This window comes from Pocillopora verrucosa, chromosome 1 (assembly GCF_036669915.1).
Source record: "Pocillopora verrucosa isolate sample1 chromosome 1, ASM3666991v2, whole genome shotgun sequence".
Taxonomy (NCBI): domain Eukaryota; kingdom Metazoa; phylum Cnidaria; class Anthozoa; order Scleractinia; family Pocilloporidae; genus Pocillopora; species Pocillopora verrucosa.
The window spans coordinates 7,121,005-7,193,093 of record NC_089312.1 but is presented as its reverse complement, the minus strand read 5'-3'; the positions used below and the strand labels follow the sequence as shown (position 1 = coordinate 7,193,093).

The 72,089-nt window shown below is 37.5% G+C and overlaps 3 protein-coding genes and 1 pseudogene across 6 annotated transcripts in view; 2 read left to right on the top strand and 2 right to left on the bottom strand.

The window, feature by feature from the left end:
• The first annotated feature begins 29,214 nt into the window (after positions 1-29,214).
• On the top strand, positions 29,215-46,022 carry LOC136276780 (2,3-bisphosphoglycerate-independent phosphoglycerate mutase-like). 4 transcript variants are annotated; one of them, XM_066159887.1, is made up of 8 exons: positions 29,215-29,350; positions 30,470-30,642; positions 32,605-32,721; positions 34,302-34,434; positions 35,017-35,195; positions 35,347-35,440; positions 35,726-35,835; positions 45,942-46,022. In XM_066159887.1, exons 1-8 carry the CDS (start codon positions 29,281-29,283, stop codon positions 46,005-46,007), a joined length of 942 nt encoding a protein of 313 aa, XP_066015984.1. In that variant the 5' UTR covers positions 29,215-29,280; the 3' UTR covers positions 46,008-46,022. The 4 variants fall into 4 exon arrangements, with proteins under 4 accessions (XP_066015984.1, XP_066015986.1, XP_066015985.1 ...); XM_066159889.1 differs by lacking the exon at positions 45,942-46,022 and adding an exon at positions 45,899-45,917; XM_066159888.1 differs by lacking the exon at positions 45,942-46,022 and adding an exon at positions 44,619-44,651.
• Positions 46,023-54,209: 8,187 nt separating this feature from the next.
• Positions 54,210-59,290, bottom strand: LOC131798298 (ryncolin-2-like; annotated as a pseudogene).
• Positions 59,291-61,012: 1,722 nt separating this feature from the next.
• LOC136280448 (nephrocystin-3-like) lies at positions 61,013-62,304 on the top strand. Its single transcript, XM_066165636.1, has 3 exons — positions 61,013-61,169; positions 61,291-61,766; positions 61,870-62,304. The coding sequence occupies exons 1-3, from the start codon at positions 61,013-61,015 to the stop codon at positions 62,302-62,304; spliced, it is 1,068 nt and encodes a 355-aa protein (XP_066021733.1).
• Positions 62,305-66,995: 4,691 nt separating this feature from the next.
• LOC131791504 (G-protein coupled receptor GRL101-like) overlaps positions 66,996-72,089 on the bottom strand; it is a 9,849-nt gene continuing 4,755 nt past the window's right edge. The window contains exons 10-18 of the mRNA XM_066165592.1: positions 70,910-71,909; positions 70,553-70,637; positions 70,214-70,282; positions 70,005-70,073; positions 69,846-69,905; positions 69,357-69,416; positions 68,854-68,916; positions 67,652-67,712; positions 66,996-67,095 (exon numbers count right to left, since the gene is read on the bottom strand). Of these exons, the coding sequence (XP_066021689.1) occupies positions 66,996-67,095; positions 67,652-67,712; positions 68,854-68,916; positions 69,357-69,416; positions 69,846-69,905; positions 70,005-70,073; positions 70,214-70,282; positions 70,553-70,637; positions 70,910-71,909 (1,567 nt within the window). The remainder of the gene's footprint in view (positions 67,096-67,651; positions 67,713-68,853; positions 68,917-69,356; positions 69,417-69,845; positions 69,906-70,004; positions 70,074-70,213; positions 70,283-70,552; positions 70,638-70,909; positions 71,910-72,089) is intronic.

Here is a 72,089-nt window from a genome sequence, read left to right as displayed (position 1 = left end):
CATTAGAAGATGCTCTGGGTCAGACATAGAGCAGATACAACAGTATTTTTTTTTATAGGTGGATGATGATTACTAATGAGACTGTTCTCATTAACATAACTGTTTTTATTCTTGCATCTTGTTTGTGCTCAGTCAGTTGCTTGTTGAAAGTTTTGATACAGTCTTGCTAATAATGAAGTAAGATGATACCAAACGTGATTGTTACGAGTGTCAATGTAGAGCAGGGTTGTTCCTAGACAAAACTCAGGATCGTCGGTAACAGCAATAAACTGATTTATTTCCACGTAGTTGACTTCCTGACTTTACAGCACTAAGCTTCTTCACAATTCTCGTTTTTTTTAGACGAAACTATCGCTCTTATATACATAAAGTACAATGATCTAGAAACTTCTCTAAAGAACTAAATTCAGTGGATTAACACGGTTTCTAAACTTCAATAATTACGTAAGAAATAGAATGTTCCAGAATGTTCCCTTACAAGAAGGTCACATCTGGATGACTTCGGGTTCTAGACTGTTCTAGAGAATGTTCTAAGACTTTAGTCAGACAATTTATCGTAACATGACCCCCTCTTCGAGAAGAAAAGCATCAAAACGAAAAATCGTCTATGTAGACAAACAGCATACAATAGTCCATTTAATCTCCTCACCCCATCACACGACTTAGGTAATCAGCTTCTACAATGTCTGATCCCTTCATGGCGTCCACTTTCATGTTGTAACTCTGTAAGAACATAGCCCACCGCATCAGACGATTGTTGGTGAACTTTGCTCTGTTCATATACTTAAGAGGCTCGTGATCCGTCTGTAGTACAAAGCGCACACCATATAGATACACATGAAATCTCTTGATACCCCACACAACTGCTAAGCACTCTTTCTCTATTGTAGAATAATTACCCTCTGCGTCACTCAACTTTTTACTTGCATAACAGATGAGAAACAACTTGCCCTCATGCTCTTGTATCAAAACTGCACCAATCCCGTAGTCTAAAGCATCCGTCCTTAGAACAAAGGTCTTTTCAGGATCCGGTAGACATAAGATTGGATCAATGGTGAGAAGAATCTTAATAGTCTGATAGGCTTTCTCGTGGGTGTCACCCCACTCCACTTTACTTGGTTGAACCTTTCGCGTAAGGTCAGAAAGGATGGCTGCAATAGCTGCGAAGTTGGGGATGAAATCTCGGTAATATCCTGCCAATCCCATAAAGAATCGAACCTGCTTCTTGAGTCGTTGGTCTTGGGGCTGTTCTGATCTTAACGACATTATCCTCATGCACACCAATTAAGCCCGGCTGTAATTCGTGGCCAGCGAAATCGATGCTGGCGGCACCAAAGGTACACTTACTTGGTCTAATCGTCATGCCAGCCTGAGCTGGGCGTCTAAACAGCTCTCGGAGGGTCTTAAGGTGCTCCTCCCATGAACAGGTTTGGACAAGGAGATCACCCTAGTAGAGCTCAGCATTCTTCATACATTTGAGCAATTTCTTCATTCCTCGTTTCATGAATAAGGAACCCAACGAAGTGCGGTTACTGGCTGATGCTGGCCAAAAATCTTACGAATAATTTGGAATCTAATTGTCTCAGTAAACACATTTAATGAGTTGTAGTTGACTTAATCCGAGTAATTTACACGCATCTCACAGTCAGACTTGCAAGTGCGTGTAGGGCACGCAGTTTGCATAATGCACGCATGCAGTCTTTCATATGAATGCATTTTTAACTAACAATTTAGTTATGGAGTTAGTAGAGCACGCTAAACGTGTCAATTTTTGATCGCGTTTTTCTCGAATATGGAATTACCACAAAAGTAGAAACTAGATTTAGACGAGGTGACTAATAAATCTTTTTAAACCAAGCTGTTTTCTTTTTAAATAAAGAATTACTTCACACCGCAATTCAATGCTTTTTGTGATATAAGCTAAAACTCGGTCTCCGCGGAGAAAACGCACATCACATCACTAACGACTAAAACGAATGCATTAGTGTGTGAGGTAGCATAAAGTGCAAAGTTCTTACTCGAGATCGCAACCTCAATCGTCTTTTCATTATTAAAAGTTCTAGAGGATACATAATTCTTTGGCGTATTGATCGTTTTCAAAATCATCGGAATCTGAATTCTGATCTTTACCCTCGCAAATCATCAGGGCGTCTCTTACAACAAATTTTCTAATATTTTTATCAGTATTCTGAACACACCTAATTTCGAGTTGCTCATTTCACCAGCGGAAACGAGAAATATCTAACGAGGCAACAGGAAGCCCTGGCAGGAATGAAAAGTACCTGTAACTAAAAATTGCCGATCGTGTTCTTAAACATGGATGTGGAATAGCACAAGAGGAGGCCGAAAAAGATCATGATGAGAATCTTAACAATTTTCTGCTGCGAATGCAACAAGTGTTACTCAAGCTGAACCCAGCCAAGTAGAGGTTTAAAACCTCAATGTGATTTTTACGGGTCAGCCCAGTCCCAACCATGGTAGAAGTAATTCTAAGTATGCCGAATGCTGAATTCCCTTGCAAGGTTTTGTCTAAATTTGAGTGATGTGGTCAAGGCTTTAAGAGAATTAACCAACAAAGACGTCCCCTTCCAGTGGACTGACTCACATAACAAAGCTTTTTTTGAGTCTAAGGAGCTCATTGCTCAGGGCCCTATTATGTGGCATTTTAATCCTTAGTTGCCTATAACACTTCAAGGAGGGGGGTGAATGGGCCAACGGGTCAGTGGATTCTGAAAATTATTTTGCCCGGATTAAGGATTCAGAGCGAAATTTTAATTTGTTCGTGAGGAAGTTCAGATCGTGGATCTGAACGATCGTCGGAAATACGTTGTTTCTGGGTATGACTATATATTTTTTGTCACAGACGAGACTTTCTGCATGGCACGCATCAGTGAAATAGTTACGCACTGTGGCCAGCAAGAGGACAGAGGAAGAACATGTATCACTTGGACATGACAAACACCAAGTAAACTTCTTGGACAATGCTATCGAAGCGCACATTCAGGCGATCGCGTTAGTTACCGTGAGCTTGTAGTATGTATTATCTTGTTCCAAGAGAATACATGGTGCACAGCTCAAGTAAGACTGGTATGGGGTTATGTGCGATAAATGTCCAACGGGCTATGGGGACGATTGGAATTTATTTGTCAGCCTTTGTGTGAACAACAAGTTGTTTGTTTCACACAATCAAGTCATAACTCTATTATAAGTCGCTTCCTGTGAAAGCCAAGTCGTTTAAAAATCACAAAACGCTCGATGCACCGTTGCGCCAGTTCAGAGAGGAATCCTTTTGACAGATCAAGAAGAAGCAAGTCTCTTCAAAATTGACGAGGAGGGAAGAGTTCAGATATTTGCTGGAAACAAAGTTGAAGGAAATCAAGATTTTCCCGTCAAGGTGCGTTTTTCACCTCTCCACGTGACAAGTAGTAAACGGATTCGGATTTTAAAAAAAGAAAAAAAAGCGATAATCTCTCTCTTTTTTAAGAGTTGCAATGTTTGCCCCATGGCGATCCCAGAAATCTGTGCACAAACAAAAGGAATTTATTTCTGCCACTTATTCAATGTGGTCTGGCAAACTTAGGGTCTCTTCATATGAGCCCGGTTGATTTTCGATGTGTTCATATGAGAGGGTGACCTGGCTCGGTTACCGAGATCTCGGTTTTTCCAATCGGGATCTCGGTAAGCGGGCTAGAAATTTTTGCCATATGAATACTTCATCCCGGTTACCGGGATGAATTCTTTGCAATAGCGCATGCGTTAAATGGTCGATGACAAAGCAGCGCAGTTCCATCACACAACGAATAATTTCGTTTCCGCAACAAGGCAGCCCAATTGGCGTCGTTTGCTTTGCCTGCGGAATTTTCCACATCATTGGCAACCCTTTAAACTGCAGTGATACAGCTAAAAGGGTTACCAAAGCAATGATAGGCACGAAAGTAATAACTCGGTTGCGTTTCACCATCTTTGTTTTGTTTTTGCTAATTTCGCGCCAAAACTCGTCCCCAGGATCTTCGGCCTTTTCTCATCTCGGAAACCGGGCTGAATTTTCTCATATGAACCCAAGGCGAAACTCGTCCCGGTAAGCGGGCCAGCCCGGTCAACCGGGCTCATATGAAGAGGCCCTTAGTCTCGAGTACTGGACATTTAAAATGTGCCAATTAGCTGTAAGTGGTGCATACCGATGAAACGGGAAGCCCGGCGTCTCACAACATATGTTTTCTTTCTAATGATTTTATCGGGGGAGTACTCCACAATTTTGGTTTTTTTTTAATTGAAATATCTATTCCATAATCATTCGATTCAAAACTTCAAGTGAACTCGTGGCAATCGGAAGAAACCATTTGTAGCAAAGCGGACGCAGTGCAAGTAGATCTTCCAAGTCTTGGCTATCGCAGTTTTGATTAATAAGAAACCCAACAAAGTCCAGTAACTAGCTGATGCTCGTTAAATATTTACGAATAAATGTAAATCCAATAGTCTCAGTAAACATATTTAATGAGTTGTAGTTGACTGATTTCGTGTAATTTACACGTTTTTCACACTCGCACTTGCAGTTTGCGTGTTGCGCTGATGCAGCCTCGTAACTGCATGCCTTTTAACTTCATGCATTTTAAACTAATTATTTTGTCATGGAGCTCGTAAAGCACGCTAAACGTGTAAATTTGCGGTCGCGCCCTATTCGAATATGGAATAACCAGAAAAGTGTAGACAAGAGTTAGTTAATTTCAACAACTTTTGAAATCAAATCCTACTCAAGGTGCTGGCTTACATTCTTTGGTGTATCGATCGTTGCAATCTGAACTCTGATCTTTACTCTCGGAAATCATCAGGCTCTAGGTTCTGGATGCAATCCAAATCCCGATAACAAGAATAAGGCCATATTTAGGTGAACATTTAGCCTGCAGAACCGGCGGGATTTTGTGGGTTTTCAGGCGAACGGAAGCAAGCGCGAGTTGGGCGCGAAGTGCAAGTCATTCCTTTTGTCACCTGCGAGGAAAAATCTAAAGCAAAAGCTAACATCCTTTCAAGTTAAAGTAGATCTATACAAAATTTAGCTTCCTGACTTACAGAGACTGTAGCTTCACTAATGGAGTAAATAAATCACCACGCAACTTCTTAATCTTGTTGCTCCAAAGCACCCTGGAAAATAAGTTTTTTTGAGTAACTGGTCCATTATTGATTTAATAAATAATTACATCTTAAGCAAAAATACGGCTACCTTACCTTATTCCGGCAATTAATCAGCCTCAAGACTGACGACAACCGGTGTGAGTATAATTTCACTCACATTCGGTAATTGACAAAATTGTGTGCAAGTGGTGTTTGAACACAAATAGAGACGAATACATTCTTTAAGTATCAAACATAAACTTATGCTTTGATTTTTATATAAAACGGCCAATTCAGTATTGCTATAGTAGACTCCAGGTGGTGACTTTTCTGGTTGGTTGTCTCCCAAATTCCGTATAATAAAAATTTAGCAAATATCATCGAGGTTGAGCATGAAATAATTTTTATGGTGTATCCGACGGACAACTAAAACGCTTATTTGAGTGCGAGTTAGAAAAGATTATAAAAAGATAAGTGATTTTTTAAAATGCTCACCCTTTCGGTTACCTTAAATCAATTTTAAATTCATTTAATGATAATTCTAGCATCACACGTGTAAACTCTTGCTGCAGCAATGCGAATCCATTCCTTTGCTCGATACATCAGCTCTTCGATATTCAGATCGTTTGGTGTCGTGGTTGTGTGAAAATCTTTTCTTTCTTTTTCTTTTTTTTTTTTTTCTTTTTTTTATTTTAATTTTTTTTTTTGTTTATTTTTCTATGGTAAATAATTCTAGTCGAGGTTCTGAATTAAGTAGAGACTTTGTAGAATTTTAGGTATCATAAAATAATCCTTTTAGTGTACCCGACGGGTGACTACAACATTTATTTGACTACGAGTTAGAAATGGTAAACACCTAGGGGATTTTAAAATGCTCACCGTTTAGGCTACCATAAATCTTTTTTTTTTATGTTTTTCTTTTTCTTTTTAATTTATTTTTGCTCTTTGTTTATTTTTCTATAATAAATAATTGGTGTCGAGATTCTAAATTAAGTAGTGTGGGTGATGTTCACCATGATTGCTGTTTTCACTTCTGTTATGAAAGTTCAGATTTGTTGTTGCTTTTACCCCAGGAGAAGCGAGAGGAGTCTGTTTTCCTTCCTTATATGGCTAATCTCTTTCTGTGCTGAAATTGTCTGAGTGACTGTTTTTTCCAAACTTTGGGAGATATTTGGACGCTTGGTACATGTACATTTAGAGGATAATGGTGTGGCGCACTTAATCTCGAATACCTGACTTTAAAAAAAATGCTAAGTAACTGCTAGTGGTGTATACCAATGAAACAGGAAATCCGGAGACGCACAAAACTGTGCGATTTGTAGCTCTAATTAACTATTATGCAGTGAATTTTTGCTTAAAAACAGTTAAGTTAAAAGAGTCCTCAACACTGTCATTTTCAAATTATTCCTGACCTCTTTTTTTTCCGTTCTAAATAACAAGGTAACTTTCTAGCTTAAAGAAATTTGCAGATAAATTTTGTGAGAAGTGAGTTTTAACTCTTGTCATGTAGAAATAATTATATCTTCAGTTCCACGTAGGCCCATAGGTATTTTTTTATCATTGTTATTATTTTCTTTTTTTTACGTTAAAAAGAAGTTCAACTCAAAGTCTGACTCTTTGGTTGGGTAAATTAAACTGGGAATGAGTCTAAAAAATATTTATAAACTATTGTGAAGTCCCTTACTTAACAAAAATTTAGCAAATTAGTGACCTCAAACAGTTTATAGTACACTCAAAATGTCGATAAAATATCTTTCGACATAGGAAAAAAAAAACAAACAAACTTGTTTCCAGACTTCTCTACTCCTCCCATATTTTGAGCAAGGCAAATCCTAGAAGGTCAAATAACGAGGTTTTTTTTCCTATATTTTTTCCGGCCTATTCGGTAATTGCTAAAATTTCAGCTCACCTGCGTCTGACATGGCTCTATTTGAGTTATCTCACTGCAAAGAGCATGAGTTTCCTCCACGAAAAATGTAATCCTCGCAAATTTTCCTCACTCCCAACGTGTGGCTTTCTAGCTCAGTTAGTAGTAGCTCCCAGTGAGTATCTGAGAGGCATGGATTCGAATCCCATCCAAGGCTGAATCTTTTTCAGTCAACTTTTCTTCAATTGGTAAAATTGCAACTCACCCGCTAGGATCATTATTTGATTTTAATCCGCAAGTTAAAATAAACTTATTTCATTACAAATTCACATCGAAAAGTTTTTCAGATGAACCTTCGTTTTCGACAATAAAATGGTAGCAAATGTTTTGTCATACGCACTTAAAAAACATTTAAAGTACAACGAACAGAATATAACTGTTTGACTTAACAATATGCCTGGATACTTGTCCTTGAACATAGTGGACGAATAACGGAGAATTTTCATATTCTTATGAAAAATAACTGATAATCCCTGTGTTATGGGAGACTTCAGGTGATAGCTCTTCTACAGGTCGAATCGAGTCTACTGATCAAGGATATATCCTGGATTTGGTTAAAAATCTCACCTCTCGTGTATTTTTGTTGTGCATTTTCTATCTGGCCAGGGGAAATTTAAAAATTTGCAATAATTTTCCGTAAAATGTTTGGGACACCCGATCCATTTCGAGAGCCATTCTATGTTTAGCATAAATGTGATCCTTTACAGCACCATTACTACTTTGATTCTTGCCACTAGTTGTGTTCAGTCGTACCAGTCCCACTAGTTCCAACTTGTCCTCCCAGACGAAGACACTGGCCATATACCGGTATTTTATAACAGTTTTGTCTGCAGATAGGTTTGTAGTCACCTTAAAGGTTCAAGTCATAGGTCTGTGTGGCACGCTGATATTTAATAGTCCGTGGGGGTAGTGGTAGTTTATCTTTTTGTCTATGACCGTTAAATTAAAATTCCCTTTTGAATGGCTGAGGTTTGAACTCCTCATTAGTCGGTAAAATGCGTCTCTTTAACCAGTTGTATCAAGTATTCAAATATGATGGTATAAATGTGTTACTCACAATGCTGTTAACTCGGTGTTGTAAGTGAAGATTCCAGGTGGTAGCTCTTCTATTTGGTTGTTCTTCAAATCACTACAAAAAGGATATACACTGTATATAAGTTCTATTCTGCGCTAGTAAAAACCAGGTTCCTGATTCTATTCTGGGCTTTTAAAACTAAACATATTAAAAACTGCTAAGATTTAAGAGTCCCTAATATACTTTCGTTATCCAAGTTAAATAGTGCAAACTTATTGCTTATACATACACCTTTAGTTTTCTCATCAAAAAGTGTCTCTTTTTGATGAGAAAGCAAAAGATATATGCATTTGAAATTTGTTTATTTTTCTATACTAAAATTCAAATGTCTTTTCCATCTTTCGGTATGCAACTTCTATTAGAATTAGGAACTGGGAATTGGTAAATATACTAACTGGGATGTAGGAGTTGGATCCTACCATCATGAATTCTAAACTGGCCCTTCTGCTACGCATAAAATTTAAAATTTGAAACCAAGATTTAGTAAGTACGCGAGCTGAGATATTGGATTTGAATCCCAATATGTATTGATGTAGGTCATTAAGAGAGGTTGTCAGTAATTTTCAAGAATCCGGCGACAGAAGCAAAAATTCAACTTTTTTTTTATTTACTCCAAAAGACCCTTTTGGTGAACTGTTTTCAAAAATAATATTCAAAAGTTCCAGAGAGTTTTTTTTTTGACAAAAAATACGAACGTTCGAAATCGGCCAAAACGTACCTAATTTGCATAATTTCTATCGGGCTTTCAGTGCATTTTCACAACGCTCGTAGAAGACAACGGAAAATTATCTTGGATTCATTTTTTTCCTAAGTTGTTTTTCATCCCTTGGAATAGCTTTCCCACTATATTTCATCTCCGACTAAACTTTCTTTCGTTTGTAACCACCCGCGTAAAGTACAGTATGTTTTGTATTCCGTTTGCACGCTGAATTTTACCATATTTCAGACGACCATAACATCGGGGATATACGAATGTACATAAAGTAAAAGAGCTCTTTTAAACGAGAAATTCTTTGTGTTTATCATGTAAAAATATTATTTTTGGCCCGTAAAAAGCAAGCGCGCCAGACCAAAATATACAGCGTGCATTTTCACGGAGTTCGGTCATTTCCTCTGCTTTACTCCTATTGCAAATCACACGCTATTGGGACAAAACTCGACGTGTTTGGTCTCTACTTCTGTTTTGATTCATTTAAATATATCAGTTTAACTTAAAAATTACCCTACCTTTATTGTTAAGTGAACAAACCACCGTTCTAGATAAAGTTTTTGAGTTTATTTTTCTCGAGTGCTAAATAAACAAATCGCTGTTTACAAAGCTACCAGCTCTGTCGACGTGTTTTTAGCTGAAATTGGCCCGTTGCCTATATTTTTCTTTAAAATCTATAAATTTTGTTGTAAATACGTGAGTGTGAGCTAAATAAAATCCTCGCACACATAAAATATTTGAAATAGGTAGTTGTCGCAAGAAAATACTCGCTTGTGCATGAACCTCGTGTATACATTCGGTGTTTTGCTCTGTTGCTTTTATAGATTGCTACCAATGTCACCGTAATTAAAATAGCATGTCTATGTAGTCCAGCTGTTTAGATACATTTTCAAATCAACTCTAGGTTGGAATTCTGTTTGTAAAGATTCTCGAAGAAATCTGAGAAATAATGCAACATACACTCTGATTCATGGATTACCGTAGTAGACCACTTTCTAACCCTGCTGAGAAATAATTCTCATGCAACATATAGAGAAATGCACATACGTATATGTAATCCATGTTTTTGAAGTAGATTATATCTGCAGACCTCAGATTCCCCAGCTAAAAGTATCCTGAATCAGTTTCCACAACGCAAATACAGGTAGGGCCTGTTTACATGGAGGTGGGGGACCCCGGGTAGGTGTCCATATAATTTCTTATTTTATTTTTTCTCACGTTTACATGATAGGTGGGGTGACCCACCTAGGCGGGTTGCCCGGTCTGCCAGGTAGGGTAACCTTGTCAGCCGGGGTGACAATTTGTCATGTAAACGTGTCAAGGTGAGGTAACCCGCCTGGCCGGGGTCGCGTTCATGGCAAAAAGGTCAAAAGCGAAAAATGTATGTTTTAAAACTTTGCGCATTTCCTAGCCGTCTCGTGGCAGAAATCACTTGAAACTGCAATGAAAAAACAAGGAGTGTAAAATGTTCACATTTCGGAATATTTAGCACTGTAAACCGATCATATTTGCTTTCCCAAACTATTCCGTATAACGTATTAAGTCAACGGTTCCTCGCGAAACCAAACACCGCGTAACACAACGCGTAACGCTTTCATGAATAAATACATATGTGTCCGAGAATTAATCTTTTGTCTTTTCGAGATGTGAGCTTAGGACGCCTCTGCTCAAACTCCTTAGTTGCAAGCGCAACAACAACCTCAAGAAACCTCACCTCAGCACCCCGGGGTCGTGAGATTGCATGTAAATGCGTTTTCTTTTTCGACCACGGCTAGGCGGGTTACCTCACCTACCTGGGGTTCCCCACCTCCATGTAAACAGGCCCTTAGCATCCTATTGCGTGACAAATGAAATTTGATGCACCAGTCGAAAACAGGTGGACTACACAAACGTGCCATTTTAGGGCCTGTTTACATGAAATGAGGACCCCTGGAGGACCCCAGGTAGGTGAGGTAACCCGCCTAGCTGGGGTAACCCGCCTGTCCATATAATTTCTTACTTTATCTTGATCACGTTTACATGAAAAGTGGGGTGACCCGCCTCGGCATCAAATTGACGGACGCAAAAGCAATGAGAACGTTGACCCATGATAGCTCTCTTTATATCACTGGCTCAGACTCTTAAGTGTAACAGATTTTGACGATATACTTCTGTCATCAGTGCTGAAGTTAACACTTCATGAACCGAATTACAAGGAAAAGGAAGTTCACCGACTTATACGTTAGACAAATTCTGGGCTCGGAAGGGCATTTTTTGTACTGTCTTCCTTTGCCAGATTTGTACGGGTCTGCATAAAATATATTCATATGCGTTATTGACAAAGCGTGAGGTCAAAATGGCTGGATATCAGCCAAGTTCTTTTTTTTTTTTGCGTTTTTACGGACTGAGACGAAGTCTCGGTCCATAAAAAAGTAGAAAAAGAACGAGGCTAATCTCCAGTAATCTTGACCATACAAGCTTGGTCAAGAGAGTTTATATTCTCTTGGCTTAATCATTAAAGGATTTATTGTATAGCAAAAGATTTAGCTTTGATAAGAATCAAGAATGGCCTGTTTATTTCGAGAGCCGATAGTGAAAGCCAACTGTGTTTGCAGCACAATAAACCCAGGAGGGTCGTTTATTTTTTTTCCTACGTATATGCAATACAATACGGGGAATCCCGCGCGGGCGAGGGTGGGCCCATTATGCCCGCTCAGGTAGCCAATCAGAACACAGGATTCACTTCGTGCGCTGCTAGCTATATGATAAAGTGACTTACAGAGCAAGATATCTACTTACCAATCATATGTTATCCCATTTCACGATCACAGGTCTCGACATGTTGCCTTTTTCCACGCAGGAGTTAAATTGAACCATTCAACACATGATGGTCAGTTGACGGTCTAATGAACCATTCATTTTTTTCCTTTAGCCCCTTATGACGGGTTCATCAGTTCCCGAACCGAAATATTGGGAAAACATATATTTTAAAGCTGATCTCAAGTTTATATTTCATTTTTTGTCTTCATCTCTTCTCCCCGCCGTGAGGGGAGAAAATGAATAGATAAATAGATGAATGAAAAAAGAAAGCTCAACAGTTTCCACTTACAGTCATATTGTACATGAACTGATTACTGAGGTGGAGTAAAGTCATAGAAGGCTAGAAATGCAATATCCCAAGTTCAAAATTGAATAAATCAGGATAGGCATTCTTAAAAATGAACTCAAATGCTTCATTAAAATCAACTGACACTGAATAACATTGATGTGCAAAATTTCAGTAACGCTACTGATAATAATAATTTTCTTTTGGATTAACATGTGACACAGCGAAATGCTCTAAAATGGTGCATCACTACTAAAGACTTTAACACGAACGTTAACATCAATAATAGCATGCTGGTTCATCATCAATTGTAGTCAATTTCTTTTACAAAAAGTCTTAATGATTATGTACCAATCGATTCCATCCTATTGAGCTTCCAGCCAAGAACTAGCCCACTTTGGGCTGTAAATAATTTTTTTCAACTCGATCAATAAACCGCTTTATGGACCATATTTCGACTGCTGATATTTCTTATGTCTAACAAGTAAAAAGACGCTGATTGATATCAGCGCGGAGCACGTAATGTGACATGTATACTGGTCAGCGGTTTTTGGTGCAACTGCTGTCACTAACATCTCAATGTAGATGTCCGCCATAACAACAATGCACTGAAGGAGTTAAACGATTGTATTGGAGGCTTATTACATTTAGGACTAAATGTTATTACATTTAGGACTTTATTACATTTAGGACCAAATGTTATTACATTTAGGACTTTATTACATTTAGGACAGTTATTACATTTAGGACTTCAACAGGGTCCCCCACCTCCATGTAAACAGGCCCTCAATTACAATGACAGTGGTGGAAATCTATGAAAGCAACCGAGCAAAACACCGAATGTATACACGAGGTTCATGCACAAGCGAGTATTTTCTTGCGACAACTACCTATTTCGAATATTTTATGTGTGCGAGGATTTTATTTAGCTCACACTCACTTATTTACCACAACATTTATAGTTATATGTAATGTGCTCTAAATTTATGCCAGTGGGATAGATTATGAATTAAAGAACAATATAGGCGACTGGCCAATTTCAGCTAAAAACATGTCGACAGAGCTGGTAGCTTTGTAAACAGCGATTTGTTTATTTAGCACTCGAGAAAAATAAACTCAAAAACTTTACCTAAAACGGTGGTTTGTTCACTTAACAATAAAGGTAGGGTAATTTTTAAGTTAAACTGATATATTTAAATGAATCAAAACAGAAGTAGAGACCAAACACGTCGAGTTTTGTCCCAATAGCGTGTGACTTACAATAGGAGTACAGCAGAGAAAATGACCGAACTCCGTGAAAATGCACGCTGTATATTTTGGTCTGGCGCGCTCGCTTTTCACGCGCCAAAAATAATATTTTTACATGATAAACACAAAGAATTGCTCGTTTAAAAGAGCTCTAATATTTTATGTACATTCGTATACCCCCGGTGTTATGGTCGGCTGAAATATGGTAAAATTCAGCGTACAAACGGAATACAAAACATACTGTACTTTACGCGGGTGGTTACAAACGAAAGAAAGTTTAGTTGGAGATGAAATATAGTGGGAAAGCTATTCCAAGGGATGAAAAACAACTTATGAAAAAAATGAATCCAAGATAATTTTTCGTTGTCTTCTACGAGCGTTGTGAAAATGCACTGAAAGCCCGATAGAAATTATGCAAATTAGGTACGTTTTGGCCGATTTCGAACGTTCGTATTTTTTCCCAAAATAAAAACTCTCTGGAACTTTTGAATATTATTTTTGAAAACAGTTCACCAAAAGGGTCTTTTGGAGCAAATAAAAAAAAGATGAATTTTTGCTTCTATCGCCGGATTCGTGAAAATTACTGACAACCTCTCTTAAACTTGCGCAAAGAAGAGAACCTTAGTTTTGACAACATACTGTTTGTAAATGATTCAAATGTGATAAAAAAATATCCTTTTTTGACCTAACAACGTATTCTCAAAGTGGGAGGGGAGAGGTGGGAATGTTTATTTTGAGCATTCATTGTATGAAGAAAAGCCCGACCTCAAAAAATATGATCTTGTGTAAGGGGAAAAATCCATGAAAGGTGAATTTAAATGGAATTTTGAACGATTGAAATCGATTTCTGTTGAATTGCAAAACTTTCATTTAAAGATAAAGGTATACTTCTCTTTCTAAACATTACTTTTTGTAAAATATTTTGAGATTAATATTATCATCTTGGACTGGGAGATATGGTCGCGGTTAATTAATATCTGGGAGGCACGGGTTCGAATCCCGTCCGAGCCTTTATTGCAAGTGACCATACGTGCTCAAAATTAAACCAGTCCTTACATTTTTTTTTTGTTGGGAAAACTTTTTAACAGTTTCCATAATTTTCTTTCCTGTTCTTGAAAATTTTCAACTTCTCGCTGCAAGCTTTTTTTTATGGAGACCCCCAAAATTGCGTGATAACCATCCATAGCATATATACTGTTAGTAACAATATACTTTAAATTTAACCCTATAGCATCCATAATATAATCAGTCTTCTAGTTTTGTTGAAGAGACGTGCGGGAGAAAAAATGCGAGCTCCGCTTTTAGGCTTGCCTAAATCTATATATTATCTGGGAGGCACGGGTTCGAGTCCCGTCTGAGCCTTTATTTTTTTTAAAGCTTAGTGAAAGAGTTCTAACGGAGAGAATATGTCACAGCCTGGATCGGACCAAAACAAAAAAAGAAGTAGGAGTCTAGAGTACTGTAATAAATGTCAGGACCGGTTAATATCAGGGATCAACAATGAAGGACTGGTGTCAAAACTACAAAATATGGATCGCAGAGATAAAACAACGAAGGGCATGGTCTCATTTAAGACAATGCTACAGGTAGCTAAGACGGTTTGGCAATTGGAGAAGGTTAAGCAATTATTCAGCAAGCTTAAGTCCCCAAGAGCAAGTAAACTACACTAACACAACGACACCCCAAAGTCAGAGCAAAAATGAGGTCAAGATCAGTCTATCCGCCAGCGCAAGGCTGACACCTGTAAATATTGGGCAGGTCTGCACACCCTTGCCCTGTATGCCCAGCTTCACAGAGGTGATGCTCTAAGGAGCACTGTGCCAGAATCGTACACTTTTCTGGTGCATGTCAAATGAGAGTACCCTCTTTAGCCATACCCTCTAAGGCACCAAACTCTAAGGCACCAAAATCCAAGCACACCATCTTGATGCCAGTTCAGGGGAAGAGTATGAAAATTGATCTCTTTGCAGCTGATATCAAACCAGAAATAAATGCCCAAACTGTCTACAGCACTTTATAAAATCCACAAGGCGCGGCCCTCGGGCGTAAATTGTCCGGCCCCATGGCACTGGGTCATAAACAAATCAATCAAAGTTTGCAGTTACATACTGCCTCCACATGCAACGCACCACCGGATGAAATTGCTCAATCGTTGATCCCTTTAGGGCAGACGATCAAAAACTATCTCACCCACAGCAAAGCAACTTTATTCACCTAAACTCTTAGCTCAAACTTATGGGTAAAAGGCAAGCCACTTCACCTTTCAAGCTCAGACTGTGCAAAACTGGCACTGGTTAAGATCCCTGCAGATGAAGTCCATTGACGTGGAACATCATATGGTACACTCTCAAACTCCCATCCTGAAGCCTCAGAACAGCTGCCAACAGCCGAGATCTCGCACGCCCGAGACATCCCTTTGCCACCGGAACCGATACTTGCACCACACATGTTTGATTTTTTCGCATCCAAACATATCGTTTCCATCCCGCCCTGCTACGATCACGCTGGAGTGGGTTCTTAAGAGAGGATGTCAGCATCCATCAGACAAATTTGAAATATTGTGGCAAGTCGCCCCAAATTCGTTTTCACTATATATGCCCGTGCTCGTCAAAAATCTTACGAATAATTGTGAATCCAAAATAACCAAGCGATGTTGACGGGTAAACGAAAACTGACAACGCAGATCACAGATCCATAGGGTAATTTTATTAACATGGGCTTTTCTTTCCTTAGCGTTTTCACAATGTTCACGCAACGCTATGGTTCATTCAACAACTTTGAAATAAAATCTTACTCAAGGTGCTGGCTTGGCAAAACCGATCTGCACTGAAGTAAAAAGTCTGTTCAAAAAAATATACAGACGAAGGCAATCTCGATCGCGCTGGGCTTCTAGGCAGTATGAGACGATGCCTTTGAATGATATAGGGTAGTGATAAATTTGACGCGATCGTCAATTCGATAAACCGAAAAAAAGCACTGACTATATGGTTACTTGACTAAACCTCGGCTGCAAGACGGCTGAAGACACTTCACAAGCAAACTCTACTTCAACTCAACTCTGTTTCCAAACGCTTTTGCACTATGGTCTGAGGAAATAATTATAGAGGGGTTAATTTCATATCATGAAACATTCAGACGAAGAGGGTGCGATCGCGAGAGGTTAAAAAGACCAATACCCGCAATATGATTTTGACAAATTTACCCTCTTGAAACAGACTAGTAGTGTATGTAAAATGGACAAAATTCTGTGAAATTGGCCAAATGAACAAAAGGAACGTTTGTCAATTTTTTTTTTCTTTTTCTTTTTATTTATTTTTTTTTTTTCATGCAATGTCTTCCACCTAGCTGACTCGGAAGAGTAACTCGACGGCAACTTTTCAATTCTCGAACTACTCGGCATATCGATTGTCATAAAAATATAAGGAATGCAGGAAACTGCCGACATACTTTGAGAGAGTGATCTCTTGTGACTGGCATTGTGTTATTTCATATTTCTGTTTACCAACTTCGTTCACCTCAAAAAGGAAATAGTAAAACAGATTTTACTTCTATCGAATTCAGCATCTAACAACTTCGTTTCCTTGCCTGGCGAAAAAGGCATATTTCACGCATACTGCACATGCCAGTGCGAAACGCGGTTTCACTTAATGGGTCGAGGAATACCATTTGTTTCACGTGATCCGCCCTTGAAATGAGTCCTTTTGCTTCATGGCTTAACAAACGAGGCATATTTTTCGTAAGCGTCATCCAATGTTTCTGCGGTCGGTGAGCGCCGTTTTGTTTAAATGGTTGGAAGAACGCAATATAAATCAAGTCATCCGCGCTTGAAATTGGCTGTTTTGCTTCAGGGCTTTAAGAAAGAGGCATTTTTCCCGTAAACTGGACTTCATATTTCTGTGTAAAGCGTATTTTTGCTTTAAGGGTTGAAGAACGAGATTTGAAGTCATCCGTGCTTGAAGAACGAGGTATCTTTCAAGTCCTTCGCGTTTGTTATGGGCTGTTCCGCTCCATGGCTTTAAAAGCGATGCATATTTAGCCATATACCACGCTTGCTGCATTTGTCTACGTAAAGCGCCGTAAGTCGCTAAGTTAGTGGGAGTTAAAGCGAAAGCTCTCGAGACCTTAGAAACCGGTCATCATTTATCCTCTGGGTGGGCGGGGGGCAGGGGTCAGAGAATTTTGTTTGTGTCATTATAAAATTCAACTGATCCTCCATAAGGCTATGCAATATTATTCTGATCTCGCCTGAGCCAATTTTGTGGCAGTCAATTTTGGTAGTCCTCCTTTAAACCTAATGGATGATGACTAATCCCACCCGGCTCCTTTGTTCCTCGAAGCTCTCAGTTTCTCTCGAGCGTCGTGCTCTGTCTGTGGATAATTATTTGGGCATATTTCGGATACTGGTGTGCCGAAGTATGATTTGGTTGTTAACGAGAGGGTCATCTCTGTTTTTCTATTGAAGACTCCAGGTGGTGGCTGCTTCATCTGATTCTTTTCTAAGCTCCTGAGAAAAGGTTGTTACTTAACTCTCAGATGAAAAAAGGAAAATACTTAGCTGACGGCCGTTGAACTTGTTATCTGTGGCAAAGGTTGACTGGCTGAATTAGTTGTACATATATCTGAACGTGGTTTTCTTTTAATTGGCCTGTGTAACATAGGAATATTTAAGGGTTGTAACTTACAGTATTCGCAGCTTGACCAACTGAGAAAATGAGTCATCTCGTAACTTCCTGATCTTGTTCTTGCGTAGCCATCTAAAGGAGTTGAAACTTTGTTTAGCCACCACACAAGAGAGTATCACTGCTGTGTTGGTAAAGAGAGGAAAGAGGCGGGAGGGGTGGGCGACGCTATACAGCTAAAGCGAGAAAATCTGTGAGGAGGATCACCTTCCGTATTCTCCCTGCCTCATTTTATCACAATGGCCGAACAGGATATCTGGCGTATGTAAATAGGACGAATACAAAAACAAACAAACAAACAATCAAAACTGCATAGAGATAGCAAATGAAATTGTTGCATCTAGACCACCAACATCCTGTGATAGCCTTGTTTTGGTTACCTCCATCTATTCAACATTACCAATCAACAAACCAACCCCCCCTGTTTTACTGCCATGGCTCATAACTGACTACACCCACCAAGCGTCAGACATTAAGCAATACGTAACTCATTGCGCGTCATTATCAACATAAGCATATACATTGTCTACTCACAAGATGGCCAACTCGGTGTTGTTATCGAAGACTCCAGGTGGGAGCTCATCTATTTGGTTGTCATCCAAATCCCTGAATGGGGGATTAATATCCTTGAGTAAAGTCGACCGTTTCAAGTTTGTGTATTCCTTTCCCCTCGCCCCCCATCCTCCCCTCCCCCCCCACCACTTATCAGAAAAAAGAAGAACTGATACTTACAATTTCTCCGTAGAAAAGGGCAAGTGACGTGGAACAGACTGTAAACGTTTTCTTTTACATTCAACGCGGGTAACGGCGCGCATAATTCCAACTGCCGTGGTACACCGGCAGGGATCTGGACACCCTAGAAAGAAAGGAAAAAGATATGCTTTTATCATCGTATCGTTTGATGAAAGTTAGTGAATACCTGTTTGTCCTGTTTGTCTATTTTGTCGGAAATGCTGCAAGAGTGCATTTGAGTCCTCTGAAAAAGCCTCAAAGTTCCTCATGAACACTCAATACTAAAGCGGGTAAGTTCCAAGAGAATCTGTGGTGCTGCGTCTGTCGCTCTGACGAAGGGCTAAAGCTCGAAACGTTAGCTTTTAAACTCTTCACGGTGGCCACTTTACGACATCAACTCAGTTGATAATACTAGATTACCCTGTAACAGTCAATAACAATCCAGTCTTAGGCAAGAGAATTTTATGCTGGATCAACAAAACTATTGTGTCAGCCTTTTAGCTGCGAAGACAGGTTAAAAAGCGTTAGGATTTGTTAATTTACTACCAATGTATAGAAACTCTGCAATTTGCGATATATTTCCCTCCTAGCCTTATTAGGTTAAGAATCACATTTTTATAACTAAAACTCACTCTCGATGACAAGACGGATTCGTTTCTTGCCAGAAACTTCCTGCTTGTTCACCTCACAACTGTAATCATCATTGTTTTCTCCAGTGATGTTCAGCTTATACTGTACACTTGTACTGTTCTGTACCACAGTGCCGTTCTTTCTCCAAACAATGACTGGTGCCGGTGCTCCTTGTGCTGGACACCAAAGAGATGAGGAATGATTGAGAAGAACGAACTGAGTCTCGGCCACTTTATCAAGGTTGGGTTTGACTGGAAAAAAATAAAAAAATAATAATTCTTCGCAATTACAAAAGCAGTTGAGTACAAGAAGCACTAGCTATGGCCATTTTTCTTTCATCGGAAATGTAAAACTCCCAAATTGCACATTGTGTCTTTCAGTGGGTTAAAAAAATTCAGTCAGTAAATACTCGCCTGTTGCATTAGCTGTTTTGTTACTGTACGAACCGCTGAAACGGTAATTGGATGTATCTGATTTTCTCAACCACAAGCTCTGTCCACTGGATCGCACAACACCAGAAATGTTTCTCCCACAAAATACACCAAGAATACTGGAAGACTTGTTGTATCCATCGCGAACCTCAAGGTACATGTCATCAATGCATGGTGTTGGTTTTGAAGTCTTCAAGGTGAAACTCAGTTCCACATAATGTCCTTTTGGAGCTTGCAAGAGTTGAGTTGCGTGAAACGATGGGACAACTCCCTGAGGGCGTACTTCAACTATTAATGCAACTGCTTGTAAAATCAAAAGAAAATGGGAGTACACTTCACCAATTCAATTGAAACAGAGCATCTTGAGTGGAAGCTTGTTTTCAAAGACGTTTATGGAAACGCTAAACTTGAAATGACGTTTTTATTAAAAGCTATATACGTTAGACACCGCGGAGACTGGTTATATGAAAACTATATGGAAGAGACATCACATAGTGCTGAGCAAAAGGGGAACAACAGATGAAACTGTATCAACAGTATCACACATTCAAAAGGATAAAGGAAGCTTTCGACTTAACCCTAATATAGATCTCATTCGGCATGAAGTCTTTCTCAACTGAAACTCTTTCGACTGCTTAGCGTTCACCTCATTTCACTGGACGTGTGTGATTTAGACCGGTGAGAATTCAACAACAGAGAGCCTGCATTTTTTTAATTTCTCTCCGATTTTTGAGTGATGAAATACGCCTCCTTTACTTTTGGAATTGCCAATAGCTGATATGATTTGTAGTCTCTTTGACAGACGGCTCTGCTTAGGTCGATAACCAACCGCTCGTCGAGAAACGAGGCAAAGCTCCTCTCTCAAATAGACCGCTGACCATGTAAACATTGCCTCTCTTTGTTCTCCGCTTCTCAGAAGCCAGTGCATGCTCAAATAACAAATCAATATTTGCAAGTTTCGAAATTTCCAAATTTTCTGCGGTTGAAAAAGAATTTCAAATGGCTTTGATCAAGTTTACGGTCAACATTCCGAGATTATTACATCTTATAGCGATTTTGAAATTGGCCAAGGGTGAATAGTGTTCGTAACTTAGGCGGATTACTCGCCGATGCTTTGAAACCTAACATGATCTGTAGATATTCAGAGATATCTAGACAGCATTGACGTCATTAACTTCCTTGTTTTGAATTTTAAGCACTCAAATTAAATATGCCGATTTCAGCATCGTGCATCGCGCAACTAACGAAAACAAAAATTGGTAGGAAGAAGATATCGCAGGTCGATAAATAAACCACAATAAATTCTCATCGCTATTAAAAAATTTCTATCCCTTAAATTCATATTTCATCTTTCTTTTCGGTGTCCGGTTTGCTATCAAAATTTGTTGGCTGAAATTTTCCAATTAAGCGTCTTTTGGACAGGTTTTTGCCATAGGAAATGCAAATGACATAATTACGCGAGCATGCATTCGGTGCCGAACGACAAAAAGTGAAAAGATTCTGAACACCGTTGATGAGGTTGGTTTTTTCTCTTTGCTTTTTTTTTTAATATATATATATATTTAGAGATGATTGTGACGTAGTACATGGTATTTGAAAATTGAACGAAGAAAAGCAATAACGTATTTTGTTTTGTCGACCATATGCACTGGATAAATTACGTCACGAACATGGTCTGCAGCGCACGTAAACCTGCGATCAGACTCGAATGAGAGGCGAAAATCAACTTCGGCGCTGTGTTGTCTCATAATTTCTCAGGGAGCAGTAACTCTATTTTCGTAATGTCCCTTAGTGAGATTTCTCCACAACATGTCTCTCCCATGCGCGTGTCGCTTGCTTTCTCCCGAGTTGACCTTTTTCGGGCCAGAATATTTGAGGAAAACGTGAGGTATTCTTATAAGAACGCATACTTTAAGTCTAAACGTAGCAATTTCCAATCCTTTGAAATAGGTTTAAATAAAACATTTCAGTGGCTTTAATTGACACTCTATGAAATAAAGACAACAGTGCTTACAGAAAGCAATAATGAAACCCCAGAAAGTCCTTCTGGACACCATCTTCTTGTTTTCAGCAATTGGCTGAGGAGAAGTTTGAAGATTGAGTTGAGTTTAAATAATATAATCATATAAAGTAAAATGATCGGGAATGTATTTAATTTATCTGGTAAAATCCCCTTGTATGTTCTTGGAATCTCACTGGAACTTCTCTGAGCCACATACTTCACATTTGACAAATAAGAACAATTTGAATGATTATAATATTATGAAATTATCCTTATGCCAGAAAAGAAGGGTTGTAAATAAATTATTTTTAAGTTTACTTCTCCCCTACCTTTGCAATTACATTTTCCCCAATGACGTTATTCTTAAGGAGGTTTTTTTCTTCAGTTTTTCTTTCTTTTATTTCCGCTGCTGTGTATGAGCCAGAAAGAACGTGTCGCGGTAAACAGTTCACCGGATATAAAAACACGAAAATGTTGTTATTGTTATAATCGCAGCGGAGAATGTCTAAATAAATATTAACAAGTAGTATGGAAAATATCAGGAATCAATGGAAAAATTTCTATTTTTCCCTTTTTAAGGTTGCGCAGTATTTGATGTCAGACCTGAGTTACCAAGAATTTTTCATCGGCTCTTTAAGAAGACTTATGTAGTTATTCATAATTGCAATGTTTACATATTGAGGTTGCAAAATACAAGTTTTTTTTTTCATAAAGTCGAAAGATCCGCCCTTAACTGGGTTCTTTTGCTGTCAAATTTCACTGACGTCTGATCATATCTTTTCGTGTATCGACCTTTTAAGTATCAAAAAGAAGTAAATACCTGAAATATATTTCCGCTGCTCCCTCACTTCGATTCAGATCAAATGCCCTATAACAGCGATGAAGTCATATAAAGAAAGCCGGCTGCATACAGCTTTTTCAGATCATTATCTTGAAATGAAATTCTTATGAAAGAGTTTTCTATTAACCTAAGGTCGTTATGGACAACGTCCTCAAACATCCGTCCCATAACGTCTGCAATTATGCCTTCAGCCAGTTTTGCATTTCTATGAACATTTCAAGGCAAAAGGTCAACTCCGGGAGCGCACACAGAAAAGATACAAAAGCCAGTGCTTCAAAATAGTTAAAATACATCCGGCCCTCGGCGCAATAAATGCAAATGCTTCGGAACGCACTTTTCAGTATATTTCAATCTTGTGTTCCCTCTAAAACAACATATCTTCGCCTCTTGGAAGATTTATGGAAGGGCTGAACATCACAAAAGAGAAATATTATACAAAGATGCATGTTTTGTCATCACCGTCGGAAAGTTTACGATGGGGAAAAGTGATTGAATGTTTAATTTATTTCGCCTACCTAGACTAACAGATACATGGGAAGTGCTAGAATGAGAACAGACGCCGTTGAATTATCATACATGGGTCCTAAAACTATGATAAAACTGTCCGTAGACACGTCCAATCCAACGATTTGTCCAGATATCACAGCCCTCCTTAGTCGTGCTTAACTTCAAGAGACAACTCAGCTGCAAGAAATTGGCAACAAATCTAGCTGGATTAACATAATTCCATCAAATAAAGGCAAGAGTTTTATGGGAAAAGTATCACTGAATTTATATTAACCTATAAGGGAATTGATCGCTCCTATATAAGAAATTGAGTTTAATCAATTACTAGCACCTTTCCTTCCTATGATGTAACATCAAACAGTATGGCAGCCTCCATTTGTAAGGAGTTACAAAAGAAATTAATTGCAAGTTTATTTTATATATCAAGGTGAAGTTCTATGAAGCCAAAATATTTTCATCATAGTCAAAAGCCGGCGCAAATAGGATTCTCCTAAAAGTAAATAGTCAATCTTTTGATGCGATCGTTCTTTCAAAAATGTTTCTTAGCCTTTCTGTTTATGCCGCTAGTATTAGTGACCTTACCACACTTTGCAAAGTTGATCATGTTATTCTCTTTCTTCGATAATGTAATTCGCTCTTTAACCCTCTTATTTACAGTGGTATCAACAGGCAATTTCGAGCCGGCATTAAAAGATTTCTGTTGCGTAGAAACGAGAGCAAAGAAGAACTCCAAACAACGGCTGCCACCAGAACGTAAAAGAGACATGATAAGATGGCTTACGTATCTTAAGCATTTCGTAAAGATTTTATCAAATCGATATCAAGATTTTAATCAATACCAATCTTCGATCTGTTTTCGTCAGAATCCTACTCTGGCCATTTTGGAGATTGTTTCTTGGAAAGTGGGAGGTAGCTTCCTTACTTAGAAGCAATTTTCTTAGTCGAGAAAGAAATATATATTCCAAACAGCAATTTTGCGAGTGGCTCGACGTGTTTAACTGCACGAAAAAAGCAGACCTCAGGAAAAGCCGCGTAGAAATGTGCAGAGGTTTATCAGGCGCGTGCAGGAAAACTACTCTTCTCGTTGCCATTTTTCTTTAACTGTCTCGAAACATAGACGAGCCCTTGAGATCTTTTCCTGTTTTCTTCAATATTCACCAGTATATTTTTATGCTTTTCCCGTTGACGCGCAACTAGTGCTTAATTCTTTTAAAACAGAGATGTACCAGCTTCTTCTCTTGATTTACAAATATGCTCATATTGTTACGGATTGATGTTTTAATATGCTCTGAATCAAGGCTCGTATTTCAATGTAATCCTGGAGGATCTATCTAAAATAAAGAAATGTATTTACACATCCCTTATGAATCGTTGAGTATTAATTTCTCTGTTTAATGCAAATGTCTCTTTTTTTTTCTGTCAGTTACTATTGACAGTATCTGAATTCAAAATTTATTTTTTTCACCATTTTAGAGGCATATTTCGTGAAATTAAGCACAAAACAGTATCACTACGAAACTCTGTTTCATTTTGTTTTATTGTTTCAGTCAGTCTTCTAATAACAGTATATAAATGTTATTTTTTTACCATTCTAAAGGTATCATGCGTCGTGAAATTTCAAACGAACCGTGTCAATACGAAACTCTTTTTTTTTTTAATTTTTTGTTTCTGTCAGTTTTCTTATGACAGTATGCGAATGTAATATGCTTTTAAAAGGCATCATTTTACGTGAACTTTCAAACGAACCGTGTCACTAAGAAACTCATTTCTTTATTAATTTTTTTCTGTCAGTTTTCTGAAGACAGTATGTGAATGCAATATTTATGTTATCGCTGTTCCGAAGCAAAATATTTTTAAAAAATTCGATCCAAGCGCAAAGTGAAATTAGTAGAAAGTCTGATAGGTCACTGTTCCCTTTATCTGCAAACCAAATTTTTTTTTTATTGTAGCACGAGAAAGTTACCTAATAAGACAGACCTCCAAATGTTATTCGTTCATGTATACTTTTGAACCAAACCTGATTTCACTTTCTTTCTGGAAATGATTAATATCATTCCACATTCTAATTTCTTAAAAGACAAACCGAACTTTTAAGGTAATCTTAAATTATCATTTCAGATAATGAGAAAAACCACGGTAACACGCGTGATTCTATTCACAACAGAATAGTGAAAAGTATTTTTAAAAAATCAGAACGGTAAAAGTAATTAATTAATGAAAACATAAAAATTGAATAACTGAAATGCAGAAGAAAGATTTTGACAATTTATAGATGATCTTCCCATATGTAAATCATTGTGAGCCATTTATACAGGAACACAGACACGCAATGAAGGGGATTTGGAGCATTTGAAGAATAGTTGAGGAATAACAGATACCCAGACCATCCTCCATCCCTCCCCGCAATCTTTCTCAAAATAGCTTTTATTAAACATGAAGCTTGACTAAGTGTTTAATTTGAAATGTGTTCTTTTGTGATCCACCAAATTAAAGGAAAAAATTATATATATATATATATATATATATATATATACGTATATGTATATATATATATATATATATATATATATATATATAATGTTTCTGGCAGCTGTAATGGAATCACAACATGGTCAATATGCTGCAAAAACACTGCTGTCCTATGATTAGCAATAGAGCTTTATCATGTGGTGGCCATCGAGTCTTCAGGGTATGTGCAAGCAGAATTACATGTTGTGGTCATAAAAGAACATGTCCTTTTAATGATTTATATTACAGCGAGAAGCATTACTTAGGAAGCATTCTATAAAAAACTTAACACAGGCAGTAATTGCGAGCAGAATTAGTCAATAACTATGCAAGTTCAATACTTCTTCCTAGGTGGAAGAAATTTCGAAATTTCCCGCTTAAGTAACCTAATATTCTTAATGCAAACAACTGATAAAGAAATGCTTATCACATACTTGATGGGCTTACTCTCAGATACCAATGAGTCGCCTGCAGTATACTCGGCAAATCGTCGGTCACCCTCGTAATCTTCCATATCAGTGCGGAACAACATGTTGGCAGATGCAGTGAGACGGTGAAGGTAGTCATTCCCGAGCCAAACCTCGCCCTCCAGATTTCCGAAGCCTTTTTTTTATGATTCCCAGTCGACATAAAAGTCAACAGAGCCATCCATGCGCCTCTGAAAGGTGGTCCAGCCTCCGCCGTCAGTTGTAATGTCACACAGAACTTGAAATGGTTCTTCTTCATCAGGGTAAACCCAGTACACACCGTTGGTTTTGGAACCATTTTTATAATAGTCAAGACAGCTCTTAGGGCAGCCTACAATGGGAATCCATAAATATCAAATTGTCCACGGTACTCCAGTGGCTTTAAGATATCCATTAATTCGTAAAAACCTGCGTCCTATGCCTTATTTCTAAACTACTTAGTTGGGGGACTATGATTGAAGGAGAAAGCTAGCTGTAATAGAGTCTTCCAGATCTTTTATTTCCCATTTGAATTTTGTGACATTGGCATAAAATGTACTTCAGCTACACAAAAAGCTGCTGACTTTTTAAAGGGGATCTGAACCCACCTATGACACACTTGCAGAAATGAGTATCTGCCCTGTGGTCAGCTACACATATTTCATCGTCTTTGCAGGGATACTTATCCTCGCAGGTGCCCTTGTGATGAGAAAACAAAACATCCATTTTACAGTTTTTTTTCCCATATTTGATGATCCTTAATGTCCCCGATGGAAACTCTTTATTGTGATTAATCAGATAAGGTAAATAAAAAAATAACTCTTAAAGTTAGACATGACAATTTTCGAAAATTCAGTGAAGAGTCAGATATCAGCATTTTACGTAGACATCACTTCTGTTTAGATTTACTTTTTCGAAACGAAATCCTTTCCGTAGTTGAGACATTTTAAGCACACTTTTGGTGTTAATGCTAATTCACAGTTTAAGTCTTTTTCTCAGCGAGAGAATTTAAACAAGCAGTGTACGTTTTATCCTCCCTTGCTTAAGACCAGCGACGTTGAGAGCGTCAGCGCGAGCAAAATTGTCCATAAGAATGCTGAGATCACATCATTTTCCGGTTTTTCCTCAATCAGTATTTCCATATCCGCCATTAAATCCAAGAACAGCCTAGTCAAAACCAATTAACGAATTCTCTAACTTCTGCTTTATTTAAGAGAATGTTTTCAATTTAAGCAGAACCGAACGATAAATCACGGCATTTGGGTTCCATCAAATTCTCTTCGTCTCAGCCCTAGAAAACGAATCCTTATTTCAAAAGAAAGTTGTATTCTGCCCAAATGGAGTTTACGCTTCTTTTTTTCTTGGACTCGCCTCACGACCTTGCAATGTGATGATAACAACCGTGAGAGTGTTCTTATGGTAACCCTCAATGAGCGCAATCAAAATATCACCATAACATTTCGTCCTAATTCATTGTGTACGTAAATTAATCTAATCACCTCTTAGAGAATTCTTATAAATAAACCGTAGGCCTGGTGTTGTCATTAGAATTCCCACGCAATCGTAATTCGGACGAGTTAACAGTCTTGTGAGATTGTCCTAGGCTATGGACAAAACTACCCAAGAGTATCAGGGACGTCACAACCCTAACGTCGTTTAAAAGCAAGATACGCCAACTCAATATAGGTGAACTTTTAGATGATGGCTGCGCAGGCTGTAGCCTTTGTTCATTTTGACTTCTGTGTATTTTTACTATAAATCTCTTAATGAGTTAACTATAGATATTTTACCTACTACTGTATATAGTTTTTTTTTTTTTTTTTTTTTTTTTTAGTTTGTATATTCTCCCCTAATTGGTGTCCCCAAATTAGTAAGGGATTTGTTCCCTGGCTAGACGGTTTTTGACACTTTAATAAAGTTTCTATTCTATTCTATTCTATTCTAACTGGTCTCATGGCGACCTCAATAACACTGACTCAAATTATTACTATTGTTTTGTGGTACATACCTCATAGGAGAACAGCATATCACTTATTAGATAGTTAGCAGCGCCAGTGGGCATAATAAAGCGAATCCTGTGTTCTCATTGGGTACCCGAACGAGCCAGATGGCCCCATCTTGCCCGCTCGGGATTGCCCGCTTTGATTCCACGCAAGAAAAAATTTTATGTTTAGCGGACTTAAGTAGTTCGTAGTTTTTAGACAATGCCGCATTGGAGTGTAAAAAGCGGTAGAAGGAAGTCAAAACAGAGAAAGCATAAGCAATTCTCAGGAGTTTATTCGATGCTCTAATTACAGTTGGCTTTTTTCTTCGCTCTAATATTCTTGATTCGTGTTAAAGCGAAATATTTTCGCTACAAAGTAAAATCCTCTGTTGACCAAGCTTTTCCGGTCAAGATGGCTGGATAGTAGCCTCGTTCTTTTATTCGTAAACGCAAACCAAAAAATTTCGGCCAATATCTAGCCATCTTGACCTCACGCCTCGTCAAACACGTATTTTTTATTTCATGTATATTAACTCGTCTATGAGCACATTCTAACACTTAACTAATATTGTGTCCAGAAGTTACAACTGTCTACGTTGTCTATGGTAGATGCAGCTATCGACAGTGGTCGACACTGTCCACAGTGATGAGATACAGTTATCTGCATTATAGACAATGGACACAGAAGATACAGCCATCTTCGTTGTCCACTGCGAAGCCAGTCAATTGCTCTGTCTACAGTATATAGAACGATCCACAACATCTACTCTTTACGTTTAAATTTTCTAGGTAATTTCTTTGTTAAAAACATGTTCTGTTATTGTTTGCTTCAGATATAGCGAGCTAGTCAGCTGATTTCCACCTTTGGCCGAAATCACATGTGCTTCACATGATACTTTAAGCATCGAACACGTTCTGTTCGCTCTGAATCTCACATCATGTGCTAAGTTGTCAATTATCATGGTAAAAGCCACCTTTTTACCTGTTTACGGTCAAAATCGCACAATAATAATTGTCTTAAATGGTTTTTATTTCCTTTTCCGATTGGTGCAAGGCAGGGCTCATAGGGTAGGGGCACATTTAATCTATGATAACAAACCTGCCTGTGGTAAAGAGGTCACTTGTGTGGTAACAAAATGTGCAACAATATATAAAGAAATTGCATCTTGTATGTCAACGAGCATGCGATAATTGCTAGCGAATGAACCACTTTAACGGCCTCAAGAAGGGAAGGGTCTGAATCTCCCAGAACTCTGAGCGCGCGTGTTCTTTCCCACGATGCACCGTGAGCAGGTACCGGCCGGTGTCGGACTTCTGACCTGCTTAGGTAGTTGTAGGATTCTCTCGCAGAGGAACTTTAATTCATTATGGTTCAAGTTCAAAAGAATGTCTGCTTGATTGTTATCGACGGCTGGGGCATCTCTGAAAACAAAGAAGGTACCAGCTGTTTTCATGTCGGCAAAACATATCTTTTTGTAGACTTCATTTCAGCAATTTGTAGTGCGATCGATTGATAAATTCTGTATGTACTGTACATGTTTGGAACATATGTCTTCACTTTCATTGATCCGGCGATGTTGATACTGAGAAATGTTTATTTAAGAAATATGTTGCTTTTGTTCATGAACATAAACATGGTCTTGAAAAATTTATGTAATTTTTTAGTGTGCGAAATTGACAGAATTGTCACGTCACGCTCTGACTCTCATTAATCTATTTTTATGTCAATATTTGAATATCGCCATGTTTCTGATTTTTACATAACTTGCTAATGTTTAATGTGTGTAGTAAAACGTTTACAGACAATCAAATTCCCATAGATTGCGAATCGAAGCATTTTGTGCGCACAGTAGTTCTCCGAATCCAGACTCGTTGTTGCGTGACATCTCGAGTGTATTAGTAACGAATGTTTGGTAAGAATTCAGCGTTCAGTGTTTGAAAATGTCAAAATGTTTAGCAACATGAAAACTTTTGGCTTCCATTCTTAAACCTGAAGGGTTGAAGACTGGAGACCAAACGTGTAACATTTCTGAAATTGTGAACCAGAGAATGATTTTTACATAGATTTATAGATTTAAACTTGGTTTTGCCATGATTTTTACATTTTTTTAACCCTTTAACTCCCAAGATCTAAATGGTAATTCTCCTTTTAGTCTGTCATACAGTACTTGTGATGTTAGTTTGGAGAATTTGGGATTGGATCAACTTATAATCCCCTAATTGATGTTTTTCTTTATTCTCGTCACTTATTTGCTTGATATTGTATTTACATTGTAGGGAGAAATTCTGTTTTGGTCACTCATGGACATTAAAGGGTTAAAATTAATAATACTTGTTTGAAAATTTATACCCCAGTCATATCTAAGCCTTTGGGTGCTGTATCTTATCAATATCCTACACTCAAATTTGATGTTGTTTGTAGGTTCTATTTTTTCAGAGATAAATAACTGTACTCAATAAACAACCAAGTGGAAAAAGGAAATAAATCAGTGATGCTGAAACTTAAATAATGTCAGAGTGTGAAGCAATCTCATTCACTTACCTGCCTTCATACAGGAAATGCCATTGCTAATGCTACGGTACCAGTCATGGATGCATTTTGCACTGGACAAAACAATGCTTACACCACCCTAGATGCTTCTGGTTTGTCAGTTGGCTTACCTGCAGGACTTATGGGTAACAGTGAAGTAGGACATCTGAATATTGGAGCTGGAAGAGTTTTGTACCAGGTGTGAAATATAGGAAACTATGCCATCATATCCTGATTATTCGTATAATCAAAGCTATAATAAGATTCTCAAACATGATTGGTTATGACCAGTCAGATTTGAGTGCTAATTGGACAGCATATGCATCATGCTTGTAATTAGACAGTGCAAGTGTCATGGCTATCTAATTGGATCGTAGGCATCATGTGTGTGCACTGCTGTTATGATGCATTTTGTAGAATTAACTGTATCTTACAGAGTTACAATGAATGGCTAGTTTGGTTTTCAAATTTTGTCACAGTTTTGATGAATTGGCAATAGGACTTTGTGTTGCCCAATATTATCTGTAATTATACTCATAATGAACATGTTGGACTCCTGTTTGGTGGTCATCCCATTTTGTTAATCACTCAGATTACACACCAAATTGGATTCTACTGAGTCCCATTACCTTCAAAACACGACTTGAAGCACGTGGTTACCCAAAAAGCCTAATTGAAAAAACATTAACTGAGGTCTCGTTTGCCGCAAGGCAGTCGACACTTAAAAAACAAACCAAAAAAACTACAGGCAAAATATTGCCTTTTGTGACAGCATACCACCCAGGGGTTAAAAATTTAAAACAAATACTGATGCAAGAATGGAACCTCATCCAAAATCAGCCACTGCTGAAAACAATTTACAAAACGTCTCCGATTATATCATACAAAAGAGGTAAATCGCTAAAAGACATACTCATCAGAGCGAAGCTTAAATTAAAGGCTTTTGCGTCGCAAACGTAAAACCACACAGGGGAGTCTGTGTAGGCTTGTCTATGACCTTTTCAACCAGTGATTCTTTATAATCAGTAGCAGAGTTTAGGGAAGGAGGGGGAATGGGGTGAGAGATGATCCCTAAAAAAATAGACCCATGTTGCCATGTGTTTATTCAATGTTATAACACATTAGACTTACTATGGAAATTCTGATTGGTTGAGAGCATGCAGTCAATAGCATGTGTGGTTGATATCTGTAGCAGATATTGGGTTACCATGTCAAGTTCAAAGTTTGGCTAGTTTCCAAGCCCTTCATCCATGCACATGTAGTATTCTCAAAATGTTTTGAACTCAGAGAGAAGTGCCTGACTTCTGCAGATTGTTTAGCAAATTTACAATAGAAAAAAATATTTGATTCACCGAGTTTTTATCAAACTTCATGTCTGCGTTATCTGCCTCAGCCTTCTGCTTTGGTAGATAACTCATACCTTGGCATTGATACTTCATGATATTATGCACAACCTCTTCCAATAATTGTTTAATCAATTGCAGATGATGCCAAATAGGGTTACAACAAAAGAGGGGCACTTAAGGCACAGCTGAGTGTGTCACTGATGTTCTTATCACACTCTTGTATGTGTGATTAAAAAGGAGCATAAAGTTTTTAATGAAGGTGTCATCTATATGTCTGTCTTCCAGTGGATCAAAATTAGGAGCCAATCAAAATACAAAAATAACTCTGAGCTCATTATAATTATAATAATCAGGTATCAAAAGGCAACAATGATGGATGAAAGTTAAATATCTGATTCAGGTTATTCTCCTAGGCAATGACAAGACACTGTTTTAGGACCCTTAATTGTTAAAAAAACTGCCAAATGAATTTGATTCAGATTTATGAGCTGCAAAAAAATTGGATCATGAAATAACACTCAATCAAACTACCCACAGCTAGTTAAGGTTTTGAAGCACAGTGATTTGGATGGAGATTCAAAGTGTTCTGTAGACACATCCTTTAATAATCTGTCTAAAAACATCATTGTAGAAAGGAGATGGTCCTTGTTAATAAGTCCATGGAGATTGGGTATGTTTAAGCCAGTGACATAGTAAGGGTCCATATCAATCTGTACACTTATAAAATTTGTTTATTACATTAATTTGTAATTAAAATTATGGCTACTCTTAATCACTCGTGCCTTACATTATTACTTGTCCTTTTTTTCTGGTAGGATATTGTTAGAATTAACATGACCTCTGACAATAAGGAGTTTTCAACAAACAAAGTTTTTGCTGAAGCAGCAGAAAAAGCTAAGGCTTCTAATGGAAGGTTTCATTTATTGGGTTTGGTGAGTAACCATGTCTTAGTAAGATCATTTTCATATGTCTGAACTATATACTAATAATCAACAATTAACTCTTTAACTCCCAAGATTTTAATAGTAATTCTCCTTACTGTTTGCCATAATTTTTTGCTGCAATGTTAGTTTGGAGAATTTGATATTGGATCAACATATAATCCCCTAATTAATATTTTCCTTTACTCTCATAACTTTTCTGCTTGATATTGTTTCGATATTGTAAAGAGAAATTCTGTCTTGATCACTCATAGGAGTTAAAGGGTTAAGTTATTAATCAAGTGAAGTAATCTTGATCTTAAGATCTCACAGGACAAATATTTAACTCGACTAAAGAGGTCATTCATTTTTCAAGAGAGTGAGATAAGGAAAAGATGTGAGCCCTGCTAAAGGAAACAAAACCTGGGCCTTTGGATTTCGCCGTCAGATGCTCTACCAGTGCAAATTCATTGTTGAGTGGGAACATACATTCATGGGTAATTGTGAAGAAGAGCTCCCCAAAAAACCTGTCGGCCGACAGTTGACCAACAGTCTACCAACAGCTAACCAACAGGTTACCGACAGGTTAAGAAAAAAGAAAAATTGTGTAAAAAACGAACAGTTAACGTGACATAACAATCCGTAATGGTTCAGGTTCAGAGACGACAATGCCCTTTATACTGCTAAGATCAACCAAATTGAAAGTAGTCAATCATCAAACATCTGAACATCAATTACACTGTACACAGATTTTTGATTATTTGGACTCACTTCTCTGGTCCCATTTTTTATGAATTCAATATGAATTAATTAGTCAGATCTGAGATCCTTAACAACTTTTTACCATCAAACAAAGCAGTGTACTGAATCAGTGTTGATTCTACTCCATTAAATTAATACAACTTCAGTGAATGCTAAAATTAGCAATGTACATACACTGTTAGTAGCAGCTTGAAACAAACTGATTTAGGTCAGCATTTTAGGTTGTAAAATGTTGGTCGTCATAAATTAAAGGTTTTTTGTAGGTACTTTGGGAAATTTTTGTAGGATGCACAATGATGTGAAAATGTCCTTTAATTCTTGGATAATATTGATTAAATAATATTGGTTTTATTTTAGGCTCAGTAAGGAGGTATTGTGTTTATTATCCTTCTAATATTTTGCCATGCACATGAAAAATGTTTTCAAACAACTTACCGTAAGCAGGGGAAGTGTTCTTTGGAGTGTTCTCTGCAGGTACAAACTTTATGAAAAAAACAATATCTTCCTTCTTCTGCAACAACCACAAACACTCCCTTATCTAATTAAATAATTTGAAGGCTTACATTGTATCATGATGGATTCAAGGTTTGAACATTGGGGAATTTCATTTGGCTGATATTCTTGGATATCACCTAGTTTTAGCTGGGGGATATTCAGGCACGTGTTGCATTTAGACCAGTTGCATAATTGAGCAAAAAGATTTGATGGATCATAATTTCAATTATCCAGACTGTTCAGCCCAGTCTGCACAAACCCAGAAGATAGAGGTGGGACTGTACTTGCACACTTGATGTGAAAGTATACATTATGGACAATTTTTTTTTCTACAGGTCAGTGATGGTGGTGTCCACGCCCACATCAATCATTTAGAGTCAATGATTGATGCAGCTAAGGAGCTTGGTGTTCCCAAGTGTTATGTACAGTTTTTTGCTGATGGAAGAGACACATCTCCAACCAGTGGAGGTATAAAATATATTGAAGGAAGCTACTTCACCACCACACTATCCAATAGTAATTAATTGTAATAATAATGATAATAACTAGTGTCATAAATTAAGTGCCAATCAATTTGAGGCTTCAACATCCCCACCCCATCCCGCTCTCTCCTTTTCTGGGCAACCCATGGATGTTTTGACCATTATCTGTGCCTGGGGTGGGGAATTTGAACCTAAAGTGTCATGTCTTTTCAGAAGAATACAAGTGTATCTTTAAATATGGAGATGTTTAAAGGTAAAGAGTTCATTCAGGTCTGCAAGGTCTCGTTTTTGAAAGCCTGGTCAATGAGTAGAAAGTCAGAGTCACTGATTTTGCCTCTAAAATTAAAGAAGAAAACTGACCATTTAATCCAACACTTGGGTATGGGCATTCAAACACAATTTTGCTCCCAGCAGGGATAGGAATTAGAACAAACCAATCTTCAAATACTCAAATACTGGGTTGGGGGAGGAATGTTGAAGCTTTGAATTGACTATTAACAATTAGATCTCGGGAGTAAAACCCATCAATGAAAGAAGTAACAAAATCCCTGCTTTAACATTTTTTAAGTGACATATGTGGAACAAGTCTTGAAGAAGCTGAAGGACATCAATTATGGCTCACTAGCCACAGTTGTGGGCCGTTACTATGCAATGGACAGAGACAAGCGTTGGGAGAGAATCCAGATTGCTTATGAAGCTTTGGTGCAAGGAAAGGGTGAAGAAACTACCCCAGATAAAGTTATTGAGGTAAAGACAGACAGTTGACTGATTAGACTGTGCAAGGTGTATCTGACCGGCTCAAAGATCCTTCAATTAGGCATGCAATTCCTCCACCTGCTGTTTATAAATTGTCTCTGTTTATATTATGTTTGAGTTTGCTTTTTTTTTTTCATTTAAGGTTATCAAAGGTCGCTATGAAGCAGAAGGAGACAAGCGTGAAACAGATGAATTCCTGAAACCCATTATTGTGGACCCTGAAGGAAGAATAAGAGGTTTGTGTTGAGTGTTTAAAACTGATGAGAAAGCAACTGAGTATTAATAGACAGTACATATTTGATTTTTTTCACCATAAGATGCAAGAACACAGTTTGCTATAAATCACATGGTACAAACTTTTAATTAACAAATTGTATTTTTTTTATCTTCTAGTAAAAAGTATTGCTTTCCTCATTAAAGTATTACTGCAATATCTTTTACTAAAAAAGCTTAGTTACTTTTATCAGTTAAATGCTTATGATATCCATCATGAATTATTTTGGCTATTTATTTCTCTTCAGATGGAGATGTCCTTTGTTTTATTGACTTCCGTTCTGACAGGATGAGGCAAATCAATGAAGCTTTTGGAATAAAGCCACCTTTTGAAACAAATGTTATTCCATCTAATCTTGTAAGTATAATATCTTGTTATTTGAAGAAAGAGGAACGAAATAATATTTCAGTAAGTCAGGAGTTATGTAATGGTTAGATACTTAAAAAGGACAACTGTTATGGGACACTAGGATCCAAATTTGGACTCTAGCATGTCCAAAATCAGCCGACATTGTCCAAAATTGAAAGCATGTGTTAAAAATCAGACATGAAATGTGTCTAAAATCTGAAAATACATGTAGTTTCTAAGATTGGGCAGTAGTGTCTGAAATCCAACACTTGTGTCCAAAATTGGATCCTAGTGTTAAAAGTAAGACACATGCCCAAAATCAGGATGTAAGTATTCAAACTGGATGTTAGCTTGTAAAATTGGATGCTAGCATCTGAAATTGGGTACTGATGTTTTAAATTGGATACTAGTGTCTAATATTGGATCCCAGTATCCAATAACTATTTCATTCAGTTGTCACTTTTCAAGTATCTAAAACACCTCCCCATTTAAATGTGTACTTCACCATTTTAATGTGTACTTGAAATTTTAGGTATCTTAGTTCCTGAATGAACCAATCAGATCTCAAATACATTTTTAATTAGTTCTTTGGGATATAAGTTACTGTGTCCACCAATCAGATTTGGTTTGTAATGTGAAACTTACTCTTCAGCAACTTAGTTCCTCAACAAACCAATGACATGGAAGAATATAGGTCAGGTCATTTCTAAATTAAGGTTTGCCTGTTTTATTTCTGTCAACAACAAATAAAACAGACAACAATAGATGGGGCATTTCTGCTTTAAGAGCAGTAATGTTTCACCATAAATTGGATGCTATCTGTACTAAATTATTCTTCTTCGAGGTTGTAGCGCTAGACGCGTAGAAGCTTTTTGTAAAGTTTTGTCACTGTTGTAATTTTGCGGTTAAAAAAATCAGTTACATTCAGTGTATTTCACCTTAGAAATATATCGAATACTCTGTGGTTAACAAAGCAATGGAAACGCAACCGATTGCTTACAATTCCACAGAAATCGTTGACAGAAATCGTAGACAGAAATTGCCACCACGGTTTTGCCGCGCTCTTTATCAGCGCCCGAATACTAAGAAAGCTATCAAATGACCATTATCCTTTGTAAAGACTGTGAATTCATTTCCGGTGAACGTGCAAATAATCGTGTCCGCGTGATAAAAAATAAAAAAATATCGCAACCTTTTTATGCTCGTAAACGTTCTTAAAAGCAAGAAGATTTGACAAGCTTTCCTGTCAAGAATGTGATAATGACATTACAGTAATCGTGACACCGTAACACTTATTAGAAGGCAAGCAAGGACTTGACCTGTAGACGCACGAGAAACTTATCATCTTACTTTTCCGCCCTGTTTTGCTACAGGCAACGATTGCGTTACAATTTTGATTTTTGCACTGAATGTATGCTAAGTTGAAGCAAATCATGCTACTGAATTTAACCCAACTAATTACTACTGTATTTACGAGGAGAATTAATCAAATCTATTTAACAAATTCCACATACAAATGCTATCATAATAAAAATTATCTTATGTGTTATAACAATCCAATGAAAGTAACTTACCGGACTTGAACGTCTTTTAAATCGCGAAATTTGCCATTCTCCATTCAGTTTCCATGCTGAGAAATTCAACTTTTCCAAATTCTAAGAAGAAATTACATTGTTACGAATGTAGTTTTCGCTTCCATCTCGCATACGATGTCTCAACTCGGAATTCACTCATTTCGCGCCATAATGTAACTTTGGCGGGGAATAGACAAATAAATGCTGTTTGTCTCTGTGTTGTGTAAAAGTTCATTCCCAACAGATCAAGCCTTGTTTTGAAATACTTAGAACGCATTCAACGTTCAAGCAAGCGATCTAATGAAATTGATTTGACAGAAGAGAACATGGCTCGTTAGCCGACGCACTAGAGTACGATCTTGGAGGAGTTATCGATCCAACGCAATTTATTTCACGGGAATTCCTATTGTGACCACAGCTGTATTGTTTTCCTAAACCGCTAGCTGATTGGCCAAACCAGTAGCTAATTTCGTGGCTACGCGAGCCACAAACTACCACGAAGAATATTGATCAGCCAAACACCAAGAAGTTTATTTCAACATAGCATTACACGAGCCTAGTACAGCACCTTTTGTCATGCAACAGGATATCCGTAGTTAATCGAGCCCAATGTGCCTTCTTGAGTTTTTAATTTTAGATTAGTGCAAATGAAAGCGTATTCCTTTCTTGAGTAGTAAGCTTTTTAAAAACTTCTAGGAAAATGAGACCTATTAAATCGAGAACTCGTTGTAGTATAATTCAAGTTGTTGCTAATGTTTAGCTGGCAACTTTCTGTTGATTCGCATTTCGTTCATCCTTGAAAATGTCATCTACTTCTTAGCGCCTAAATAATACAACACTCAGTTGTCCTCTTTCGCAATGCTTTTCATACCTTTCGTGTCTGCATGTAGTCGCTGATACAATGCGTACTAGGCTCAGCGAAATGTCAACATTTTCAAGATATCTTAACAACCGTCTAAAGAATCCTTGTTACTGTTTATGTTATCAGTATGAAACTTTGCTTCCGAGTCGCTGATCGTCTTCGAACAGCTTGAAGCTTACAGCGTTTGAGTTGGTGACTCGTTATATTATAACTTATGTCACATTATACTCGATCGTCCTCTTTCGAATATGTGGTCGATAAAATAGGTTGCATTAAGTTGACTGAAAAGCCATCTTCTTCAACACGTCTGAACAAACTTCAAAGGACTCAGTTTAATTCTTTGTTTTATCAGTACAAGATGTTGCCTTTTGGGTTGATGACCGTCTTCAAACAGCTCGAAGCGTGCCGAGTTTGAGTTAGTTAAAAATTATACATCGATAATATCATATTGTTCTCAATTGCCCTCGAAGTTTACTCGGGCGGAGTTAGTGAAGCATGACCATGACAGTCATATAACAGTTAGTTGTCCACTTTCGCAACGCATCTTCTGTGGTCACGAAAAAAATCTGCTCAGCGAAATTTCAACATTTTCAAGATATCTTTACAACTGTCTAAAGAATCCTTTTTAATCTTCATTTTGATAGTGTGCCTCTTTGCTTCTGAGTAGAAGATTGCCTTCAAACAGCTCAAAGCTTACAGTGTTTGAGTTAGTGAATCATTACATCATTAGTAATGTCACATTACAATCCGATTGTCCTCTTTCGGGTCTGTGGTCAATAAAATGGTTTGCATTTAGCTGATCGAAATTATTCAGTCTATTTCTATATTTCACAAGTCGGCAATGTTGCCTCCAGGTTAATAATCGTCTTCAAACAGCTCGAAGCGTACAGGGTTTGAGTCAGATGATAATTATACATCGATAATGTCATGCTGTTCTCATTTGTCCTCTTTTTTGCAATGCTTTGCGAATCTGTGGTCGATACAACAATTTCCATTAAGGTTATCGAAACGCAACATACTTTAAGATCTCTTAACAAACGTCGAATGATTCAGTTTGATTCTTCATTTCAACAATGGGCAATGTTGCCTCTTATTGCCGATCCTCTCAAGGAGCTCGAAGCCGTTACATGGCTTGAGTTAATAAATCCCAACATCCTCGCTAATTTCATATTACACTCAGTTGTCCTCTTTCTCAACGCTTTACGAAGCTTTGTCGATTAAATAATTGGCATTTAGTTCATCAAAATATAACGCACGTCACAAACGTCTTAAGTATCATCTAACTCTTCCGTTGGTATACACTTTTCCAACTGAGTTACGGGTCGCTCTTTAGGAGTTCGAACCATCTTCCTTCATTTTACTGGATTTTTGTTGTCAGAAAGAGACTTTGGACCGAGCTTGCCTGCCCCATTTTTACGGTCCGAAGGGTTTTTGTCTAGTTTTGTGTTCATTTGTTTTTGTGTGTGTGTGTGGGGATGTGTTTGATTGTTTGCTTTTTTAAATAAAACGAGCAAGTTCTTTAAGAAACTGTGGTGCTGGGGTGGGGTAGGGGGGGTTTAATAAGAAAGTTTGATTTTATCAACTGAGTTGATAATGTAACTACTTGGTTACCGTTTCTAAGACTATTTTCTAAAGCTGACGTCTCGAGGTGAAGCCGTTCGTCAGTCTTCATGGTCGTCCAAGGATTTTTTTCCACCCCAGTTATATCAGCAAAAAAATCTTTTGACGGGGTATTTAAGCAAAATGGGTAAAAGTTTCCCATGCGAGCGAATCACCATTTCGCCAAAGTGTATCTTTAGTGTGAGGTACTTAACAAGGGTAATTTATTTTGCTGCCGTTCGTTTCGAATGCGTAAGCCGCACAACAAGGAGTCATTTTTGGAGATATGGAAATTTCCCCATACGGATGGGTTGTTTCTCTTTTAAGATGACGTCTTAAAGTTTGCGAAACAACTTTTTCTTTAGTTCGTTGCCGTTTTTGGCAAAAGACAGATACCAGTTGTTTGAGGGAGATTACGCCGTTCCTCATGATTTATGCGCACCTTTATGATCGACGACGTGTATTCTCATTATTTAAGTACTGAAGCCTCCCACTGACGCTTATGGTACAGGCTGTAAAGTCAGTTAATTCACTACCAGGTGATCATTCGAGTTTTTCGAAGGTGCGGAAGCCTATTTGAATATCCATTTAGTTGTACCGATTTGCCTTTCTGTAAGATCATGTCTAATTAAGAAATTTTACGTTCCATTTTTGGCATCTACGGGTACTGCAACACCATCTGAAAGTCTGCCACGCCATCAAGTCCCACAGTTCTGGCCTTTGGTAGATGTTGTCGGGGTGTAATGTACATTCGGCCCTAACATCTTCAATTGTAACTTCTGCAATAAGGGTCTAAAAGTGAAGAGTCCGTGAGGCCTACGCGATACATGATGGGTTAGGTTTAAAGTGATATGGTTAGGGTTAGGGTGATAAGCTTAGGGATAGGGTTAGGGTGATATGGTTAGGATTAGGATCATAATTCCATGATGTTTGCTTTTGTTGTTTTGTGAAATGTGTGCGATGTTGTAAGATCCACTTCTAGTTTCATAATTTTAGGATAGCAATTTTAACGAACCCAATCTATCGCGTAGGTGACTTATCTGATCCCCGTAGAAAACGGCGGCTCGGAATATAGAACGTAGGCCTACGGGCCTTTCGGCTGGCTGTGCCACCGGCCATGAAGGGAATCAAATACAGCTGATTCTTGTTCTTTGAAAGAAGTTAGTATCTTAATCATGTCGGGCCAAAGACAGTTTTGTCTATACCATGATGTCATACCCCAACTGATTAACATACTAATTTCTTTACTTTCTTTATCCACCCCTTGAGACTTGCTATATATTTGGCTCACTCTACAATGCGCTTTTTGCACAAGAAACTCGGTTTCTGTTACTTTTTATTCCCCACGTGAACAAGAATCAGCTGTATTTGATTCCCTTTGTGGCCAGCGGAGAGGCCAGCCGATAGGCCCGTAGGCCTACGTTCTACATTTCGAGCCGCCATTTCCTACGTAGAGCGGATAAGTCACCTACACGATAGGTTAGATTCGTTAAAGTTTCTATCTTAAAAAAAAAATGAAACTAGAAGTGAATCTTACAACATCGCACACATTTTACAAAAAAGCAAAAGCAAACATCGTGGTATCATGATCCTAATCCTAACCATATCACCCTAACCCTATCCCTAAGCTTATCACCCTAACCCTAACCCATCATGATATGGCGTAGGCCTCACGGACTCTTCACTTTTAGACCCTTATTGCAGAAGTTACAATTAAAGTACAACGAACAGAATGTAACTGTTTGACTTAACAATATGCCTGGATACTTGTCCTTGAACATAGTGGACGAATAACGGAGAATTTTCATATTCTTATGAAAAATAACTAATAATCCCTGTGTTTTGGGAGACTTCAGGTGATAGCTCTTCTACAGGTCGTATCGAGTTTACTGATCAAGGATATATCCTGGATTTGGTTAAAAATCTCACCTTAGTCGGTAAAATGCGTCTCTTTAACCAGTTAAACCGTCTCTTTATCAAGTATTCAAATATGATCGTATAAATGTGTTACTCACAATGCTGTTAACTCGGTGTTGTAAGTGAAGATTCCAGGTGGTAGCTCTTCTATTTGGTTGTACTTCAAATCACTACAAAAAGGATATACACTGCATATAAGTTCTATTCTGCGCTAGTAAAAACCAGGTTCCTGATTCTATTCTGGGCTTTTAAAACTAAGCATATTAAAAACTGCTGAGATTTAAGAGTCCATAATATACTTCCGTTATCCAAGTTAAATAGTGCAAGCTTATTGCTTATACATACACCTTTAGTTTTCTCATCGAAAAGTGTCTCTTTTTGATGAGAAAGCAAAAGATATATGCAGTTGAAATTTTTTTATTTTTCTATACTAAAATTCAAATGTCTTTTCCATCTTTCGGTATGCAACTTCTATTAGAATTAGGAACTGGAAATTGGTAAATATACTAGTTGGGATGTAGGAGTTGGATCCTACCATCGTGAATTCTAAACTGGCCCTTCTGCTACGCATAAAATTTAAAATTTGAAACCAAGATTTAGTAAGTACGCGAGCTGAGATATTGGATTTGAATCCCAATATGTATGATGTATGATGTAGGTCATTAAGAGAGGTTGTCAGAAATTTTCAAGAATCCGGCGACAGAAGCAAAAATTCATTTTTTTTTATTTGCTCCAAAAGACCCTTTTGGTGAACTGTTTTCAAAAATAATATTCAAAAGTTCCAGAGAGTTTTTATTTTGGCAAGAAATACGAACGTTCGAAATCGGCCAAAACATACCTATTTTGCATAATTTCTATCGGGCTTTCAGTGCATTTTCACAACGCTCGTACAAGACAACGAAAAATTATCTTGGGTTCATTTTTTTCATAAGTTGTTTTTCATCCCTTGGAATAGCTTTCCCACTATATTTCATCTCCAACTAAATTTTCTTTCGTTTGTAACCACCCGCGTAAAGAACAGTATGTTTTGTATTCCGTTTGTAGGCTGAATTTTACCATATTTCAGACGACCATAACATCGGGGGTATACAAATGTACATAAAATAAAAGAGCTCTTTTAAACGAGCAATTCTTTGTGTTTATCATGTAAAAATATTATTTTTGGCCCGTGAAAAGCGAGCGCGCCAGACCAAAATATACAGCGTGCATTTTCACTGAGTTCGGTCATTTTCTCTGCTGTACTCCTATTGCAAATCACACGCTATTGGGACAAAACTCGACGTGTTTGGTCTCTACTTCTGTTTTGATTCATTTAAATACATCAGTTTAACTTAAAAATTACCCTACCTTTATTGATAATTGAACAAACCACAGTTTTAGGTAAAGTTTTTGAGTTTATTTTTCTCGAGTGCTAAATAAACAAATCGCTGTTTACAAAGCTACCAGCTCTGTCGACGTGTTTTTAGCTGAAATTGGCCCGTAGTTTATATTGTTCTTTAATTTATAATCTATCCCACTGGCATAACTTTAGAGCAAATTACATGTAACTATAAATGTTGTTGTAAATACGTGAGTGTGAGCTAAATAAAATCCTCGCACATATTAAATATTCGAAATAGGTAGTTGTCGCAAGAAAATACTCGCTTGTGCATGAAACTCGTGTATACATGCGGTGTTTTGCTCGGTTTCTTTTATAGATTGCTACCAATGTTACCGTAATTAAAATAGCATGTTTGTGTAGTCCAGCTGTTTAGATACATTTTCAAATCAACTCTAGGTTGGAATTCTGTTTGTTGAGGTGAGGTGAGGTGAGGTAACCCGCCTGGCCGGGGTCGCGTTCATGGCAAAAATCTCAAAAGCGAAAAATGTATGATTTCGAACGTTCGTATTTTTTGCCAAAATAAAAACTCTCTGGAACTTTTGAATATTATTTTTGAAAACAGTTCACCAAAAGGGTCTTTTGGAGCTGAAGTTGAATTTTTGCTTTTGTCGCCGGATTCTTGAAAATTACTGACAACCTCTCTTAATTAGTCGCGTCGTCATTGGTTTCTGTGCCACGCAGATATCATTGAAAGGCTATGGAGTGTCCTAAGAGAGTAAATATGGATTGGGGCAAGGGGGCTGAGGTTTATTTATTTTGCACGGGTAAAGAGCGAATCCAGGAGCTAAGGAAAAGAGTTACCTCCTGATGCGGAAGGAGAGTAGTAAGCCTAAATATCATTTTAAAAAGTTTTTTGAAGTCCCTCCATGCAACTGAAGCTGCATGGAGCTGGAGTTTGGAGAACTATGATTCTTTTGAGAAGTCGTGAGAGATCATCCTTCCGAATGGCTGAGTTTCTCTATGCAAATAGTCTAATTTGATTATCTTTCATATTGCTTGCGTCAGGGAAAAACCCCATGAAAGGTGTTCCTCTGATTTGTTTTGAAACTTTAAGTGATAAGTTATGATCGAGATCGGATTTCTGGTAAAAAATGAACCCTGATTTGAAGATAAAGGTCAATTTTTCCTTCTGCAAAATTTTAAATGTATTGGCATTGGTTAAGAGAATGTAAAAAGTTTATCAGATTGTATTCTCTTGGATTGATATTATGACATTAGACCAGGTGATGGTTTGGGCTGAATACGTCAAATTAATATAACGTAAAATGCATCCCTCCAACCATGTTTTTGAAAGCAGTGGGATTGATAACAATAAGATGGGATTTTTATAAACAATTTCAAACCGGCATTTGGTAAATTAAATACTTAAGAAATGGACTGAATTCAGTAAGATCTTTCTTTCATTAGTAATCATGATTGCTTGAGCGAGTAAAAGCTAATCTATATTTTGTCATTATAGCTTTTTTTTCATATTTGAGAAGGCTGTGTACTAGCCGATATGATGGCCACTTTGCACTTACAGCCACCGCAGCTTGACTAACTGAGAAAATGAATCATTTCGCAACCTCTTGATCTTGTTGGAATGTAGCCATCTGGAAGAGTTGAAACTTTATTTAGCAATCACACAGGAGAGTATCACTGCTGTATTGGTAAAGAGAGTGAAGAGGCGGGAGGGGTGGGTGAAGCTATACAACTATAGCGAGAAAATTTGGAAGGAAGGTCACCTTTCGAATTCTCCCTGCCTCATTTTATCTCACCAAGCGTCAGACATTTAGCAATGCGTAAATAATTGCGCGTTAATATCAACGTAAGCATATATATTGTTTACTTACAAGACGGCCAACTCGGTTTTGTTTTCGAAGACTCCAGGTGGGAGCTCCTCTATCTGGTTGTCTTCCAAATCCCTGAATAGGGGATCAGTATCCTTGATTAAAGTCGAACGTTTCAAGCCTTTTCTTGTTTTTGTGTATTCCTCCCCCCCCCCCCCCTTCCCCCTTCCCCCAACCCACCCTTCCAAAAGAAGAGCTGATATGCTTACAATTTCTCTGTAGAACAGGGCAAGCGACGTGGAACAGACTGTAAATGTTTTCCTTTACATTCAATGCGGGTAACTGCGCGCATAATTCCATCTGCCGTGGTACACCGGCAGGGATCTGGACACCCTAGAAAAAGAAGAAATGCTGTTAATATCGTATCGTTGATGTAAGTTAGTGAATACCTGTAAGTCTCTTTTGTCGGAATTGCTGCAAGAGTGCATTTGAGTCCTCTGAAAAAGCTTCAAGGTGTCTCATGAACACTCAATACTAAAGGGGGTTAGTTTCTAAAGAAACTGTGGCGCTGTGTCTTTCGCTCTAACGAAGGGCTAACGCTCAAGACGTCAGCCTTTAAACTCTTTACGGTGGCCAGTTTACGTTATCAACTCAGTTAATAATACTGAATTGCCCTGTAACAGTCAATGACAATCCAGTGTAAGTAAAGGGAATTTAGTGCTGGATCAATAAAAGTATTTTGTCAGCCTCTTAGATGCGAAGCCAGGTTAAAAAGCGTCAGGATTTGTTAATTTTACCAGCAATGTATAGAAACTCTGCAATTTCCGATATATTTCCCTCTTAGTCTGATTGGGTTAAGAATCACATTTTTGTAACTAAAACTCACTCTCGATGACAAGATGGATTCGTTTCTTGTCAACACCATCCTGTGTGTTCACCTCACAGCTGTAATTGTCATTGTTTTCTCCAGTAATGTTCAGCTGATATAGTACACTTGTACTGTTCTGTACCAGAATGCCGTTCTTTCTCCAAACAATGACTGGTGCTGGTGCACCTTGTGCTGGACACCAAAGAGATGAGGAATGATTGAAAAGAACGAACTGAGTCTCGACCACTTTCTCAAGGTTGGGTTTGACTGGAAAAAAAAAAAAAAAAAAGAAGAATTCTTAGGAATTAGAGAGAGGAATGATTGAAAAGAACGAACTGAGTCTCGACCACTTTCTCAAGGTTGGGTTTGACTGGAAAAAAAAAAAAAAAAAAGAAGAATTCTTAGGAATTACAAAAGCAGTTGAATACAAGAAGCATTAGCTATGGCCATTTTCCTTTCATCAGAAGTGTAAAACTCTCAAAATACGCACTGTCTTTCAGTGGCTTATTAAAAATTCAGTTAGTCAATGCTTGCCTGTTGTATTAGCTGTTTTGTTACTGTATGAACCGCTGAAATTTTTATAGAGCCACCAGTGATTGAATTTATCTGATTTTCTCAACCACAAGTTCTGTCCACTGGATCGCACAGTACTAGAAATATTCCTCCCACAAAATACGCCAAGAAGATTGGAAGACTCGTTGTTTCCATCGCGAACCTCAAGGTACATGTCATCAATGCATGGTGTTGGATGTGAAATCTTCAAGGTGAAATTCAGTTCCACGTAATTTCCTTTTGGAGCTTGCAAGAGCTGAGTTGAGTGAAACGATGGGACAACTCGTTGAAGGCGTACTTCCACTATTAGTGCAACTGCTTGTAAAACCAAGAGAAAATGAGAGTACACTTCACCAAAGCTATTGAAACAGAGCATCTTGAATGGAAGTTGTTTTCAGAGACGTTTAAGGAAACGCTAAACTTGAAATAACGTTTTTATGAAAAGCTATATACGTTAGACAACGCGGAGACTGGTTATATGAAAACTATGTGGAATAGACATCACACTGGAAAGATATAACAATAGTACTGATGAGGAGCAAAAGAGGAACAATAGAGGAAACTGTATCATCAGTATCACACATTCCAAAGAATTAATGAAGCTTTAGACTTCACCCTTCCCGTGTATACACACATCTTGCTCTAATATAGACCTCATGTGGTCTATATTAGAATTCCAAATGGTTTTGTAGAAGTTTAAGGTCAATATTTCGAGATTATTACATCTTATAGCGATTGAAAAATTGGCCAAGAAAGGATAACGTTCGTAACTTAAGCGCATTACTCGCTGATGCTTTGAAACCTGACATGATCTGTAGATATTCAGAGATTTCTAGACGGCACAGACGTCATTAAATTCCTTGTTTTGTATAGGTAATCACATGATTTCGAGTGCAATTTGGAATAAATAAGCACGAGTAAATTTTATTATAGACTAACAAAATTGTACGAGCCCATAGGGCTTGTGCAATTTTGTGGTCTTTGAAAAAATTAACAACTGCTTGTTTATCCCAAATTGCACGAGAAAAATCATGTGATTACGTGTTAATAATATACATGGAAAAATACGCGATGGCTTATCATAATTAAGCATAAGCAAAGCGCGCGCATCAAGTGCAAAAATAATTTATTCCAACCGTGCGTTCGGTCAAAACAACCGCGTACGGTCAAAACAATAATATGCAATGATATCTGCACATTTATAAGGCGCAAAAAAGTTCAAAGTCCCGCTAAACAGTTCAAGGAATTATTCAGTCTTTGTCCGAATCAATTTCGATGAAATGGAATCGTCGTTTCCGAGGTTTAACCATGTTTGTTTTTAATTTTGGCGTTGGATCGCTCCAGCAAAGTGTTAAGCTGAGTCGGCTCGTAATTCTCGATTTCAGCATCATGCATCGCGCAATGATCGAAAAACGGAGTTGATAAAAAAAATATCGCATGTCGAATGAAATTAACCAGCGCACTATAAATTTACACCGTTATTAAGATATGTTTTTTCCGTTAGACATATAATTGATCTTTTCTTTCGGTTATCGGTTTGCTTTCAAAATTTGTCGGCTGAAATTTTCTAACCAAGCGCCGTTTGGACAGGTTTTTTCCATGAGAAATGCAAATGTCATAATTACGCAAGAGCGCATTCAGTGCTGAACAACGAAAAGTAAAAGATTCTGAGCACCGTGGATTTTCTGTTTTCTTTTCTATCTTTTTTTTTTTTTATATAATTGAAGAGACCATCGTTTTGTAGTACAATGAAGTTGGAAATTGAACGAAGAACAGCAATAACTTATTTTGTTTTGTCGACCATATGCCCTACATAAATTAAGTCACGAACATGGTTTGCATAATTACGCGAGAGCGCATTCAGTGCTGAACAACGAAAAGTAAAAGATTCTGAGCACCGTGGATTTTCTGTTTTCTTTTCTATCTTTTTTTTTTATATAATTGAAGAGACCATCGTTTTGTAGTACAATGAAGTTGGAAATTGAACGAAGAACAGCAATAACGTATTTTGTTTTGTCGACCATATGCCCTACATAAATTAAGTCACGAACATGGTTTGCAGCAAACGTAATCAATCGGACTCGAGAGAGAGGCGAAAATAAACTTCGGTGCCGTATTTTCTCACAATTTCCCAGGCAGCAGTAACTCTATTTTCGTACTTTCCTCTAGCAAAATTCCTCCACAGTGTGTCTCTCCCGTGCGCGTGTCACTTACTTTCTCCCGAGTTGATATTATTCGGGCGAGAATACTTGAGGAAAACATAAGGTACTCTCGTAAGAACCATACTTTCAGTCTTAAAGTAGTTATTTCCAATCTTTTGAAACAGGTTTAAATGAAATATTTAGTCGCTTAAAATGACACTTTAGGAAATAAAGAAAAAAGTGCTTACAGAAAGCAGTAATGAAACCCCAGAAAGTCCTTCTGGACACCATCGTCCTGTTTTCAGCTTATGGGCTGAGGGGAAGTTTGAAGATTGAGTTGAGTTTAAATAATATACTCAAATAAAGTAAAATGATCGAGAATGCATTTAATTTATCCGGGAAAATCCCCTTGTATGTTCTCGGAATCTCATCACATACCTCAGATTCCAAGGGTGTTCAGAAAACGACAAGATCCATTTATATCACAATTATCATGACAAATACTATCTTTTTAGAAACTGCTATGTTTGACTGACACTTTCACTGAAACGTCTCTGAGCTACATTCTACACATTTGACAATAAGAACAATTTGAATTATCACAATATCATGAAATTACCCTTATGCTAGAAAAGAAGGGTTGTAAATAAATTATTTATGTTTACTTCTCCCCTACTTTTGCAATCACATTTTCCTCAATGACGTAATTCTTAAGAAGGTTTTTTTCTTCAGTTTTTCTTTCTTTTATTTCCGCTTCTGAGTAGGAGCCAGAAACAACGTGTCGCTGTAAACAGTTCACCGGATATAAAAACATGAAAATGTTGTTATTGTTATAATCGCAGCGGAGAATGGCTAAATAGATATTAACAAGTAATATGGAAAATATCAGGAATCAGTGAAACAATTTCTATTCTTAATACCCTTTTTAAGGCTGCGCAGTATTTGATGGCAGACCTGAGTAATTATGGATTTTTCATCGGCTCTTGAAGAACGCTTATGTAATTATTCCAAAAATACCAGTTTCTTCCTTTAGAGACGAAAGATCTGCCCTTCACTGGGTTCTTTTTCTGTCAAATTTCACTGACGTCTAATCTTATCTTTTCTTGTATCGACCTTTTTAGTGACAAAAAGGAGTAAATACCTGAAATATATTTTCGCTGTTCCCTCACTTCGATTCAGATCGAATGCCTTAAAACAGCGACGAAGTCATATAAAGAAAGCCGGCTGCATACAGCTTTTTCAGATCATTATCTTAAAATGAAAATTCTTATGAAAGACTGAAAATATCAACGCCTGATTGGCTATTAGGAATAGCTATCTTTCAGATCATGTATTAAGAAAATATATATTAATCAAGTAAACGCTATGTTCCTTCATTTCTCGAGTTACGGAAAGAACTTGAATGCTTTATAAAAGCAATCGGGAACTTTTGCATAACTTTCTCAAATTACTTTCCTTTTTATTTTTGTTTTTTTTCACTGAAGTTCTAAGTGAAGTCACAAAACTTTACTGCTGTTCAAGTTGAACGTATTTTTTGCTTGCTAACTTTAGGTTTACTAACACAGAGCTGAGGAGATGATGATAATTTCTCATGTGATATTCTTAGGCATTTATTAGTTTTTCTGGATCTGTTTGACCGCTTAAGGGATATCATTTTCACTGGTTCTCTTTTATTCTACGTGAACAGTTTCATTTGTTTTTTTGCATGCTTGTTTTTATTGCTTTAGTTGATTTGAGACATCGCATGGATACACTTGCTTTATCTGCAAATATATCAGTGTACCAATCAAACACGGTTTTAAACAGCCAAGGTGTTAATGATCCCTCTCGTTATTTTTATTTTTATTCCAGTAGTGAGAGTAAAATCCTAATAAAAAAATCTCAGTTTTCAACTTCAGTTTGCCTGTATCGTACCATCACCCAGATGCGAATGTTTAAATAACAGTAACTCGCGACCCGTAACCCGTCGGAAGCGACATAGCTGTTTGAGCTGTTAGCACTATTCCACATTTTAAGCCGCTTGTCCGTGTCAAAATGGAATTCAGATATCCCTCCGTTTGAATCGAAGTGGAAATTTGATCATGTGACAAACCAGAAGGGGGATTCCTCTCCTAGCGATCTACCGCGTGTATTTGTAAAAACCTTGGATTGCATTACATCACATTATATTGTATGTTGTTCCCATCAAGAACTTGTCGAAGTCTGTTTTGTCCTTATTTGGAGCACCTGCCTTCCTGTTTTTATTAACCAGAATGGTATTGACGTCACTTAACCGGAACATAACTTCTTGCCAGTCCCCTATGTCAGGGTGAATGAGACTTGCTGCATCTGCGTCTGTTGTTTTTGCTGCTATTCCCGGAACGCTACTTTGACGAAGACACTTTCGTAGAAAATAGTGTCCAGCCTCCGCTATCAATCTGCATGTCGGGAAAAGCCTGAAAAGAGTAATCTGTTGAACCACTGTTTGGATCGATCCAGTAAAGTCAGCCACCACGTCTTTTACCTGAATGCATGAAGAGCGATGTAACCGCTTCCGCTAAAGCTAAATGTTATCATTTCCAAGAGGAGCCGCGAAATATTTTCTGGCTAGGTTGTCGCCTCCGTGACTAATTCTTTTTAGAGAGAAAATTATAGTTAACGTTTCAGTTCAGGATAAGACCCCGTGTGATCAAGATCGTTTTTGAATAAAAGACAAGTTAGACCCTAATCCTCGTTAAAGTAATCAAGACCCGCGAACGTTGTTGACCGCTTCCATATAACAACGCTCCAAGGAATAGGAAAAGGAATGAAGAAAGAAAAGATCCTTTATTGGTTTGGTGTTTATAGCATGCGCGTGTATTATCTCGGGAATCGAGATTCCAATTCTAGCTTGAAAAGAAACATTTACAAGCCACCTGATATTACATTAAAATTTGACCGAAATAAAATGATGTCGCTATGAAGGGAAAAGCTAGCGCTTCTATTTTTTCTTTTCAAGGTCACATTATCATCTTACGATTATTACAATTTTTTATCAAGTTATTTATTCGCTTTATCTCGAACTCAACTGATTTTAAAATATGGATACTGTGACTTCAGAAGCGACCAAACCAATCACCACTGACAGCCAAACTTTACCATTACACCATTCCAAGGCCTCTTGGGAAGCATTGTGAGCAGTGCCAGCGACATTCGTTGTACTTTTTCCAACGATTTTGTCTTTTTCGTCTTAAAAGAAAAAAAAATTGTGATGAAAACAGGTTCATAAAGTCGAATTTATGCAGACAACATTTGGTTTGGTGAAAATGTTGCTTGACTTTGACAATACCCTGAAATACTAATTCACTTAATTGAAATTATAGTGGAAAAATACAACCGCCATATATCTTAATTTCAAGTACATTATCTATGCTATCTTCAGGAACTTAAATTCTCATTCAAAACTATACATCGACTGATATACGGATAGGATAACGCCGGAATTTTTATATCAGGATATATGTCATAAATGGAGCATGGTTTATTTTCCTGATTACTAACTTTTCATTGCAAAAATGATGTCCTTAAAGTGGTTTTAAATTTTTTCTTTCTTGTGGCCCACCTGTTTTGAAGTTGTTATTGTTGTTGTTTATTAGCGCTCTTCCGGGCTTTTTTCCTTAAGGCAAACATCAGCAACTTTCTCTCCAGATTGTCGCAGAATCCTTAGATAGTTCTTTAGATTCTTATTAACTTTATCGACATAATTTATGTTAGGTAGAGTAAGGTTGATCTATCACAATTAGAAAACATTTTAAGAGATCCAGCTACAATTTTAGATAATAAGATTTAAACTTTGAGCCACAAGTAACTTTTGATGCACTAAGACAGATTTGGCTTACCATCATTCCTCTGTGTTATGTTAGCAAATCCAACAAATCGATCAGAGTCGCATAGCTTGCATTTGAATATCTCTTGGTAGCCATTAACGGTTCCAAAGTTGTAAGATTGACATCGCTCTCCATCCACACACTCAAACTGAAAGGAACTTTCCGGATCCACTTCTATTTTTTTTTTATCATTTTTCCCTTCAGTTTTTGCCCTGCTACCTTTTAAGTGAGGTTAACAGCTCCCAGGTCTGCTCCTGAAATACGGCCTATGCCGTACAAAAAAAAAAAAAAGAAATGTTATGCAAAGATGCATGTTTTTCTTGACCTTCAGAAAGTTTATAATGAGGAAAAGTGATTGAATGTTTAATTTTTTTTTTTTGCCAGACTAGACTAACAGGTACAAGGAAAGTACCAGAATGAAAACAGAGTACGCCGTTGAATTATCACGCGACCGTTCTTAAAACCATCAATCAGTATGTGTAAAGTCAGTATTGTCTGGATGTTTTCTTGACTTTCGATCAAACAATTATTATGGGCGAACAAACTGTTTCACCAGCCAATCAGTAAGATTTAGACGGAAAGCTACTAAACTTTTCTCAGAGGCAAGCAAACAGAACAGTTTGTGTCATAAAATTATGATGAAACTGTCCGTAGACACGTCCAATCCAATGATTTGTTCAGATATTACAGCCCTCCGCTAGTCGTGCTTAATGACAATGAACCTTAGAGCAGCAAAATGCTGGAACTTGCTCGGACAATGAATGAGACAAGACAACTGCCAGAAATTGGCTACCAAACAAGCTAGATAAATATAATTCTACGAAATAACAGCAAGGGTTTGATGGGAAAAGTATGAGTGAAATGTTATTAACCTAGAAGCTTTATTATAACTGTTACAAACTTATTAATCACATGGAAGATATATCCATCTCTTGATAGGTGAAGATTTTCACTAGATATGTCTGACATTTCTTTGTCATTTCGGACTAGAGTGATGCAAACGACTTGCTCTGCAACAACAGTAACTGCAGGGAATTGATCACTATTCCTACATAAGAAATCGAGGTAAATCAAGTACTAGCACCTTTCTTTATATAATATAATATCAAGCAGTATGGCAGCCTCCGTTTATAAGGAGTTACGATAGAAATTAATTGCAAGTTTAGTTTACATGTCAAGGTGAAGTTCTATGAGGCCAAAATATTTTGATTATAGTCAAAAGCCTGTGCAAAGAAGAGTCCCCTAAAAGTAAATAGGTAATCTTTTCGCGCGACTGTGCTTTCAAAAATGTTTCTTGGCCTTTCAGTTGATGCAGCTAGTATTTGTGACCTTACCAAACCATGCAAAGTTTATAAAAAAGTTTTGCAACAAAAGCTACATATCAGTTGGTTATGTTATTCACGAACCTTAAGATTAATCTTAGTTGATTAAAACATGAGGATTATTTATTTAATTTTTTTTCTATCGCAGTTGTGAAAGAATAATCTGTGCACTTTATTTAAAAAAATATTAATAATAATAATAATAAAGATAATAAAAAGATACGTTCACCTCAGAAGCAGATCCTGTTTAGGACCAAAGCTGTTTTAATAAATTCACTTTTAATTATGATTTCGTCATTAATATGAAGTCTTCGTTTTCTCATATTTTTTCTAATTTTCAGACCTTCTATTTATTTGCAATGGAACATCTTGATGTGCATTTTCATTATAATGAATTTTTTAGAATTATTATAATTATTATAATTGTTATAATTATTATGATTATTACAATTACTATAGTAATTCTTATCATCATTATCATTGTTGTTGTTATTACACTGTATTTTCATTATAGTCTGCTGAAGGCTTAAACACGCAGCTTCTAAGATACAAATCATGCTGGTCGAAGTTTGATCTCGATGTGCTTTAACGAATAATCTTGTCCCCGAAATGGTTCCCATTTAATTCCTTGTGCGTTACCTCCTCCTTGGTACAAACCATTTAGATTTGCGTTATGGCAATAGTTGTATCACCAGGCGCCTTTATAGTGAAAGGCACAATTATTACTGTTATCGACATCGTTGTCACTGTCCTTGGTTGTAAACTTCATATTTCTGATATGAAAAAAGAATTTTTTAAGAAACTAAGGAAGAGCTGAACAACAATGCTACTGATAACATTGTATGGTCAGCAATAAGGCTGCATTATCAGCAAAGTGTAGAAAAAGAATATTCCCCCATCAGGCAAGTGAAGGACAAATGGTAACGTTAGGAATCAACAAAATACATTTTATGGTTAATAATGTAGCGTAGAGGAATGTACTAGCACCAATTCAAAAGGAGCTATAATTGTCAGCAATATGTGTCAGATATAAGTTGGATCTTTTGATCAGCAATGTTGCCTGTAGCAGTACATTCTCAGAAAGAGATGTTTAACTTGAACAAGTGTAGAGATCTTCATCTTCAGTGGGTAATGAATACTTTTCTCGGTTCTTGCGCAGAGCTCTCAGGGTTAGCTTTATATTACTATTCACTAAGCATTATACGAAAAACCGAAATGCCTGAAACAAACCTGATAGGCCTACTGAGAGATAGTAATGCATCACCTGCGGTGCCTCGGTATGTATCGATCGTTACCCGGTAATCATTGCTTTCTTCGGCCACAAAGAAGGTCGTGTACTCGGCAAATCTTTGGTCGCCTTCGTAATCCTCCATATCAATTCGAAACACCATGTTGGCAGATGCAGTGAGACGGTGAAGGTAGTCATTCCCAAGCCAAAACTCTTTCCAGATTTCCAAAGCCTTTTTTGTAAGATTCCCAGTCGACATAAAAGTCTACAGAGCCATCCATGCGCATTTGAAAGGTGGTCCATCCTCCACCATTAGTTGTCATGTCACACAGTACTTGGAAGGGTTGTTCTTCATCAGGGTAAATCAAATACACTCCGTCGGAAGTGGAGCCATTTTGATAATGGTCAAGGCAGTTCCTAGGACAATCTTTAGAATAGAAACCCAAAGGTGTAATCCTTTGAGAGTATAAAGTTACCGACTTCTATAACCCACCTTTCCATTTTCTGCGCAATTAAATTAGCTACTTTATAGTTAGTCATGTGTTGTAAACTCACCGGACAGTTATCACACAATAACCCCCGTCTACGTCTGCATTTGTCCCCCAATTATTTCCATCGGAAAGAAACAAAGCCAGCGGAAAAAATTATGTCAAGAATTTCACTTTTTAATCTTTATCACTTTACATGGAAGAAAAAGAACTCGTTTTGTTGAGTCCAGTAATAGTGACACTAAAAAGCTGATCTGAAATTCTGTTCCAAAAGTACAAAAAGGCTTTTTGTATGAATCCCAGCTGACATAAAAGTCTACAGAGCCATCCTTGCGCCTTTGAAAGGTGGTGCATCCTCCAACATCAGTTTTCATGTCACACAGCACTTGAAATGGTTCTTCTTCATCAGGGTAAACCCAGTACTCACCGTCAGTTGAGGAATCATCTTGATAATAGTGTTTTTGGGGCAATCTATGAATTAAACATCTGAGGATATAACTCACTGAGAGTATCAACGTTATTGTCTGTAATGAAAATAAAAATTAATGGCGTCATAACCTTTAGGCCTGCACCCTCAAAAGTAGGAAAACATATAACGTTATATGACTCGCCTGACACCCCGTGCGCAATCACAAAGAAAGCTTCTAACTGTGGACTTGTACTCGGTGGAAATAAAGAAGTGAGAAAGTAAGACCCGTTTTTCGATGAATTCTGATTTTCTTGTTCTGACTCGAAAAAATAAAGTGAACAGTTTTTAAAGTAGGATCTTTCTTGTGGTTGTACCGCGTGTACTCGTCTTTCGGGTCCTATTTAAGCTGAAACAAAAATTTTCGAAAGTTTCGAGAAGTAGTGGTCATGTGTTAAAGGGCTTATTGAGTGACAGGGCCATACTGGAATATATTCGGCTCGTGGCGAAGACTCAGAGAGCTCGTGGCACTTAGTCGTTACATTATGACCCCGAGTTAAATATTTTCACTCTCCAGCCCTCCCACTCCATTAAACTCAATTCAACGCCTCATAGCTCTCTAATACTAACATCAACCAGTATTATAACCTGTATTCCTTTAAACAGTGCCCCATCTTCTTCGGTAAAATTAACTCGAAGGCGATTATACGATGAGCGAGGTATCATGAAATTAGCAATTAGAAACTTCTATGATACTATCGCTGAGGATATGGCTCCTTGACAATATCAAATTATCATTTGTAATAAAGTGGCCTCAAAGTTTCAAGCAATCCTTCAAAATATGAATATATTACCCAGATTGTATACCATTCCGACGACTTAAGTAACTCGCATATGCACACCATTCCTGTCCCATATTCGAAGTCAGATAACAATAAGCCGTTATTGGATTAGGTTAAGCACGGTATTATGAATTATCAATGCCGTGATCGAAGGCTGAGGCAGATAACGCAGACTCTAGGTTTGATAACTCATGATATCACGCAAAAAACGAATTAAATAATTGTTTTATTGCACACATTTTGTTCAATCTGTTAAAGAGGACACTAATCTCTAAGTCTGCAAAAGTTTGAGTATCGAGATACGAAGGACCACCGGGTCTCCAGTTACCTTCTATACACTTACAGAACTGAGTGTTTGATTTGTAGTCAACAAGACAACTTTCATTCTCTTTGCACGGATCATCCCCCATGCAGGGGCTCTAAAATTATGGAAAAAATAGAAATAAACGAATATCCTTTCGAAAGTGATTTGGTCTTAAATGCTTTAACTTCTAAAAAACTATTTACCAAATGAATATTTGAGCACCTGACAACTGGGTGAGAAGTGTACTCTCCGTGTAAGAAAAAAGGCTGCAATCTATTTTAAAATCAAATCTTGATTAATGAGCCCTATGATGGTTGACATTGAGTCAAATAAAACATGCATTTCTATAGGCTCCCCGCCCGAGAGTCCCATATCATTAAAATCGAGTTGTGTCATAACCTTTATTCCTTTATATAATGCTCCATCTTCTGTTGAAAAATTTACATGACCAGAAGATAGGTCAGAATCGCTTAGCTGGCATCTCTTTGTCTCCTTTTTTGCTATGGACTGGGAAGGAATTTGTAACAAACATCGGTTTTCAGAGATTTATTAAAACTGACAAGATATATTCAACTGACTGATTTCAGAAGCCACCACAAAGTCTCCCATTGAGTTTTTATCTTTATGGCCTATGCAAAACTAATTATAATACATGGTTGCTTGTACATATAGAATTTCTCTTCAGTGTGCGCGCTCATGTATTATTCTCTATATATTATATATTGAAACACTGGCTAGCGTTGAGGGCGCGCTCTGATTGGCTACTCAAATTCCGATTATCCTTTGCTAAACACTTTTGAAATCCTATTTTTGTGCTATATTATCTCTCTGTTTTAGTATATACTAATACTATTACATCTCGGTATTGGTGGTGAGCAGTGGATATTTACTTCGCCGTCGTGCACCTATGTAAATATCTCTCATTAGCCACCTATACTTCCGTGAATAGTTGTTAAGTAAATGATGAGGCTTTCCGTAAAATCGCCCTCTGTTCTGATCGGCTGCCGTGATTATTCCACAAGAAATTGAACTAGCATGATTGAAGTAGTTCGATAAGTAAAGTACTTTATTTAAAGACCTTGATAGAAGGGGTTTTTTGTAGGTTCACCGGGAAAAGACAAGAAAATTATACAATCGATGATAAAGAGGTATGAAATGAAAATAAACAAAGAGGAAATGAAATCGGCATTGCTTCTTTGCATGCAGGCCATACATTGTTTGTGCGAGAAGTTGTTTCACTTTTTCTTTCTTTTTTTTTTTTTTCATACAGTCTCCATTGTTTGAGAAGTTGTTTTCATTGCGATTTTTACCAATTTCCATCCTTAATAATTTCTTTTTGTATAGGAAACGATTTACGCTACTGATTAATTCAATAGGTGACGGCTTGACCAAACACCATGTGCCTCTTTTTACTGTTTTAGTGTCAGGACACTATGGCAACAGGAGGCACTTAAAAGAACTTATCAGTTGTCGCTCAGTTGAACTTAACACTAGTTAGATTATTTCGCGTGAAGGCGCACGCACCATGTCGGTTCATATTTTCAATCTGATAGTGGTAGCAATAGAAAGAACTGGATGTGTAGAAAAAAACAATGTCAAAGTTAGCCCGGTATTCCTAGTCAATGAAAGAAAAAACTAGGCCGCCCGACAACAACAAAATTACAGCTCTGCGTTAACCATGGATATGTATGAGCAGCACATATTTTTCCTGTCCAGAATAGTCATTAAAGCGTATATTTGAAACCGTTTTTGAAACTCTTGATGTTTTTTTAATTTTTGCCGTTTCTTTGTTTTTGCAAAATAATCTTATGTGAGGACGCAATCATTTTCAACCAGATTAGTTCTTTCTTTTATAAATAACACATTCATCTTAAAGTATTTGTTTTTGTTTTTGTTCTTTGCGAGTATGCTTATTTTCCACGGAATCCTCAATTTCGGTTTGAATAGTATTCGCCTCGAGGTTTTAATCTGAAACATATCTGATATGAGTTTTTAGGTATCATTTTAGCGTTAATAAACTTTTTCCTTACCGCTAAACTGTAGTGATGATAAGAGTTGTTCCAGTTAAGTTTGTTGGGATATCGAAATCTGTCCGCTTTCAGCAGCGCACAGGAGTGTCCCGTTAGATCCGCTTCAACTGCAAAGTTGACAGAGATGCAAAGTTCGTGTCGGATGCAGTGAAGGCCACAGGCCATTGAATCGTAGACTTTGTAAGATGCCAGTTGATCAATGTTTAGCATTCTATTCAAATGCTCGACAAAATAAACATTATTCTTTTCATCAGATCTGCGATATTGTTCACTAGTAGTAATAGTAAAAGTTGTTAGAATTTTGAAGAACTGGAGCAAAACAAGAAACTTTGACATTTTGGATTATTGCTCGACCCAAACCGGATAGAAATGATCAACGCCAAAACAAGGCCCCCTTTAAAACAGCAATATTTTAGTTTATTAACTGCTAATAACATGACAACTAAGAAAAAAAAAAGGTGATTGAATTGAATCAGTAGATACAAAATTAGCTATTTTATTGATGTCAGTAACTGATTGGTGCGCCCTCCCCTGCTAATGAACATTATTCGCTCATCAGCGGGTGAATAATGCGAAGAACACAATAAAAAATCATCAGAGAAACTTGCGTTTCGACTCGTTAATGAAGCTGTTCCGAAAAACAGGAGGAATGGCCAGAGTAAGTCTATAGGATTTTACGTAAAGGCGAGAAAGGCCATCAAATATAGTTGCACTCAAACTTAATACGTTAACGCTGTAATCTTCAATGCAGTATGATAAAAACGTTTTGAAGCCTAAATGTGCCATACGAAACAAATTTCCAGTAGACAAGTTGAACTGAAGGGCTGATAGATAACACGCCTGGAAAATACATGTTAGAATCTTTGCCAAAATCTAGTGGTCTGAAAAGCAGTTTCGAAACAAGTCCTAAATGAGTGTATAAGGGTTGCCTTACGAGAAAATTCTATATATGTCATGCCCTATCTTCTGTGCGTATACTGTTCGTTTTTTTATGAACCATAACACAGCGGCAAAATAAGTACGCAAGCTCCGTGCTACTGGTCGATAAATTGGAGTTATTGACCAAGCTTGTTCTGTTAAGATGGCTGGATACTAGCTGAGTTCTTAGTAACCGGAGACTAAAATCCAGCCATGTCTGTTTTCTATGCAAGAATAATCTCAAGTCAGCAAAATGGGTGTTATTCCCTTGCAAGATTACCGTAATGACCTTCTGATCCTAGGAAATATTGTGAATACGAAGCTGCTATGACCTACTTCGAAGTGGCCTTGAAAATTATACACTCAGGTGATGCAAACGACGCTCTCGGAAAAGCAAAACTCTATCTCCTTGTGGGAACCACGCACAGATGTAAGGGTAACTTCGAGCAAGCGAAGAACTATCATACGTATGCACTGGACATTCATCTGAAACAGCTTGGACCTGAGCATGTATATGTCGCAGCTTCTTACAATAACCTGGGTTCTGTATACAGTGACCTAGGTGATTTCCAGAAAGCAAAAGAAAACCATGCACGTGCACCAGACATTTACCTGAAACGGCTCGGACCTGAACATGTAGATGTGGCAGCCTCTTACAATAACCTGGGTATTGTATATAGTGATCTAGGTGATTTCCAGAAAGCAAAGGACAACCATACACGTGCACTGGACATTCGTCTTAAACAGCTTGGACATGAGCAAACTCATGTCGCAGTTTCTTAAAATAACCTGGGTACTTTATACAGTAATCTCCGTGATTTCCACCGAGCGAAGGACTACTATGTACGTGCACTGGAAATTCGTCTAAAAAAGCTCGGACCTGAGCATGTAGATGTCGCAGATTCTTACAATAACCTGGGTACTGTATACAGTCATCTAAGTAATTTCCAGCAAGCAAAGGACAACCATACACGTGCACTAGACATTTATCTGAAACAGCTCGGACCTGTGCATGTAGATGTCGCAGCCTCGTAGAATAACCTGGGTACTGTATATAGCGATCTAGGTGATTTCCAGAAAGCAAAGGGCTACCATGCACGTGCACTGGACATTCGTCTGAGACATATCGGACCCTGGCATATGGATGTCGCAACTTCTTACAATAACCTGGGTAATGTATACAGTGGTTTAGGTGATTTCCTCCAAGCAAAGGACTGCCTTGCACGTACACTAGACATTCGTCTGAAACAGCTCGGACCTAAGCATGTAGCTGTCGCAACTTCATACAATAATCTGGGTACTGTATACAGAAATCTAGGTGATTTCCAGCAATCAAAGGACTACTATGTACGTGGATTGCACATTAATCTGAAAGAGCTCAGACCTAAGCATGTAGATTTTGCAACTTCTTGCAAAAGCCTGGGTACTATACAGTGATCTAGGTGATTTCCAGCAAGCAAAGTACTACCTTGCGCGTGCACTGGACATTCGTCTGAAACAGCTCGGACCTGAGCATGTAGATGTGGCAGCCTCTTACAATGACCTGGGTACTGTATACAGTGATCTAGGTGATTTCCAGAGAGCAAAGGATAACCATGCACGTGCACTAGAAATTTATCCCAAACAGCTCGGACCTGAGCATGTAGATGTGACAGCCTCTTACAATAACCTGGGTACTGTATTCAGTGATCTTGGTGATTTTCAGAAAGCAAAGGATTACCACGCACGTGCACTGGACATTCGTGTGAAACTGCTCGGACCTAAGCATATAAATGTCGCAGCTTCTTACAATAACCTGGGTACTGTGTACCGAAATCTAAGTGATCTTCAGAAAGCAAAGTACAACCATGTACGTGCACTGGACATTCGTGTGAAACAGTTCGGACCTGAGCATGTAGGTGTGGCAGCTTCTTACAATAAACTGGGTACTGTGCACAGTGATCTAGGCTGTTTCCAGAAAGCAAAGGACAACTATGCACGTGCACCGTCTGAAACAGCTTGGATCCGAGCATGGAAATGTCGCATCTTCCTACAATAACCTGGGTACTGTGTACAGTGATCTAGCTGATTTCCAGCAAGCAAAGTACTACCATACACGTGCACTAGACATTCGTCTGAAACAGCTCGGACCTGAGCATGTAGATGTCGCAGATTCTTTCAATAACCTGGGTACTCTATACAGAAATGTAAGTGATTTCCAGCAAGCAATGGACTACCATGTACTTGCACTGGACATTTGCCTAAAACAGTTCGGACGTAATCATCTTAAAGTTGGAGAAACTTATGAAAATATTGGTGACGCACACAATGATCAGGGTCACGATGAGGAGGCGAAAAGGAACTATGATCATGCTTTGGCGATTTGTGTTCGAAACCTTGGCTCTGGACACGTTAAAGTTAGAATTATTCAGAATAAGCTGGCTCAATTATAGCAAAATACTCGGACGGCCTTTGTATATGCAGACGCGCATGTTTGCTCTGTAACCCATGATGAAAATGTTGGATTACAGATGTCAAGCTCAGGCATCTCATCACTGAATAATCTTGATGCATGCATACTTTGTTTCGTGCGAACTTTAAGACTAATTAATAACAAATTTCGCTATCGATACGATAAGGGTTGATCAATACGTAACCAACACTTTTTGTTAAATCACACCTACTTTAAGGATTTCTTCTCTTATTTTAAATATTTAGACATCTTTAAATTCTGAAGAGAAAGCCGTTGACTGCTTGTCATTGTGAGACATTAAGGTACTTATACCAAAACCACAATCCGATTGATTGGATCTCTTCATTTTCCTGAGTTTTATAGAAGTCAAAGTTAATTAAAGCGAACGCCCGTCGTGGCGATTTTCAGGATCTTTAGTAGGACATTTTATAAACAGGGAGAGATTTTCTGTTATGGAAGAGAATACATAATGTATTTTTAATTTTGCAATTTACTTTTTTTTCTTTCAGTATCCTTTTCGCATCCACATTATACCACAGCTTTTACTTAGAAATCTGTGGAGATTAGAATGGCTGCCTTCAGTGTTACTCTGTAAAGGTTGAATTTTTAACTCGTGAATTGCGCGCATGCGCAAGAGCGAGTTATAGATACGATGTGGGGAATGGCATTCGCTCGCTCGCTCGCTCGCTCGATTGGTCGATTCCTGTAAACTTTTTTTAGATTTTAGGCTTTTGAGTGCATTTGATAGTTTTTGGCGAGCAATAAACAGACGAAATGGCGACCTTTGTTGCTAAGAATAATGGTGGGGTGAAAAAGAAGCCAATGATAATCTTCAAAGAGTTTTTTTTTTTTTCATTTTAGTCTCAACAAGCGGCGCCAGCGACTGGCAGGCATGCAATGATTCACACTGAAATAACAGAACAACCTTCGTCTTTCATAACATATGAATTGTAATTTACAATCCTTGAACTTGAAAACAATCCGAAAATTCATTGAAAATATCACTTACTGCGAAGCGCTCGGAGTTTACAGATGTTCAAAAGCTTTTTCTGTTATGGCGTGAGATTAAGGACAAAATTGATCATTACGTTTCGTCGCGTGTGTTTTTCCTGTGTGAAGCAACAAAAGGTGCCGGCGACTGACGAAATTACAAGTTAACACGAAAATCAAATAACACCTAAACAAACAATTTTAGCTACCGATTTTCAGTGAATTTTTAAAGAACAATTTTCTTTTAAGTTTCAAGACAATTTGAAGATTCAATATACATACAACGTACTAAAATGCGAAAGTTACACACCACAAAATTGATAAATAGGCCTATAATGAAATTCTATCTTGTTATTGATTATACGTTGCCTAGCACGTGACTTAAATCTACCCAGGCGGAGATCCAAAATGACAGTCTCATTTGATAAAGAGGGAATCGTTAATGTTTTCATTAAGACAGTATTGCCTTGATTTTCTAATATTTACAACGAAAGACATTAAATTTTACTTTTCACCCACATTTACTTCCAACCTTTTCTTTTGAACCAGAAACAAAAATGATAGACGTTTAAAACACATGACATCATCCACCTTGTCAAATGTAATAGCATGATCATTTCAATTGTAATGCCTTCTTATTCTAACGTTACTTTGTTTCTTTGCTACATTAGCGAATACTGAACTACCGCTCGTACGCTAGATATGACAATCAACCACAAAATTCCCTAAACCAGATAACATTAAACATAATCTAAAAAATCATGTGTCAATTCACGAGTTTGCTCACAGAGCACTTTGATTAATTTTATTTCTTGTCCAATTCGGTCACATGCCGGAAAATGAAATCGGATTCATCGCAAAAAATTAGTTAAAAAAGGGAAATTCATCCAGCAATCACATTCAAGGAAATTTTGACGGTCCTGATTAATACCAGTAATAGGACCGAGTGGAGTCCAATTCGGCCTGTAATCATACGAGTGATTATCGGACGACGAAGCGATGTGTTACTAACGAGTATGATTACAGACATAATTGGACGACATGCAGTCCCGTTACCCATCAATCAAAACAATTACAAACTTTTAGAAAGAAACTAAACATCGGTTATACGTTTTTTAAAAGAAACAATAGTTAACTTGGCGAAATGCGAGACAACAGCGCGCGCGCACGACGCGTTCTGTTAACTTACACGGACATGAAGTGTCAACTGTCCCTTTAACTGTCCTATTGCATTGTATATTTACAAGCATGACGCCTACTCTGTCCTATCAGCTCAAATCGGACTGGTGATAGCCAATCACGTTCAAGAATTTTGTTACAGTTTCATTATTTAATATGAAATCCGTCATATTTTCGTAAGTAAAATTTTACATCGCAAAGCTTCACCATGCTTTTATCAATTACAATAGACTTTAAATTTTTTTCTTGCAGTGTTTTCTAACTACATCTGAAACACAGTTTCTTTGTTTTGAGAACGCTACCAGCAAAAGTAAAAAAGCAAAAGAAAACAAACTTGGTTAAACGTGATTGAATTTTTAAAATCGAGATTCTTGGTAAGCTTCGTAGCTAGTTAAAATGCTTAAAAAAGATTAATTGATATTCTTCGTGCGGCCATTTTCGAAAAAATCTAGTCACGCACAATGATACATTTTTGGTAATAGAATACAAAATTTTCTTTAGAAATTGGAAAGGGTATGAGAGAAAGCTCTTCGTTTTTCACTCAAAGGGCGGCCGATGTAACTTCTGAGCCTTTCTCCCTTGCGATGAGCGGAGATCGCAATGAGGGACCTAAGCATGATCGCAGTCGCTCTGACACCAACGTAATTAGTATGAATTTTTATATTTATGCTAATTTGGCTATGTTTTTCATCTTTCCTGTTTTGTTTTGTTCTAATATTTTTTTATTTGAACACGAAACTATACATACTATACGAGTGTTAAATGTGTTTGATTCTTGTTTTCGTCCATGAAAACCTTCAAAACTCGGACTGCCCATTTACTTTTGTCTTTGAGGATCACTTTATAATAACGTAAATTAGCGTTCTTATTCAACTCTTGTCAGACGATAGCCAAAGTTCAAAGCCGAGTTAAAACTATACTGTATTAGCTCCAAGCGCTATTCTTCTGAAATAGAAATAACTCCATCGTTGTTGCATACTGATTTTCTGTTTGTAAACACTCGCCTCATCTGCAAATATCCAAGTATACAAAATAAACAGCACTTCAAATAGCCAAGGTGTTATTGATCCCTCTCGTTATTTTTATTTTATCATAATAATGACAATAATAATCCAATTGAATACAGCATTTATATTACTATCTAATTACTAAGAACGAAAATTTTTAATCAACCTCTCTGAGCTGAATGGTGCTATTATAACTTGCACCTTCTTTGATATGCCAATGGATCAATTTGCTAAAACTTCACTAATTTAAGTTTTCTTATCTCATATAAGCACATAGGTTATTATTTTTGTTTTCAATGAGGGTCAACATGTTATATAATCCAATGAGTCAGAAAGCATGCATTTTCTGAACTCTGCAGAAAATATGAAGAAAAACCTGGTATTGTTCTAATAATGAAGCACATAATCAAGCAGGAAAAATGAGCAAGCATCAAATCAAAACTCTTCAAAACACTTTGGAATCTTTTGTCACGGTATTTTCTAACAGACAGAAAGAATCCTACACTGCTACAAACTGAACTACGTTGTTAAACAATGCGTAAAAATGCTTACTAAGAAGCGACTCCTTTAGGCGATACCGTGATTATCTTCTACCAACCACTACAGACTGTTCCTTAGTTCTACACTGACACAGACTCACTGTTTTTACCCAATATCTTTTAAATGCACAATCTTTGATGTACATCATAGTGGCTCTCTCTCTCAGTTTAGCTTGAAATGCATAATTACTCCTAGATTACTGAATTCTTGAAACGTATTTTAGAACATTCCGCCGGCCTAAAACACTAAAATTCTGGTAGAATGGCATCATAGTTACATAACCTCCAAGTCACCGTGAAAGGGCATTCTAGAAGTTAATATTTGATAATGACTTCCCATAACAATTTTTGGTATTACATCCTCTCGTTGTAAGCCAATTAACACAATTCAGTTACTTAATTCTACCTTTAATGCGCTTCCCATCTCCAGCTGTCTTAATTTGCCCTCAAAAGACTCCTCATAGCAGGTGTCTTAAAGGATCCTAATCAACCGCATGGGTGTTTTTGTATAGGTGAGGGAAAGTTGAAACTTCTTGTGACTGTAGACACGATCCATAAGATGATGTCACTGATATGTGAAGTGGCCACGGAGACCATATCAGTCATGGATATGAAACACAAACTCATAAACCATTAAAACATCAATTAAATTGTCTGAATCTGAAAACTTATAACTTATCGTTAGAAAAAAAAATCGTTTTGTTAGGGATTTTTTTAAAGACAGCCAAAGATCGAGTGAAATTTGGTTTAACTAAGTAACGTACACAGATTGGTTCAATATAACTAAGTCCTCGTTTACCTCTAAATAGACGCAAAATTAACAAAACTGTTTTTTTCTATCGTGTATCTCATACGCTTAATAAAAAACAAAGACGAGATTATCGATTTCTATATAATTGCCATTTCTTCTCGTTAGATTGTTTAGAATTCATAATAATTTCCTCGAATTTAACTGCCTACAGTTTTGTGTCCTCTTCAAAAGTGTGTTCTTCATCGACAGCTTCGGTAGCCGAAGGTGACTTTCGACGCATTGATCTTGATTTTTCCCTTTTTCTGCTAAAAAAAAAAACAAACAAACAAACAAACAAAACAAAAGTAAAACAAGGAAAAGAAAAGGAACGCTCAATCCCTATAATCTTGCAAAAGAATTATTTATGTACAAAGCCCCGTTCTGTCATTTAATCAGTCGGTCAATCAGTCAATAAAATAAACTATCAATCAATCTTTTGGTTGGCTGCTAGGTTGGGCACACAGTTGTTCTGGCGATTGTTCAGCATTTATTCAGTCAGTCGGTCAAGTAGTCAGTTTGTTGGTTTATCAGTTGCTCAGTCATTTTTGTCAGTAATTCAGTCAGTCAGTCCGTCAGCTGGTTAATCAGTGAGTAAGGAAGTTAGTGAGTCAGTTATTCAGTGAGGTAAGTCCGCTAGCGACAGTCACTCTTTCAACCGTTTAGCCTGTAGGTTAAGGAGCTAGCTAGTTTGCAAATAAATCAGTAATTCAAATAATTCAGCAGTTAGTTTGTCAGTGACAACGTCCGTCAACTTTGTTAAACGGACAGTTTATATCTCTGGAGGAATTTGAACCTGTGTATATCCCCCTTCTCACCACTTACTTCTTTTCGGTGGAATGCCTGAATTTACCGTCCCCTTTTTTCAAACTCTTGTTCCGTTTTCCTAACATTAAAAAAACAAAGTAAAAAAAATACATATTTGATAAGGTACTTAATGCACTGTGGCAACTGCTTAACTTGATGAAACTGGTTAACGACACTATAATTGTAAGAAAAACACAAATAAGTAGATAACTGTAGGGTAATCCGCGAGGTAATGCTAGAGAAATATACCGAATTGGCTGCTTTCGTTTTGTTTTGTTGGTTTGTTTGTTGTTACTGTTTTATTTTACCGAGGTATTCCAAATAAATTCGCAACAAAATTTGTTTATTTGATGAAACGGCAAATAAAGGGAAAAAGGAATAAAAATAAGAAAGAAAAAATTACAATTTTTTTGCAAAATGTCGGCGAAACAAAGAGGATAGAATAATAAAGTGGAAGTAATTATTACATGAAAAACTGTTTTTTTGCCAAAGAAATTTGCATCGGGTATATTTAATGGCCTTCTCTTTTCTATCGAGGCTCATCAAAATTCGCAACAGAACATTGCACTTTTTGCGAAACAAACCCAAAGCCAAATTAAAAACGGATGAAAGACCCGAAATACCTTGCTTTCGTGGTGGTGACATTGCAATTACCAGTTATCAAACACTTGTAATGTTACACATAATAGATTCATTTCAGACTTTGGGATTTCTTAAGTGTTTGGTCTTTTTTATTTTTTGCTTGGCAATTTCTTGAAAGAATTGAATAAGAATGTTAAAGCTCCCAAATGAGAAATACGTGAATCTATACTCAACTTGATGTTTTCATACTTATATTGCCGTTCATTTTGGCCGCCACCTGTTATGCAAAATCTCAATTTATTGCGTCCAAATTTCGCTCATTTGCATTAAAAAATTTCATCTCTTAGTCCTATATGAGGATAATTGATATTCTTTGATTTGACCACCAGTTATAGTGGTAAGAAAGCCAACTGTGAAATTAAAAATTTACTTCATTTAGAGCTTGGCAATACCTAAGGGAGGTAATGAGACTCTGAACTGATCGATACGCAGGAGAGCTTAATAGACCTTAGAAGGTTTGTCCATCTCTACCACAGTAACACTGAATGAGTTGTCAAACAAACAAAGAATAGCGACCAATTTTCTAAAAAAAAAAAGGTTGGCTATACATTTTTAATAAAGAAGGTAAGACAAGTTACCTTGATTTAGATCAGTATTCTCAATAGGTGCCGGTTCGATTTTTTCGGCTGCATCAAGTACTCCTTGAAACAAAATAATGAACAATATTGTACCTTATTTTCCATTATCTCATTATTAGTGATTGTTTCAGAATCAAGTCAGACTATTTTGTTTTTCTTTATTTCAAATAAGGACAATAACTGGAGACAAAACAACAAAGAAGTTTTTCAAAACTTTTAAACCTAACAAAATTGTCTTAGAACACGAGATTTGTAGAATTTAGAACTAACGTAATGAACGATGAGGGTTGGATAGCTATAATGATGTAAATGAACTGTGTTGATTTGTATGTACGAAAATATCCATCTGACCCAGATCCCTCCAGAAGTAGAAAAAAAAAACTACTATTAATACAACATATTGTAGAGTCTTGGCAATACAAGCTAACAGAACAGCAACGAAAACTTCAGTACGGAGCTTTTATCTACATAAAGATGACATTAGAGAAGAAACTTCAGCCTACCCTGTTGTGTATGACGCACATCAACATGAGCCAGTTCGATAACTACACCCTCGACTTCCCCTTGAAAAAAATAGTTAAAAAATATAGTCAGAGATTGCACTGTGTTGTCATTCACAGTTTTCATGTCCGCACTGTGTTCACTAGAAGGAAAAAATGTCCTACCTCCCATGCCCTGTGGGTTCCGTTGTTCTCCATCTCCTTGGCCTTTTTAAAGAAAGCAAAGAAAAAAAATTGCGAACGAGCCAAGAAACAAATAAGAACAAAGGATTTTTTGTGACGAACACAGAACAAGATCTACAATTTCAAACTACTAAAACGTAATAGACAAGAAAGGTTGGGTAATTAAAATGATAATGATAAAATTTATTTATGTGTATGAAAACATCCTGAAGTCATATAGATCCTTCAGTTATAGAGGAAAAGAAGTACAATATAAACTAACAGAATAGCATTGAAAACTTGACATTAAATTAGAAACTCTAACCTTACCCTGTTGTGGATGATGCACACCAACACTCGCCAATTCGATATCTTCACCCTCAATTTGTCCTTGAAAAGAGAAAGTAGATAAAAGATGTACACAGACTAACCCTGCGCCCTCGTTTGAACTTTGTATGATATGTTAACTGACATCTGAAAGGTTTTTACCTCCCTCGCCCCCATGTTCTACATTTTCTTCCATTCCGTGCTGGTTAACTTGCTCTCCCTCTCCTTGGCCTTTAATTTTAAATTAAAAAAAAAAAAACAGGGAACATAAAAAGAGAGAAGACATAAAAAAAATTTTAGTCACACATTGCCCTTTATTTCCCTCGTTTATAGTTTTCACGGTATTTCTAGAAATACGGGTAAGGATTTACCTCCTTGGCCGCCACGTTGTCCATTGTCTTCTGCTCCCGGTTGGTTCGGTTGTTCCCCATCTCCTTGGCCTTTTAAAGAAAACAACGAAGAAAAGTCAATGATCGAGTCGGGAAATATTTAGTTCGTACAACAAATGAACCGACCAATAAAAGAACGATGGACCGAACGAGCGAATAAATGATTAAATGAATGCCTCCATGCATGCATGAGTGAATTGATTTATGACTGAGTGACTGAATGAACAAATCAATAGATCAATAAACTGTGTTAGCAGCAATCTGTTAGTTTACATCGTTTTTCGGTTTATTTCTTATCAGGAGCTGATAATTATATCGCACCTTTCTGATCCCGACCACAGCAGGTGAAAACGGTCTTCAAGTAGTTCCAGACTTTGTCCATTTTGCTCTTCAGAATGCCTCTGACCTGGATACAAATAGCCAAAAGTGATCGAGATTTCGCTCACTGCCTTGAGCTGAGTTCCGATGACAAAATAGAAACTAACGAATTTCTGCTATCCAATGCTTTTGAAACATTGTCAGTATCAATTGCAGGTGAACAAAGCAGTCTTGAGCGCTATTATACACTGCTTATAGTCGGCTGAAAACCATTACCCTTCCTGTAACTAGCCGTTATAAGTCTACTTACGGATTTTATTATCTTGATTACTTATAATGGATTAAAAGCGCATAACGCACCTGTTCTGTTGACAAGGTGTACAGGATAGGATTCAAGGCCGAGTTGATCGGAAGGGCAAATACAGCAATCCAGACAGCGAGGTCTCCTTGCGCTTCGTAAGACTTCTCGATGATGGTCCTCATACCAATCACTATCACCGGCATCCAGCACACACAATCACTCAGGATGATGAAGAACACCCGCCTTGCAAGAGCCGTTTCCCTCCTAAAGTTTGCTCTTCTGGCCTGGATCTCTCTTTCAGTACCCTGACGGGCCAGTCGCCGGCTAGACAAGTAAGACTTGACTAGTATCATGAGATAAGCACCCATGATGAACAAGAAAAAAGCAAAATTCAAAGCGAGAAAGATAGCAACAGAATACTCCCAACCTGCCGGCTTATCAGAAGTAAGCTGCAAGGGCAGACATACCACACTTCTACCATAGTAACTATGGTACCTGAATGGGTCTTCAAAATACTGAATACCAAACATAGGCAAAAAGGCCATAAGGAAGCCGATTGCCCATATGATGATGCAAAGGATATGTGTTGCCTTTGGTTTCAGAGAAGCACCATGGTAAGGAAACACAATATTTTTAAGCCGATCAGCAGATATCAGTGTCATCATCATAACCGAAACCTCACTTGACAGAAGGGAGATTGCTCCAATTATTTGACAAGACAAACCAGACCTCCACTGGAAGTCATGCAAGTAATACTCTCCTCTCCACAGCAGATCTTTAGTGCCAAGAGAGATCAGGTAAATACCCATCAGACCATCGGACACTGCTAAGTGGAGCAACATGATCGACTGAACCACGTTCTTTTCTTTAAAGATCACTCGCCAAGTGACAACAAACACTGCACCAACCAGAGAAAATACTCCTATCACCCAGATACTCTTCCTTGGGGCAGAATTCTTAAACATGCTCTCACAGTTGGCAAAGTCGTCGTTGTACGTGAAAGTACAGTCGGCGTCCTGCTTGTGCATATGACAACACATCAGATTTGTATCGAGACTCCTACAATTGTAAAATATAATCCACTGAAGTTATTTCATTAAAACTTTACAGACCTTGTCGACAAGGACTTGCTTTTAAGAATATATCAGTAACTGATGGCTAGAGTTATCCATTGACTTATACAAAATGTTTTTTTAAGAATTCAGGTCTTCAATTCTTTTTGCAAAAACTTGAATTTCC

Bases quoted from the DNA above. Each gene is read 5' to 3' on its own strand.
- LOC136276780 (XM_066159884.1), top strand. From the start codon at position 29,281: ATGGTTCAAGTTCAAAAGAATGTCTGCTTGATTGTTATCGACGGCTGG. The intron at 34,435-35,016 runs GTATAAAATATA...ACATTTTTTAAG, and splicing joins CACATCTCCAACCAGTGGAG to TGACATATGTGGAACAAGTC. The intron at 35,196-35,346 runs GTAAAGACAGAC...TTTTCATTTAAG, and splicing joins CCCCAGATAAAGTTATTGAG to GTTATCAAAGGTCGCTATGA.
- LOC136280448 (XM_066165636.1), top strand. From the start codon at position 61,013: ATGGATGTCGCAACTTCTTACAATAACCTGGGTAATGTATACAGTGGT. The intron at 61,170-61,290 runs GTACTGTATACA...TTCTTGCAAAAG, and splicing joins AACTTCATACAATAATCTGG to CCTGGGTACTATACAGTGAT. The intron at 61,767-61,869 runs GTAGGTGTGGCA...CGTCTGAAACAG, and splicing joins AACAGTTCGGACCTGAGCAT to CTTGGATCCGAGCATGGAAA.